Source organism: Eumetopias jubatus, unplaced genomic scaffold, assembly GCF_037043125.1.
Source record: "Eumetopias jubatus isolate StellerSeaLion01/CBP00866 unplaced genomic scaffold, mEumJub1_p1.0 scaffold_16, whole genome shotgun sequence".
Lineage (NCBI taxonomy): Eukaryota > Metazoa > Chordata > Mammalia > Carnivora > Otariidae > Eumetopias > Eumetopias jubatus.
The window spans coordinates 76743812-76814581 of NW_028274822.1; the positions used below are offsets into that span (position 1 = coordinate 76743812).

The following is a 70770-nucleotide window of genomic DNA, read 5'->3' on the forward strand; positions in this document are numbered from 1 at the left end:
CAAGTGCACAGCACCGCATACTTGCTCACACACAGAGGACACCCCTCCTGGATCCCCTCTTCCATACCTACGCACCCGCCGCACACACGCACACTTACCGAGGACAAAGGGCAGAGGCAGGAAACACCCCTCCACAACAGGCTCCTTCCCTGGCCTGGGGCTCCCACACTCTGGCCCGCCCCCCCCCCCCCCACACGCTCAAGTCCACACACAGGAGCCTGCGCTCACAGCTTAGAAATGGGGCAGTCACTGCGTCAACATGGGGGACACAGTCTCGTGACCCAGAAGGGCAGGTGACCACAATTTTACACACACACCCACCCACCCCCCTCCCCTACTACTGGCCCCAGAATGATTCTACCAAAAAAAAAAAGAGAAAAGCCCATTTGTGAACTCGCCTTACACAACACTCTATCATGTGGTAGAATAATCAACAAAACTCGCTTTTAATGATGGTGTTGACCTGAGGAATCTTCAGACAGAGGCTTGTGGCCCGAGGTGACCACCAGCCGAATGGGCCCATGTCTCGGACCCGGGGTCTCCCAGAGAGCACGGACATCCACGTGGGAGGGGAGGCCACGCCCTCTACTGCTTCTTGAAAGACTAGAAATTAGCTGGGGGAAAGAAACATGGTACAAAATACATTCAGGGCCCGCTGGCTGGGCCCTGGCGGGGGGCCAAATCCCACAGATGAGGGGATCAGGGAGGAGAACCACAGGCCCAATCCCTAAGCCCTTCTTCTCTTTGCGTGGCCAGGTGCCAAGGGGCAGAATGTATTCGTTATATTCCTCTTAAAAAAATATATCTCTTTACACGCGCCTTCTCCAGTCTCTCGGGTGTTTGGGAACGAGCATTTACCTGCACCCCAAGCCTTCAGAGGGGCTGACTGGGGGGTTGCTCCAGACAGAATAGCAAAGATCTGGGACCTATGGCTTTTGCATCTACGTGGTAGGGGAAGGCGCAGGTGTGGGCTGGAGGTGAAACCACTGGTGGTCCGAGGTGGTACGGTGATCCCAGAACTGGGGTCCTGAATCAGTGCTTTCTAAGACCGATGACTAGCAACCCAGGTCCTTGAGAATCCTTTGGTTTGATGTCTTACCCCCAAGGGAACAGTGTTTCTATGGAAATGGAAGAACCACCCCATTCTTTAAAGAACCATCTCCAGGAAGCTGGCCCCATGGGACTATGACCAAAGGGAAGTCTGGGAAGGTGGTGGGGGTCTCTGTGGGTCAAGGTCCCACCTGACTTTGGAGCACTCCTGGCTCTCTAACCTGGATAGTAAAGGACCCCCTGGTAAGGGTCAGAGGGCAGTGTAGGATCAATGGGCCCCACCATGGAGAGATGCCCCTGGGGCCGTCAGTCTTACTCAAGGTTTTGCATGTGGCGTGTGGCCATCCGGGGGTTAACTGCTGGCGCCCGAGGAACTCTGGAAACAGGATCAAAGATGCCAAGGTCCCCTCCTGGCTATAGCGGGGGAAGAAAAGGGCAGCATTCTGGCCCTTGAGGTGGTCCGGCAACCAGATTGTTTCTCAGAAGCCGTGGGAGCTGGGGCCCACGTGGTGGCGCCCATTCAGCTCCTGGGAGCACCACTGCTTCCGCAGCCCACCCGCATGTCAGAGACCCTTCTTCCAGCAGAAGGGGGCCTGGGTCCACGTTGGTGCCACTGCTTCCCCGGGGGTGGAGGAGAAAAGGGGAGGCCGTGAATGCTCAGCCCAGAAGGGAAGAGCATCCGGGGCCACTTTCTCCTGCAGCAGTCCCTTTAGCGCTTGAATCAAGATCCTTGTCTTCTGCAATGGGGCACCCACGTCTCGGGGACACCGTGAGCCCTCCCTCCCACAGGTGGGACCCTCAAGGGGGTGCGGTCAGGGGCACAGGAGACAGGAAAGGGTCCATGTGGCTGGAGTGCCCCCAAACCAGCGGCCCCCTCCGCCTCCAAGGGGGGCTGGGAGTAGGGTGGGGAGTGCCCAGACGGTCTCTTGCCTTGAGCTTCCTTCGTCATGCAGGAAACTCACTGAGGGCCACCAGCAGCCGTGGGGATGGTCCCCAAACCAAAGAGAGGACAGGTGGGTAGGGGGTCCCCAGGGCATCTCGAGACCCCCTGGCTGGGTGGGGACACCTGGCCTCCGCCCTCCTCCCCACCCGACGCATCATCTAGGGTAGTAGTCGTCGGGGACGCCCGTGAGGTTCCTCCCCTTGAGGGCCGCGTCCACCATCTTGATGTAGGCAGAGATGACCTTGTGCATGTCAGCCGTGTAGGGGTCATACTCGAGCTTGCGCAGCCCGGAGCGCTTGAAGTTGCCGTCCTTCTGGCCCTCCACGCACAGCAGCCGGTCCTCCCTGACGGCCACGCCCAGCAGGCTGACCATGCGGCCCAGCTGGATGAAGAGCTCCTGCTTCAGGTCCTCAAAGTGCACCACCAGCACCTTCTTGCCAAACTTGAGCCAGTCCAGTGTGTGAGTGGCCCACCACGGGGCGTAGTTCCTCACGAACTCCGGCCACTCTGGGGGAGAAGGGGCAGGGCCCAGTCAGAGAGAGGAGGGGCTCAAAGGACCAGGGTCAGATGGCGGCGGCTGTAATCACGTTTAGTTACGGCAACACCCTTCGCTCCTTCAGATCCCCAGACTGGCCTGCTCCCTCCCACCTCCATGCTGTAGCTTGCCGCCGGGAACGTTCTCAGCCTCTCCTTCTCTTTGGGGAGAACAGGAGCCCCGGTTGGGTGCTCACCGCAGGCCTGGCCCAGCCTTCTCCATAAATGCATGTTACTCTATTTTTATATACATTTGTAGCAGGATCGCTAGTAACTCGCTTTATGCCTCACGACAACCCTGTGAGACAGGTTACCAGCCTTTTCTTCGTTTAACAGAGAAGTGAGGCACAGAGAGGTCCAGGAACTTGCTCAAGGTCACACAGCTACTAATTGGCAGAGCCAGGATTTGAAATCAGTCTGGTTTCAAAGTCTGGGCTTTTAACTATCAAGTTACCCTGTGTAGTCCCAGCTATCTTGTTTAGTAATGGTATCTACCCACAGGGTGCTAACAGGACCTTTGTACAGAGACGTGGATAAAAGCATACGAGGTTTGGGTGGGGGGATGGGGTCACTGAGTGAAGGGCATTAAGGAGGGCACTTGATGTAAGGAGTACGGGGTGTTATATGCAACTGAGGACTCCCTAAATTCTCCCCCGAAATTAATAATACACTATGTGGTAACTAACTGGCACTTAAATAAAACCAAAAATAAATAAAAGGGACTTGCCCAGAAACAAACAAGCAAGCCTATGAGGGTTTTAGCATGGCGCCCCGTACCCAGTAAATGTTGCCTATTACTCTTCCCGCCATTATTCTGTTCTGAGGCGGGACATCGTCTTCCCGGACTCCCCAGGCTCAGCCGGGTGCGGTCTCTGGGCTTCACTGCCCCCCTCCACACCTCCCACATATGTTGTCTGTCTCTCCAATAGACTGGGCTGGGGTATAGTTTAAGTCGGATTATCTATATTGTCATCTCTGCCTTACTGTTCTTTTTATTACAGTTTGGGGTTTGTTTTGTTTTGTTTTTTTTTTTTTTTTTTGCAGTTTATTACCTTGCTGTGGTGATCTGGCAGGGGGACTGCCACCAGCCTGGGGAAGGTGTGTTAGGATGGTCTGACTTGAAGGCAGGCTACAACAGAATGTGGGTGTTTGCTTGGGGAGCCCCAGAGAGGACCTCAAAGAGCCACCAGCCAGCCCTGGAGCTGCTGAAATGGACAGAACGAGAAGCCGGGTAACTGCGGCAGGCAGGGGGGCGGGGTCACGGAGGACGTCGGGAAGGGAGAAAGGGGTCCTGAGCCCCGCTGGCCAATCACAGGGCAGGTGCCCCGAAACCCTGAAGCCAGACTCACTGCCTCTCACAGTGGCACCACCACCCTGCACCCTCCAGAGGGATCTGCTTATTGAACGAGGGTCTGTGAGTCTCCCAAGGAAGGCTGGAGGAGCCCAGTTCGTTCTTAGTAACTCGAGCCTCCTCCTTGGCTGGGTGATGGGTACCTAGGATCTCATTTAATCCTAAAGACTACCCTGAAAGGAAAGGGCTACTGTTGACTCGTATCACCAGTGAGGAAACAGGAGGCTCAGAGAGGGGAAGTGACTGGCCCAAGGTCACACAGCCAGGCAGCACCATCCAGACCAGGCCTGTCTGAGGCCAGGTCCTGATCTTTTTCAGGCACCAGCAGCCTCACCCCTACTGCCTCCCACTCACTGCCTTACCCCCAGCAGGGGCTCAATAATCGGCTGTTGAACTAAATTGGAATTCCCCACCGCCCAACTGTGACATGATAAAGGGCTCCTGTTTCTTTGCAAAACTCATCAGACCCTGGGGTGAGGCTCCTTCTCCCCGCCCCCCCCCCCGCGCCCCCCTAGACCACCACCGCTGCTAGGGAAACACGCCAGGGACAAGGATCTCTCTCATCTTTACGATAGATGATTTACAAGGTAACTGGCTAATTGCGCCCACACTGTTGTAATGGGTTAAGACCAGATGTATCTGAGTGATTAGTATCTGAGTGATTAGGAAAACATAAGAGCATGTACATAATCTGTTAATTTTCTTTTTTTTTTTCTTTTTAGGATCTGCCTGCTCCTGAGTTCCCTGCTGCATCCCTGCTGGTTGAGCACACGGGCTGCTCTTATGGCAGAGGCCCAGGTGGATGAAGGCGGGACTCCGTTGCCCAGGAGCATGCAGGTCAGATTTCTAGGCTTGGCCACTTCTGACCAACCATCTCAAGTATTTGCTGGAGGCGGGCTGCACAGTGGTCCTCAAGGAAGAGGGAGGACCTGTCTGCATGGTGGTCAGGGTCCTGCAGAGGATGGCCCCAGCCTTGGATGCGGATGGGCTGGAGCTGGCACGGCCCCCTTGCTGATGGCAGATCGCCCTGGGATGGGAGCCTATGGGGCCTGAGCACCTGCTGTGTGTCTGTCACTTTACATTTTCTGCTCCCAAGAAGCCTGGAGAGTGGGGATTACTAGCCCCATTTTACACACGGGGGGGCGGGGGGGGGAGGGAAGGAGGCTGCTCCAGGCCATACCTTGTTTGCCCAAAACAGGATTCGAACCCTGTCTATCCAGACTGAGCCTGGCTCCCGCCCTCCTACAAGCCCTTCTAGAGCTCCTGTTTGGATCAGCTCCTTCAGGTGTCATCTAAGACTCGGGGTCTGTGCACAGCCCACTTTGGAGGCAGACTGGCAGCATTCACGACCCACTTCCTCTCTACGTTAGCTGTGACAGCGTGGGGATCTCAGTCGGTCTCCTCGTGGCTCAGTTTACCCATCCGCAAAACAACTGTGCTAAGACCTGCATCCTGCATGTACAGATGGAATGGAAGCACACAGCCAAGGACCGCGGGCCTGGGAACCAGGAGGTCCTCCCTCAATACCGACTGCTGTTACAAGGACTGTTGATGCAGATGCCCTGGCGTCACCAAGATGCACCCCCTCATGTCCCATCAGCTGGGTCAGAGCTTCCCACTGACAACACTCGAGTGCCCCAGGCTGCTTCAGCAACAGCTGTTCGCCTACCCCCCCCCCCCAACCCCGGATTCCTCCCTGGGGGCTCCTGAACTACTACATCGGGAAGAAGAATAAAAACAGCCCTGATGATGATGAGTACAGGATCCCCTTCACCATGGGTCACGAAGGCACGCTGAGCCCTGGACCATGGGTCACGGCGCTGGTTTCGCCGAACTGTCACCCGCGAGCGCCTAGCAGGGTCCCGCCGGCCCCTCTGCGCTCCCTCCTCTTGTCGGGAGGAACCAGGGCCTGATGAATAGCCTAACTGCGCTTAATTCCCCGTGGAATCATTAAACACAGTCTGTTTCATTAAAGAGATCCAGGACAATTCACCTTGTGTAATCCTATCACATAAAACTTTGCTTTGGACCCACTCCAGGGAGATTGTAAAATTAACGTTATGGAACCAAAAAGGGGGGGGCGGGGGGGGCAGGGAGGGTTGCAAGGGCCTTGCCCCAGCTCTACATGGGAAGGGGGCACCGGCAGGGTGGCGGAACTCTGCTCTTGGGGGGGGGGCCCTCACATACTAAGGCAGTGATGCTCAAACCTTCACGTGCATGGAAAGCTGCTGGGGGTGGGGGGGTACGGATCTTGTTCAAATGCAGATTCCCATTCAGGGAGCCTGAGGGCTCAGACGGGCTTTTCTAAGACGTCTTCCAGGTGGGGTCAAGGATCTGCTGCAGAGACCCCACTCTGAGCAGCAAGGGTTTAAAGTGGTGGTTCTTAAATTGGAGGGTGCGTCAGAAACATCTGGAGGGATTGGGAAAACACAGCTTGCCAGGCCCCCCTCCCAGAGTTTCTGACTCAGGTCGGGGTGGGCCCAGAGAATCTGCATTTCTAACCAGTTTCCCAGGGCTACTGCTGTGGCTGGTGCGGGTACCCTAAAGCCAGGGTTTCAGACTCCAGGGCCTACAGGGACCAGATGGGAAAGCAGAGAGCAAAGAAAGAAATGGGTTCTTTGGGGAAGACTCCTGGAGCCCTGAAGACCTGGGTCAGCCTGGGAGGGGAGGAAGGGAGAAGGCTCCCCATCCCCAACTACTGTGGGGGACCCCAGGCCCCCGCCAGCAGATGTGCGTGCCGGAACCTCCCCTCTCCCTTGCCCTGCAGCCCCGTGGTTCCGCCTGTCCTGACTCCTCACTAATCTGCCGTTTGAAAGCTCCCAGCTGCCCTGAAGAAGATTAGAACTGCCTGAACCTGAGACCAGGTGCCAAGCCAGGTCAGAAGCTGTGAACGCATCACAAAGTCAGGGTCGCCCCCAGGTAAGAGACGGCCTGGGAGCGGATGCCTGGGCTTGAATCCCAGTTCAGTCAAGCCTGGGGTGGGGGGAGGCTTGGCCATGGGATTGCTCCCTTCCTGGGATGGTTTTCTCACCTGTGCAATGGAATGCCACCTGGATGGGCAGCCTTTCTTACCTCCTCTGGGCCTTAGGTTTAAATGACCTAATGAATGCAAAGTGCTCAGAGCTTCCCAAGTGAGGGCCCTCCCTTATCCCTGGGGACAGCAGGATGCCTGGGAGGCAGAGAGCTGGATTCTACTCCCACCCTTAAGGTCCCGAATGACCTTGGCAGGTCCCCGCCTCTCTGGGCCTCAGTTTCCCTGTTAATCAACAGAGGATCAATCAGTGGTTTTCGGTTCCACCTGCACTCTAGAAGCAGCGGGGAGCTTTAAAAAAAAAAAAATACAGATGCCCAGATTCCACTCCAGCAATGGTCCTGGTGTGGCTGGGGCCCTGGAATTTGCCCACATTCCTCCAGGGTTGTGTGGCTGCCGTGTGGCTGGGCTGACAACCCTTGGGCTTGGTCACCCCCAGGTCCTTTCCAGCTGGGCAGGAAAGGTCTCTGCTCAGGCCAGGCCTCTGCCAAGTGCACCTGCAGACTTCTCAGCCTGGCCCCGAGGAGTGTTCATTTTCAACTATTCCCAGAAGAGGTGTCTGATTTATTGGTGGAACAACAGAACAAATGTCACCACCTGCCTAAGCTTCCACCCTCGGAGATGGAGAGTGAAGCAAGGGGAGGGACAGAGGACCCCCTTGACTGATCTGGGAGCCCAGGGCACCGTTGGCCAGACAGGTGCAAGGGTTTTAAGGAATGACGTCATTAATGGCTGGACTGCCACATTAACACCACGCTGCCAAGCGCAGGACCTCTGGGGGGGGGGCTTTAGAGCAGCTTTAGGAGGGGTGAAGTAGAAAGCACCCCGCAAGGCTGAGGCTGGAGCAGCCTGATTCCCGGAGGCTAAGGTTGAGGGAGCTCACATTTACGGAGCACACCTCCTGGACTGAGTGATCCCGTTGTTCCGTCGACATAGCGTCCCATCCATTATCACAACGGTTAAGGGCTTCGGCTCAGGGGCAAAACTGAGGTCAAACCCCAGGTCCACTACCTCCTGGAAAAGCCTCTTCACCTCCCTGAACTTAGCTTGTCCCATCTCTAAAACAGGGTTAATTGTGGGGTTTAAAGACTCTCCTTACAGTGACGGAGATGTGGGTGATACTGGATATGGGATTTTGAGGAGAGCCAGAGGAGTTAAAGGTACTCAAGATGCTAGAGGGTAGGTCTGACTTCGAAGCTCTCACCATTATCGCGGGCCACCGGCTCTGGAGTGAGACTTTCAGTCACAAAGCTGTCATCTACTAAATGCCAGAGGTGAATCTCAAACCCCGATCATATTAAGATTCACGGCTGGGGGGCCAACATTGTCACTTCCCAGCTGTGTGACCTGGCACAAGTCACTTAACGTCTCTGAGCCCCACAACCCAGAGTTGTTAGCGGTGGTTCTAGGGGCTCCTAAATGACCTCGTGACCATGGGCTGGATTCTTGTCTCCTGCCTCCCAGGAAAGGGCTCTTGAAACTGTTTCCATCCATCCCGTATCAATTACATGAGGATCTTCATCTCCATAATGAGTCACGTTTACTGTTTTTAAGGGGTTAAATTCTTAAGAGCCCCCCCCCATTATTACCCCCATTTTATAGATGGGACAAGCCTAAGTTCAGGGAGGTAGGGATGGAGCTGGGGTTTGAACCCAGGGAGTCTTGCTCTTGAGCCCAGGCCCTTGACGGCCGGGCTGTGACATCCCCCGTCTCCCAGCAGGTGCTGCTCAGGGGGTGGTGGGCCACGGGGAGCCCTTCTGGGTCCCTCGCAGCAGACAGCATTGGCTGCACCCCCCCACACCCCAGCTGTACCTTTGCCCTTCCAGTGGGCATGCGCAGCAAAGCCGATGTGACCGCCGTACTTGCGGTTGAACTCCGCCATGAGCGCCTTGTAGGGGTTACGAATGAGCAGGATGGCGGCATCAAAGGCCTCGATCTCCTTCTGGCCGCTCTCGTGCGTCTTGATGCAGATGGTCCTGCCGCTGCGCCAGTGGTCCCGCTCGCCTTTGAACCCTGCCGCCGTCAGGGACGGGGGACGGGGCAGTGAGCCCAGGGAGGTGAGTCCCGCCCAGTCCCCCAGGCCGCCTCAGGGGTCCTCCCCCCATCTTCACTCGTCTCCTCCCATATTTACTGAGCACCTACTCTGGGCCAGGCACTGTGCTGACGTCTGGGAATAAAATCTGCAAAAATATTCATGGGTCTTGCTGTCTTTGGGAGCCAGATCAGGCAGATCATGACATCCACGAACACAGTGAGCCAGCAAGCTGCAGAGGAGGCAGAGATTTAATGCCCAGGTGCCCCAAGAAGCACCTGACAGGGACACACCGGGGGAGCCCTCTTTGGGGGGCATCTCCATCCCCGGGCATGGCCGTATGACTCGCTCTGGCCAGTTGAAGGAGGACAGAAGTACGTCTCTATCGCAGTCCCTAGGTGCATCACATGCTTGTTCCTGTGTGCTTCTGCCATCAGTGTGAGGCGCTAGAAGGCTGCTGGTCCCAGGTGGTGAGAGACTCGTGGAAGAGACATGGGTGCAACCTGCAGTCGGGGGCTGAGCAGCCCCAGCAGCCTAGCCCAGATCACTGACCTAGTGAGGTGGCATCCAGAAAGGTTTCCTACAGGGAGAGGGGCTTAAGCTGACATGTGAAGGAGAAGGAGGAATTTATTAGCCCAAGAGAGGACGGGAACGGTGCTGGGAACAGCACATGCGAAGGTCCTGGGGTGGGTCAGAAGAAATGTCTCGCTGCATGACTTCTGAGAGCAGAAAAGAGGGAAGTGCAAAGCCAAATGAGATTGCAGCGGTTGCGACGGAGAGCTCAGTACTAAGAACACAAAGATTAGGCAGCCCTGAAAAAGGATTTAAGCAAAAGGCGGCGGGACATGATATTTTCCTTTCAAAAGCTGAGGAACTGAGAGAAGTTGTGGGTTGTGGGGGAATGTTTCTCTGGTGCCAACTGTGTGCCGGACACTGGTCTGAGCCTTTTATTAGTTAGGCAACTCCATGCTCTCAATGATTCTAGGAGAGGTCTTATAGATAAGGAAACTGCAGCACAGGGAGATCAAAGAATTTGGCCAAGCTCTAGAGCGAGCGAGACGCAGAGCTGAGATTCAAACCCAAGCCATCCAGGCACCTGAGACTGAGTTCTTGGGCCTCCTGCTCCCCTGGGAGCTAAGGCACTTGGATGGCGTCTTGAAAAGCCAAGTAGAAATGTTCTCAGACGCGGCCTTCAAGATAATGGCTGTGTCTCCAACTCCGTGTTATTTCTTTGGGCCTCTGTTTCCTCATCTATAAAACAGAACCATGCCCCTTCTCCTTCACAGAGCTGTTTGAGAAAATCAATGAGGCACAGAGGATGACTTCAGTCAATGGCAGCTCAATGAGAACAAGTCTTGGGGGGCCATGATGGGCGGAGAAGCCACCCTACCTCCCCTTGCCCCACGTACAAAGGTTTCTGAGGCTTTTAAGGTAGATTCAAATGAGGCCAGCATGGTACCTACTCCTGTTCCTGGAGATCGGGTTTCAGGAAAGGTACATCCCTCCCCCCCCCCCACCCCGGGGGTCACAAGGAATGGAACGTCATTTCCCGAGCCAGAGTCCATCCTGGGACTTGCCAAGTGAGGCCGGAGGAAGTATACTGGCCCTGCAAATTAGCACTGGCCCCTGCCCACGAGGAAATAATCACCCAAAACCTTTGAGGCCCATGGACCAATTGTCATGGGACAATGAGGAGTGAGGTCTGGGAGCCTGAGAGCTGAGCCTGGGACACAGATGTTGACCCACAAGGTGGCACTGGGAGCTGATTTCAAGGTACACAGTCATGCATGCCCTCAGTAAAGCGCCTCATGACTCAGACAAGGACCTTCCCAACGAGAATTGCATTTTATCTTTGCCAAAATGTATTTCAGCACGGGCACAGCAAGAGAAAAACATGTGTGGGGATTACACAAGAACGCATACAAGTTCTCAGAGAAGATAAACAGAAACCTGGCGGAGTGGTCACACGAGTTTAAGTCCGCGCTCCTGCTGTGTGAGACCTAGATCCCATTTCTGTTACATGACGGAATCAACCTAGCACTGTGTTTACCAAGATACAAAGACTATGGACATCGGAAAAGACCTGCTCTAGATTCCAGATGTGGTTCGCCTAAGAAGTTAGTCTGTAAGGTGCACTGGAAAAGCCGGGAGATGGAGAAAAATCCATTTAGCACAATGCCTCCCAGAGACGGGAGTTCTGTGTCTAGGAAGGAGCCTTTAAGAACCCGCATGGGATCTGCTTGCCTGAGAAACTAGGTTTGCTCCATGGTCCTCCAGGGAGGGCCCTCTAGGTGATTACGGAGCAATCAGGGATGCAAGCCGGCGGGGTGGGGGGGGGGGCGGGGGGGCAGAGCAGAATTGCTGAACTCCACCACCAGGAGGCCCCCTCCCCGCTCTCCCTGATGCAGGACCCAGCTCCTCCATTGTCTCAGTGTGGAATATTTCAATCCCGTTCCTTTGAGGGTTCACCACAATAGCAGCTCATCTGGGGCACCCACGGGACCTCAGAGGGATTGAGGAGCCGCACAATGGTCCCAGGATTTGGAGAAATGAATGAACTCGGGGGTTTAGGGCCACAGAGAGAATAAGCCATGTAGTCTCCTTTCCCCCTTTCCACCCCGCCCCCCCGCCCCCGCCACTATGACAGTTGCCTGTGCATTTTGCCGTTAAGGAAGCCATCGTGGAGAAGGGCAGGAAAGGCCCCCCCACCCTGGCTCTGCACATGGGTACCCGGGAAGTTGCTGGTCCTCCAGGGATGATGGGCTCTATTTTGAGGCAGTCCTCAGGAATCCTTGTCCTGGTCCTGGGCCGAGGGGCTGCCTCATGGATACCCTGCCGCATCTGTGGGCCCCCAGGAGCAGAGAAGGGCCCTGCCAACTCTGGGCAGTCACCCCAGACCCTCCTGCCTCTGCATTCTTTCAGGCCACAGAGCTGGAGCCTGCACTCGGGGCCAGTGGGGTCCCTGAGATGGGGAGAGGGACAGAGAGGGGACAGGAGGCCTAGGGAGGGAGAGGGGAGGGGGGAGAAGCAGACACAGAAACAAAGTAAGAAAAAGATCAGAGAGAGACACAAGGAAGGAAAAAGAGGGAGACAGAGCAAGACCAAGAAGGAGAGACAGACAGAGAGACAGAGACACCAAGAAAATCATGTTTTTCAGATGACCAGCCTCTCTGGGTAACGGGAAGAGGAGGCAGAACCCAAGTGGTACAGACACTTGGATTCCAGGAGGGGAGAATCCAGCCACCCACCCGCTCAGGCTCTCCCTCCATCCCTCCTTCACTCAGCAGTCCCTCAGTGGGGCAGGCTGCTGCCAGGATAGGAGAAGAGAGGGTTGCAGAGAAAGTGCCAAGCAGCCCATCAGACCTAGGAGGGCCCTGGGGGTCACCCACCCAACGCAATCTTGTTACAGAGGTTGAGATCGAGGTTTCAAGCCGGGGTGGGGGTTAGCCAGCTAGTTAGCGGCAGGGACAAGGGAGGAAACGCAAAAATCCTCCCATCGGCCCGAGTCCCTGGATCATCAGCTCATCCTACAGAAACCACCCCCTCCGGGCCCATCACCAAGGCCCCCCACTTCCAGTCATGGGCTCCTAATGCCCTTCCCACTGTTCCGTCGTCCCCACTGCTGTCCCTGCAGCTGAACATCCTATCCAAGCTCTGTGGCCAGAGGGTATTTCACACATGCCCATCTCAGCACACCACTCCTCGGCCTGAAATCCCTCCAAACCCCACTCCCCGCCGGGCCTGTGACCCCAGGAGAGGGTGCATTCAGGGCCCTTGCCCAGCCAGTCCTGGCTGCCCCTCCCGCATCACGCTCCCAGCCCTCACCTCTCCCACCGTCCAGAGCCACCAAACTGGGTCACCGACCGATTCCACTGTTGCCTCCTCCCTGCTGCCCCTAACTCTCTGCCCACCCCCAGAGCCTCTGCCTGGGACTCCCTCCGTTCCTCTTGGGGGGGTCCTGTCCACTTCTGCACACCCCCGCCCGAGCCTGAATCACAAAATATATAAAGCACCCACCCCAGAGCTGGGCCCATTGCAGACATGCAATAAACACCCACGATGCTTAGTATTATTAACAGCGACGTGACGTATTCATAATAATAAGGACCGCGATGGAGGAGGGCCCTGGGTACGAGGAAAATGAGACAGGAGGACACGTGGGTCTGCCAGAGATACTGCAAAGGGGGTGTGACCTGCGGCTTGGGGAGCGGGCTTCCAGGCAGAAGAGCTAGGCTGGGGTGGGGGCAGGGACCGATGTCCCAGGGAGAGGAAAGCCGCGTGCACATGGCTAGCATGCTTTCAAACTATGAAGACCTCCTCCTACCTGGAGTCTGATGTGCTAAAGGGGCAGCAGATCGGCCAGCCAGTGGGGCAAATCCCGCCCCCATGCTCCACCCCCCAGGGTTTGAGGACTTCCTTAAGCTAAGTGTCTCTCAGCTGCAAAGGTGATGTGCGGAGGGACTTGGGGTTAGCAGGACGGACTGATGCTATTTTAACACCATAGCCTCACACACATTGTCTTATATATTTTTTTCAAAGCCACTGTGTGTTCACTATTGACATCCCCGTATTATAAATGGGGAAACTGAACCTCAGAGAAGTAAAGAAATCTTGCCTAAGGTCCCATACCTGATAAGTAACAGAGTTCAGTCTGAAGATTTCAAGCCCCTGACACCCTCTTAAGATTGTTTCCCTTTGTCTGAAGTTAGGAGGTGGAGTTAGATCAGAGGTGCTAATATCTGGCACATAGCCCACCATTCCCCCTTCTACTCCCTCAACAGGCATCACTACTAGATTAAGGCACTTTGTTTCTGAAAGACAAGAGAACCTCAGAATCCTTCTTAACACATCGATCTAAAACAGGGGTTCAGGGGAACGGACACATGAGATGAAACCACTTTGCATCCCTGGACTGATGATCCTGAAGGACCCATATATTTGTCACATTCTAGAGTTCCATCAAGAGGTTTCTTGCCCCAGCCCCAGGAAGGTTAGGATGTGGGCCAGCCATGGGATGCTTCCTGAGTCTGCTTCTCCCTGCCACTCTCCCGGACAAGCCGGAGAGATTCCAGACTCTGCCTGGGTTCCTCCCAGCAGCCCCCATAAAGGCAGCACGACATGGTGTTTAAAAGTGTAGATACTGCTGCCAGCCAAGCCTGGGTTCAAATCCTGGTATAAGAGTGACAAACCCTCAGCGTGGAGCCTCTAACATAGTACGTGCTCAATAAATGATGGCTTACGCCAAAACTAAAAATTCATCCGCATACAAAAAGTCGGGATTCTAAGGCAGACCCTACACCCCTTGCTAACTCCATCCTTCAACCTGCCCCTTTCCATCCTTCTTGACCTTCCTCCCTCCCACTTCTCACCCTCAGACGGATGCCCCCGTGGCTCTCCCTGAGCTGGGATTCAGGGATGTCAACACCAGCTGCACCTGGCCAGTGCCTGGCCCCCAGACCGTACTAGTCACAGCCTACACTGATGGCACACTTACTCTGGGCTAAGGTTATTACACATAGCAACTCATTAACTTCCACCATGACCTCACCAGGTACATACTGTGATCTCTGATTTGCGCATGATGATGCAGGATCAGAGAGGTGCAGAAACTTGCTCAAAGTCACACAGCCAGGAAGGGGGTCTTCGTCTGGTTTACAGACACAAACACCCACGGCCCCGGGCTGCCCCACGTATAGACAAAACCTCTCACAAACAGAACTGCTTCCTTTATAGTCCCCTCTGCCAGACCTGGGAGGGGGCCTCACATCCAATGGGCATTACACCCATGGTTTTCAGTTCCCCAGTAAGAACCCCCAGGGCCTTCTTGCCTGGGTGATGGGAACTGTAAGAATGTAGGCTTTGAAACTGGCACACCCTAGGGTAGAATCCCTCACCAGCCCATTGAAAACAATCTGTGTGACTTGGAGTAAGTTACCTCTTCTCTCCAAGCCTCGGTGTTTGCATCTGGGAAATGGTACCACATCCTACGTCCGACGCAGAGCTAACTAAAAATGGAGCATCTAGCACAGCTCTTGGCACCCAGGAGGTGGGCCAAGGAAGTCTGTCCGTGGCCATCTGAACCTACACGAAGCTCCTGACACACAGTCGGCGCTGCGTAAATGTCTGCTGGGAGACCACACTTAGGAAGTATGTCCGGAGCACAGCAGTGCTCAGTAAACATCCGTGAGCCCATTCCAGACTCTGCCTGGATACCACTGGCTTCCGGGTAGATAAGACACCTGACACATAGTAGGTGCTCAGTAAATGTCCTCTCAAATGAACCTAGTTTTGTCCCTCTGTATATAGCATGGAGTTGCTGGCCATTCAACGTCTGCAGGGAGGGACCTGCCTAGAGTAGGCGCTCAAGGCATGTTTGTGGTGCCCTAACCAGAGAGAGGAGGTGGCACGTGCACAGTAGGTGCTTGATCCATGCCCGTTATTGAAGAGATGCTGCTCAGGCGATGTTTGTGGGGTGTACGTGGAGGCAAGGTACCAAGCACACAGCAGGTCTTAGCAACCACGCCCGGGCGAGCTGAGTGGCACACAGTAGGCACTCGAGAAGGGTCTTCCCCTGCCCTCCCGGTGGGTCCTCTCTGCTCCCCACTGGCCTCCTCACCTTTGTTGTAGAGAGAACCATCAAAGTAGTAGCTGCCAGTGTAGAAGCCGGTGGCCAGCTCGATGAGGTGGCGAGCCCACGTGTTGCCAGCGCCAGGGAAGCTGGCCAGAGCGATGAGCTGCTTGGACTTGGCTGGGAGGAACCTTCTGTCCATGCAGCGGTTGTCTGCAAAAGGCAGGACACAATCGGGGGCGAGGGCGGATGGAGCCGGACCAGAAGGACCAGGTGCGAGTCTCACGCCCCGCCCCCTCCCAGCCAGGCGGCCCAGGGTGACTTCCTCATGGTTAAAAGGAGGAAAACGGTTCCTCATCACAGGGTGGACATGAGGGCTGGGAGCGGGGAACAGCCCTATTGCCCCGGGAGCGGGAGGGAAGGAAGAGCGTGTGGGGGGGCAGGCAGTCTGGTGGGCTCAGGGGCAGGGGAACCGTGGCAGGGGAGAGGACAGGTCTGCTGTCCCTTTGTGGTAACCGAGGATCGAGGTCATTGGCCCAGAGTGAGGAAGCAGGGCTGGAACCCCCAATCTAGGATTCTCTCCTCTCCCTCTTCCACTGCAGAGTCCCCTGCGCTGGGCCTTCCCTCAGGTTCTCTTGCACCTTGAGGGGTCCTCATGCCTGGGCCCCCACCTCCTCCCTCCTCCCCGATCCCCCCCTTCTCTCTCACCCCTCTGGCTCCATCACATCTGCATTCACACATGGAAAAATCACGCCATCATTACAAAAATCTCTTTCGAGGAACCACTCTCTGTCCTCACCCCATTCCCATCCCACCTCCGACTGAGCTGTCCACACTCGCCATTCCACCTTCTCCTCCTCCTTTGCTCGCAGGGGCGCCCCTCTGGGCTCCGCCCCGCTCATGCACAGAGCCAGTCCCGCTGGAGGCACCGGTCAGTGCTCCTTGCAGCCTCTGCCACCACCCCCCATCCTGCCCTTCGCAGAATTCCTCCCAGGGTGGTCTTTCCCGTCCTGCAGGACCCGCCGTTACCGAGATCTTACTGTGAGCCACACTCATAACAGCCCATCAAGGGAAACGTCTGAGTTCCTAAATTGAAATTCCAATTCTGCCACCTATCTGCCGGGCGCCCTGGGAAAAATGATGGGTCTGAGCCTCAGTTTCCTCGCCTATAAAATGGGACCACTGACAACAGTGGTGCTCTCAGGAGGGTCTTAGGAGGGAGGGTGTGTTAACACGGGGCTCACACATGAGTGCCGATCGACCACACCTCCTCATGCTGAGACTTCCAGCCAGGGGGCCCCAGCTCCCCCCACCCCCGCCACCCCAGCCAGGTTCAGTCTGTTCAGAGCAGACTTTGGGAAAAATAAATCCGGTCTTTGTCTTTGTTGAAGCCAAGTAGGTGTCTGGGAATGGTTTTCCTGGAAACACACTGCAGAAGAAGCCTAGGTATGTAACTTGCTTGTTTTATGTTTTGATAGGGGTACAGATTATCCAATTGTCTTTGCATAATACCCTTAAAAATCTGTGCATTCCACGCTATGTAAATGTTACTTTAAAAAATCATTAGCAGGACACCTGGGTGGCTCAGTCGGTTAAGCGTCTGCCTTCAGCTCAGGTCATGATCCCAGGGTCCTGGGATCGAGCCCCACGTGCCCTCCCCCCACCCTGCTCAGCGGGGGGAGCCTGCTTTTCCCTCTCCCCCTGCCTGCCGCTCGCTCCCCGGCTTGTGCGTGTGCTCACAACTCTGTCAAATAAATAAAATCTTTAAGAAAAAAAAATCAAATAGCAAAATTCAAAAAAATTTTTAAAAAATCAAAAACAGCAAATATTGAATTATAATTAAGGATATGTACACTGACATGTAAAATGGTTGCAATTTACAGTTGACCCTCAAACAACCTGGGTCTGAACTGTGCAAGAGTTTTTTTAATAAATCTAATACCCTACCATCAATGTGTTTTCCTTAAGATTTTCTTTTTTTTTTTTTTAAAGATTTTATTTATTTATTTGAGAGAGAGAGAATGAGAGACTGAGAGCAAGAGAGGGAAGAGGGTCGAGGGAGAAGCAGACTCCCCGCTGAGCAGGGAGCCCGATGCGGGACTCGATCCCGGGACTCCAGGATCATGACCTGAGCCGAAGGCAGTCGCTTAACCAACTGAGCCACCCAGGCACCCCCTTAAGATTTTCTTAATAACATTTTTCTTTTCTCCAGCTTACTTATTGGGATACACTGTATAATATAGGTAACATACAAAATGGAGGTTAACTGCCCATTGGTGTTATCAGTATGGCTTCTGATCAACAGCAGGCTGTTAGGAGTTAAGTTTTTGGGGAGTCCAAAGTCAGACGTGGGGATACCTGGCTGGCTCAGTTGGAAGAGCATGCAACTCTTGATCTCCAGCTTGTGAGTTCAAGTCTCACGCCGAGCACAGAGATTACTTAAAAAAAAAAAAAAAAAAAAGTGGATTTTTCAACTGCGCTGGCGGGGGGTCAACATCACCCCTAACCCCCGTGTCTTTCAAGGGTCAACGGTCCTTTGAAATGCATGAAAAAAATAAGAAGGATCTAGGGATGGGGACACGGAGAGATGGATGATCAAGTCAACATAACAAAATGTTGGCAAACGTAAAGCCTACGGGATGCAATATGGGCATTCACGGTGTGATTCCAGTTTTTTTTCTGGAGGTTTGACATTTTTTTTCCCCCATCACAAGATGTTGGGAGGGAGAAAAAAGAAAACAACAAACCCGGCCCCCAATTTCTTGAGAAAACAGCATTCTCCATTCAAATGCTGCCTGGGAGGCCAAGACCCACTCCAAGGTAAAGGCTGTTGTTTTCCGTCCGAAAAAAGAAAGTTTATTTCAGCCCTGAAAAAAAAGCTCCGTAAATCAAAGCAGGACTGTGTGGGGCTTTGGAATCGGACAGAGCTGGGTCTTACTCCAAGGCTCTCCCCCTCTCAGAGCCCGTTTCCTCCTGAAAAACGGGGCTCATCACCTTACAGGAGGAAAAGGAGGGTCTGTGCGAAGCATTTTCAAAGTATACCGAGAAGTTGTGGTTCAGAGCACAGCCCAGGATCCAGACCCCACCTGGGTCTGCAGCCCAGCTCTGCCCTGTCCTAGCTGTGCCACTAGGGCCCAGCTACCCAACCTCTCTGTGCCAAGCTGTAAGATGGTCATTTCAGAGCTTTGGTAAATGTTAGAACATTTGTAAGTGTTTAGAATTTTCCAACATTTGTGAAAGAGGAATAATAGCGGCACCTAGGTCATTGTGAGGACTGAAAGAGTTAATTCAGTCTCAAGGGCTTAGATGGTGCCTGGCACACAGTAGGTGTTCGATAATTCCATTCCCGGCAGGGTTTAGCACGCAGCAAATGCAGGATAAATGGCAGCCGTGTGGACCAGGCTCTTGGCAACCTAATAAACCACGGACCTCGCTGGTGTGAGGGACTGCACGCCTGATGTGGAAAAACTGAAGAACAGTTTTGGCCTGGGGACGTGGCCCAGGGAATGAGCAAAGCCATCAATTAGGGGCTCTTTATCTGCTTTTGAAAAGGCTCCAATGTCCGTTCCATCCACATCAAAGCCATTCACGGTCATGGAATAATTAATCTGTGCACGATTCTCCCTTAGGCTAGGGCAACCCGGTTCTGCACAGAGTAACCAACACTTCCTAAAAGCTAACAAATGTTCATCCCTCCTCGCTGGACTATAAACAAAGCCAAGAGCCGCACCTACCAGATTCCTGCTCACTGGGCTCTTAGCAGGACTTTAAGTGCCACAGAAGGAGCCACAGGCGGCTACCACTGGTACCCCCGTCAAGACCAAATAGGGTACGAGCTCTTGATGGGGCTGCCACTAGCTCTTTTGACACTTTTGTACCCATCAGAAAAAGGCCCCCTCCCCTTCCTCTGGGCAGAGGCACTGCTATCCAGAGTGCAGAGCTTGGGCTGGCTTTCGGGTACCACTTTTCCTACAGGTTATGACTGTGCAGTACACAACCTGCCCAACTGTACATGGAGGCCCGGTTCCTGGGAGAGGAAGAGGAGGTCTAGCCCAATCGTATTTTATTGCGTCTCCAGGCTTCGGGGAGTAGGGATGATGTTTCCCTGACTGTAGGCTTATTGTGGGCTTTACATCATTCAGTGAGATGGGGCACAGGACCAGCGCATAGTAGGTGGTCCACATATTCAGATACTGGGGTAACCCTTCAGGGGTTTCCTTCGGATGGAGTGTCCCAGCAAAAGCACCTCTCTAAGCGCCACCCGCCCTTCATGATGCCTCGGTCAGAGGAAATGGCTTTCGGCTAGAAATTTTATAAGCAGTGTGACCTCAGGCAAGGCCCTTAACTGTTCCGTGTCAGTTTCCCTGCCTCTAAAGCGGCCGTGATAATTATTCCCACCGCCCAGGAGAGCTGAGGGGCTTCAGTGAGAAAGTGTGAACTAAAAACTCAACACGGACTCCGGCCCCAAGAACGTCCTCGAGAGACCCTCAGCACTGCCACCACCACGGGCCGGCAGCCCCAAGAGATGGGCGAGGAGCCAAGCGGGAAGCAGAGTTCCCACCAGCAAAGGGAGGGGGACGGGAGGTGGAGAAAGAGAAGATTTCTATAAATAAATGGATAGAATCCTAGACTTGAAAGGGCTCCTAGAGGTCAACAATCTACCACTACATTTTACAGATGGGGAAACTGAGGCTCAGAAAGGTGAAGAGACTTGCCCGGGATCCTGCTGTAGCTCTGGGTTGGTCACCCGGGTCCCCCACTCCCAGCCCAGCTGACATTACACTCAATCTCACCGCCTTCACGACGGGAGAAGAGCCACCAAGGTGGGGGCTCAGTAGGAGGGACAGAGATGAGGGTCTCTGGAACCCGACACCCCTTGCCTGGGGCCCTTGTCTCTGTTGTCGTCCCTGAGCCAGGCCAAGTTCCCCAGCCCTGCCCTTGCCCCCCTGTCCTGCTCAGCCCCAGTGGGACGGGATGCGCTGGGCTGGCCGGGGCCCCTCTGGGAGGGAAGCCACCGGAGAGCATCCGGGGCAGGGTTCCGCCGGGGGAGCCCCGGCTTACCTTGGACCTGTGTCTGGTACACGATGAAGTAACGGGGAGTCCCACAGCTCTCAAACTCCTCTGCGCTGCACTTCTGGGCACAGAGCTGCTCATCCTCCCTCTCGTGGAGGGGGAAGCGCGTGGTGGGGAACCCGCAGTGGCAGGCAGTGCCCGCGAGAGCGGCCAGTGGGTACTCCTGCAGGGGGAGGCGGGAAGGAAGAATGTCCTGAAATCCCCGGACTGCCCCGACTCCCCATGCAGAGCAGGGCTGGTGTTCCAAACGTCCCCTTCTCCACCGCTCCCCCCAGCACGAGGGTCCCCCAACTTCACTTTAACGAGTCTGCCCCATTTGCGCACCTCCCAGGCTATCATTTCTTTTCAGCTTAATTAAGGTATAATTGACAAATGAAACCCGCACTTCGGTACATTTCCACGCTCTAACCTCAAATACTATAGAAAGAATACAATGTAATTACTTTCTAAGGAGGCCCTGCCAAGAAGAGCCCTGGTGGGCTCTGCTCTTCCTGCAAAGGGGAGATTCGTGGAGGGTTGAGAGGTGTTTAAGACACCTGAGCACGGAGCTTTCTCCTGGAGGGCTGGAAAGGAGACTGAAAAGAAACTGCTTTTCTCACCGTCCTGCGCCCTGCCACCGGAAATCCCCAGGTCTCAGAGTGACACGAAGCCCACGCCTTGGGAAAAGCCGCCTGAGCCGGTTCTTTTAAGCCAAAGAGGATATGGATCCCCACGTTAGCTACGCTCTTCGCTCTTCGTGGGGACAGCTGCTCCTATCTGCTTTGTTCTGTGGAGCAGCTAAGCCGGAGCAAGGTGGGACTCAGGTTCGGAAGGCAGGGGGCTCTCCTTTGTCCACTTCGCTTATACTCCAGACCCGCAGCCCTGAATCCTCCCCGATACAAATAAGCTAGTAATAAACCAAGATCACACCTCGGGGGCCAGTCCAGCGAATTTTGCACAGTAGGTTCGGTTTCTTCCTAACACGTATTAAAAAGGAACTTTACCTCTTAGCTGAAGAGCAGAGGGAGAGAGAAATGCTGGTACGCAGATGGGTCTGTGTGGGCCATGACCGATGGCATTTCCAACAGGTGATACATATCGAGCCTCCGCTGATAGCCTAAATCTGCTTGCTACCCTCCACCCCGTGGCCCAGGCAGCTCTGTACCCCCGCTCACGTAATCCCCTCAATTTTTCTCCTATGACCCCTAAGGAGATCAGAAGAAACTGGAAGAGGGAGCTTTGCAGAGGGGCCTTCCTGTCCACCCACACACCCTCGCTTCCCTCCAGTCCTGTGTACAGTCTGACCCTTTGTTAACGCTGTTTTGCCCGGGGACTTCATTGTCTCCCGTGTTTGCGTCCCACCTGCAGCTGATCTGCCGGCTCCAGGGTCATCAAGGACTGAGAAATGTCCATGGAGGGGATGCCGTGGGGGAGGGGCATTCCCGCCCGGGAGAAAAAGCTGGATCAAAAGCTGGTCTAACCTCCTCAACTTAAGAACTTCCTCCCTGACCTTCCAGGATGCCTCTTAGGAGCAGAGTAAGCGCTCAGGAAATGCTTGGTGACTTGAAGTTGCCTGGCTGCCCCTGAATGGCTCTGGCAGCCTCTCTAGGGTAGCTCCGAAATTCAGAGTGTAGATGCCGAGGCAGGCCCAGGTGTCAGCCCTAACTGCTTGTGCTACGAGCTTGGGCAAGTGACTTCACCTGTTTGGGCATTGGTTTTGTCATCTGTGAAATGGGGCGGAAAATCCTCAACTCCAAGCCTTCACGTGAGAGGTAAACTGAGACCCGTGGTGAGAGGCCTGCATGGAGGACGTGCTCAGTAAGCGACAGCCTCTCAGCAATCCTGCTTCGTGCGAGGGTGCTTCATGCATCGGGAGACTCGATGAGGGTTGGGCCAAGCAGCGCAACTCAGAGCAGGTGGGGCATTTGGGAGTTGGGGGGCAGGCTTGAGCATCCGGCAGGGGCCACAAGGGAGGCCCCCAGCAAGTGCCAGCATCTTTGAGGACAGACACTACATCTGGTTGACCCTGCATCCCCAGCACTGAGCATGGGGGCCTGGCACAAAGTAGTTTCTCGATAATATTAGCCAAGCAAATGAATGAAATGGGCAACCATGTTTTTGTGGTGGGGAAGGGGTGGTTCTTTGGCCCCTCATGTAATGAGCTCATCTTGAAAGAAGGCTAGAGCTCCTCGGACATCACTGAGTGCCAACGATATGCCTAGCCCTGCTCTGGGTACTGGGAGGGCACCAGTGTTCAAGGCACAGGCCCTACTCTTGTGGAGTTCACTGTCTGGCCAGGGAGGAAGGATCTCAGGCTGAGAAAGGACCCACAAGTCATCTAGTCCAACTTCAATCCAACGCCTGAAGTTCTGGATGCCACATCTGCCCTGACTCTCCTTGCATGCCTCCAGTGATGGGGAGCTCACTCTGTCCCAATGTGGGGCTGCCCTTGCCTTTCCCTGATAATCTTTTACTCGCGCTTGTGGGCGTTAACCTCATTGCTGAGCATTCCCGACAATTAGAACAAACACACCTCCTCAGAGGGAAAGAAATCGACCCCAAGGCACCTCTACCCCTTTGATCCACATGAAACCGTCGTGTCCCTTTCCCGTGTCACAGATCACAGAGATGACCCCCTCGTCCCGGCTGGGCTGCCTGCCAAGCCCCCCCCCCCTTCCTGCAGCTGTTCCACACCGCCCCTCCCTGGAGTTCTGTGAGCAGGACCCCGGGCTCACCTTCTCGGTGCAGAGGTCCACGCACTTGTCCACGGACATGTTCGGCATGGCGGCCGTCACGGGCAAGGCCAGGGAGAGGTTGTCGGGCCTGCGGAAGCAGCCACGGAAGACCGCGCTCCCATCTGGAGAGCCGGAGAGAAAAGCAGGAGTCAGATCTCAGCTGGAGAACCACCTTCTGAAGAAAGCACTTTTATTTATTTATTTTTTAAACAATTTTATTTATTTATTTGAGAGAGAGAGAGCGAGCGTGTGCGCACCAGCTGGGGGGTAGGGGCAGAGGCAGAGGGAGAAGCAGACTCCCCGCCGAGCAGGGAGCCCGATGCAGGACTTGATCCCAGGACCCTGGGATCATGACCTGAGCTGAAGGCTGACGCTTAGCCACTGAGCCACCCAGGCGCCCCAGAAAGAGCTTTTAAATGAAAGCCCAGAGAAGGCAAGAGTCTTGCCCAAGGTCACACAGTGAACCAAAATGGAGACTAATCAGCAAAAAAATTCAAAGTGCTCTCCTCAGCCCTGGCAACACTGTCGACAGCCCAGGTCACTGAGATGTTCTGGTGGGGCCACATGGCTCCCTTTTCTTTGCCAGCCTTCCTGGGCCTTGCCTCCTCATGGTCAACAATGGTTACTCCCCGTTCAGGGACGTGACAGATGTCATGGAGGATTTTCACAATCGCATCGGGAGATGGCCGTTTGAGGATCGAGGGAAGCGAGGTACCCAGGGCTATCCTGTCTCTCCTCCTCACAAGCACCGGGTGCCCTCTCCCTCCCACCCTCCTGGGCCTCAGGAGTCTCTGCCCACCAGTGCTGAGCACCTACAGGCTACAAGGGACTGATGTGCAGGAGGGACTGCCTTGAAGATAACCAAATCGGGGAAACACCCCAGGCACACACAACAGGAAATCTGTGGAGGCCACAGCAGTCACCCCAAAACCCTACTCAGAGATACTGCCTTGGGTCAGGTTTCCTAGAAGCAGTACCTGAGACGGTGTTTTATCAAGGTGCACTCTCAGGAGGGGATGGGGGGGAGCAGGGCAGGGCTGGCAGGAGCTAAGCAAGCGTGTGACCTTGGCTGGGTTCCACCCCGAGCATGGGGGATGAGCTGTACCACCGTCGGTCCCACAGTGGCTGTCCTAGAGAGCCTGCTCCTCTTGGGCCAATGGTCATTTTCACCCAAGGGGGCAGGTGTGAACCACTGGCCACCCAGAGTCACCGCAGGTAAAGGGGGTTTGGGTGGGTTTGCTGTGGTGCCCGCCGAAGGTGCACATAATTATGAATAAGGATATACGCGGTGGCATTTAGTTAAAGCAACACGTGAAAGACAGGGCACAGCCTAGGTGTCCAACAAGGAAGCGCTGGACAGGTAAAGTATGGAACAACAAGGGGCGCCTGGGTGGCTCAGTCGTTAAGCATCTGCCTTCGGCTCAGGTCATGATCCCAGGGTCCTGGGATCGAGCCCCGCGTCAGGCTCCCTGCTCGGCGGGAAGCCTGCTGCTCCCTCTCCCACTCCCCCTGCTTGTGTTCCCTCTCTCGCTGTGTCTCTCTCTGTCAAATAAATAAAATCTTTAAAAAAATAATAATAACAAATGGCATTCAGGGGTACTTTAGAGAGAAGAACATAAGTTCAAGAGGTTAAATATAAACTGAGACTATGAAACTCCACATATTGTATCAATTTTATATAAAAATTATCTCTCAATATTAATCTCTAGAAGGACCTATGCTAACATGTTGATAACCAGGCTCATCTCTGAAGAGCAAGCATGATGGTTGTTTCCGTTGTTGTTGGTTTTTAAAGATTTATTTGAGAGAGAGAAAAAGCAGTGGGGAGGGGCAGAGGGAGAGGGAGAAGCAGACTCCCTGCTGAGCAGGGAGCTGGACATGGACGAAGGGCTCGATCCCAGGACCCGGAGATCATGACCTGAGCTGAAGGCAGACACTTAACCGACTGAGCCACCTAGGCGCCCCATGATGGTTGTTTTAGGTCAACATGGCTAGGCTACAGCACCCTGTTGTTTGATCAAACATACGTCCAGGTGCGGCTGTGAAGGTATTTTGTAGCTGTGATTAACATTTATATGCACTGGACTTTAGGGAGACTTACAGGGGATTACCCTTGAGCATGTGGGTGGGCCTCATCCAATCAGTGGAAGGCCTCCAGAGCAAAACCTGAGGTTTCCCAGAGAAGAAGGAATTCTGCCTCAAGGCTGCAGCATTAACTGCTATCTGAGTTCCCAGCCTGCTGGTCTGCCCTACAAATTTTAGGCTTGCCAGCTTCCACAACTGCACGAGCCAATTCCTTAAATAAATCTCCTAACATATATACATATATATAAAACTCCTACAGATTCTGTTTCTCTGGAGAACGCTGACTAATAAATAGAGTAGCATTATGGGCAATTTTTATTTCCATCTTTTTAAAACCGTTTTCTAGCTTTTTCTATAGTGGATATGTATTTTTAATGTAATTAAGACAAATTAAAAAAATTTTTAGGGGCACCTGGGGGACTCAGTCGGTTGAGTGTCTGCCTTCGGCTCGGGTCATGATCCCGGGGGTCCTGGGATTGAACCCTGCCATCGGATCCCTGCTCAGCGGGGAGCCTGCTTCTCCCTCTCCCGCTCCCCCTGCTTATGCTCGCTCATGCTCTCTCTCTCTCTCCCCCTCTGTCAAATAAATAAATCTTTAAAAAAAATTTTTTTAGGGGACCTGGGCAGCTAAGTCAGTTGAGCGTCAGACTCTTGATTTCAGCTCAGGTCATGATCTCAGGGTTGTGAGATCGAGCCCCTGCATCAGGCTCTGTGATCAGCACGGAGTCCGCTTGGGATTCTCTCTCTCCCTCTATACCTCCCCGCCCCCCCACATGCTCTTTTGTTCTCTCTCTCTGAAATAAATAAATAAATCTTAAAAAAATTTTTTTAATGCCCCTGTCAAATTTATCAAAAGGCTCATGATGCCCATTTAAAATTGAGGTCAGCTGTCCTCAAATTCGAGTTGCACGAACCTTCCCAGAACACAGCTGTCACGGAAAACCAAGGACACCGTTCATATAGCGCAGATCAAAACCAGGAGCACAGAAGTAGGTGTCATTGACCGAGTGCCTGCCACGTGTGATCTACTCTGCTGGGAACTTTACTGACATCATCTCATTGCCCCTCCTGGAAAACTCTGAGAGGTCTGGAGTAGACTCTGGTTGTGCAGCTGAGAGTAGCAGGGCTCAGACAGGGAGGTTACGGGACAAACCTAAGGACCCGCTGTTGGCAAGAACTTACTGCGGATCATCGCAGAAACAAGATGTCAGCCCTTGGGAAAAAGGGAAGCAAGCTGCAACAACCGTACACCTCCATCTAGGTCTGTCTCCGGGTCTGTCTAGAACATCAAACTTCCCTGTTGGCACACCCACGTATGTTGAAGTTTGCGTGTAGGTAGAAGGACATGGAATTGCTCCCCGGGCAGAAGGATGGTGGAGGAGGGGGAGGGAAGGAGTTTGGGAGTGATCGTTTTAAATGTCAGCTGTCATGCTAGCGATTATTTCTACCACCTGGCACCCGGTAGCCCGCAGTCGCTCCTGGCAGAGGCAAATCTAGCAAACTGAGAAGACATCTGGAATGTGGGTAAACAGCTATTTCCAGAGCACGCCGCAGGCTCGCACCATCCAGTCCTCTCTCCCCCGTGGTCCTTAGCCATTGCTCCAGGCTGGTGAGGGAGCTGGTGGTGGCTGGGGGTGGTCAGGGTGCCGCGGACCGACCCCGAGGTCCTCCAGGCCTCAGTTTCCCACGTATCGATGGCAGGGAGGTGGACAGACCATGCAGATTCTCTTCTGGACAGGGTGGCACTCCACCCTCCCCAAGTGAGGAACTGTCAGACCCCAAATGCCACTAGTGTCCCATCCCGTGGACCAGGGTGCTCAGAGGGAAGCCCCGGAAACTCATCAGTCACCTCGAGGAAGATTCGATGATGCTCAGAGAATGTGCCATCCAAGGTGAGGCCAGGGAGGGGAGTCAGGCATTTGAGCTAAAGACTCATGGCTACGAGGTGGGACTCGCAAAGTAGGTGCACGGACCCTCACTTAACCGGAAAAGCCCTTTAGCGGGAAACCCACTCCGGTCCCAGGGCAGAGGGACGCTGCCTCGCTTCTAGAAGAAGGAAGCTCGCTTTCTCTCTCCGTGCTGGCTGCCTGGCCTCTCTTCACGGCAGCCACCCGGGTAGATGCTGTGGCTCTCCCCACTTATAGATGGGGAGCCGGAGACTCAAGGAGTCTCTCTGCCTTCCGGTGTCACCAAGCAGTTCAGTGACAGTGGAATGAAGCCAGGTTGCTCTGTCTTCCAAGTCCCTGCTTCTTCCAATAAGAATGATGTGGTTATGATGATTAGGTGCTTAACAGGAATATTGGGGTACGGCTGGTATCACCGTGGCTCCCGCGTACCGGCCACATTGCTGTCTGCTGGGAACCAGGCCGAGCTGCTCCCATGTGTGGCCTTGCTGAACACTCGCATCGCCGTGGTGGTATAAGCAACCCCATTTGTACGGATGCAGAAACAAGGCTCAGAGGGCTGAAACCACTTGACAAAAATCAGCCAGCACAGAAAAGGCAGAGAGCTGATTTTGGAATTGAAGTGAGATACCTCCTCTGCTCTGGATGGTATTATCGGCTGCTCTCTGGGCGCCAGCCACTGGGGAAACACCTGTCCCCTACAAGGAAGGTCTCATTCTTCCCGTTACACAGAAGGGGAAACTGAGGCTCAGAGGGGGAGAGTGACTTGCCCAAGGCCACACAGCTGACAAGGAGTGGCTTCTGGATTCTGAACCCAGGAATGTCTGAGCTCCACGGCCTCACACTCTCCAGGCTGTCCCTTTTTAAGAAGCCACCCCGGGCCTCGTATTAGCCTTTGCAAAACACTGTGATGCTTATTCTGCCTCTCCTGCCCTTCACACTCATTCCACTTTGACCACTAATCATTCACAAATCAAGGCTGTCAATCTGGGATATCTGGACACTGGAGTCAGATTTTCTTTAAGTACCCAAAAATGAAACAAAACAAAAACGTCCAGCTCTTGACCCTGAGTCTACAAAACCATATTCAAATTGTTAACCTTCCTCTTCCCCACTGGGATTCCATTCAGGAGACCGTCCTATAGCCCCCTGGGTCATGGCTGAGGCCGGGAGGGTTGCTACAGGCAATCATTCCGGGGTTGAGGCTCATGGAGGCCCCTCCAGGACAGGGGCAGGCCTGGGTTACTGTAAAGATCTGAAGCCCAACTCCTCTTCCCCTCTAGATGCTTCCTTCCTGAATGCCCCTACCGCTCCCTTGAGACCAGGCGGGGAGAGGTCAGAGTTGTGTTAGAAGGGGTCAAGTGTGTCGGAGCACCTGTGGGGTGACAGCATCTGTCTGTTTGTCAGTGAGGCAAGAGAGCCCGGCCATGAGGTTAGCTGTGGGCCTGGTTGTAGTGAAAATGTGTCTGGGAGGTGTGACAGGTGTGCATAGAGTGTGTGACAAGGAGGCAGTGTGTGTGTGACTGTGGCCAAGTGAGTACAGAGTGACCCGTGTGGGTGTGCGGACGCTGAGCGCCAAGACTGCGAACCTGGCCATGGGGGGTCTATGTGGGCATCTCTACGTGACTGCGGCTGGGTGTGGGACCACCACCATGGGGTGGAGACATACCCTAGGGGATCTCTCTGGGTTGCCTGGCAACCGTGTAGCTGAGGGGAGGGCTCCCTGTCTCCTAGCAGAGGGCCAGGCTGAGCCTCAGCCAACCTCCCACCAGACAGGCTCAATGCCACCAGGAGTTGGGCATTTCTCTAAAATCCCCTGAATAGCCAGCACCTAGGTTCCAGCAGATATGTCTGTTTCCCCAGTGCACCATGCAAAAGAGAGGAACAGGAGGGGGCAGGTCTCTCTAGTGAGCCCAGCCTGGGCGGAGTCTCTCCCCAGGATGCTGAGAGCATGGGGACCCTCCCGGCCTCGAGCTCACAGCCGGACATGACTGGTGTCTGTCTGGGTCCTGTGTGTCACGGGACCTTGGACATACGGGTCTCTGGACAGCAGCATGTGTCTGCCCGGGGGCATGTGAGAGCTGGCATCCACCCACAGTGGTCTCTGGGGTCACCGCTGCTAGGAGTCACCCCTGCATCCTCTTGCAGACGTGACCTTGAGTAACTGAGGTCACCAGGGCATCACTCAGGGTCCTGTGAGCCCACACATGCATCTGGACCTCCCTGGCCAAATGCTCTGCCCTCCATCACCCCCAGGCCGATGCCAGTGTCTGGGGCTCCAACTGCTGACGGGGCCACATCTGCATGCATCTGCAGGGGGCCTCAAGGTGCTCGGCCCTGACCTGGGGGCTCCGGAAGAGGCTGTCCAGTCTGGCCCCACACCCAAAAGCCATAGTACTTCCCTGCAACCGACAGGCTCGGGACGAGGTGCCTGGCCAAGGAGCAGAAACCCAGCGGTCAGCAGACACGGCTCTGCCACCCACTTTGCTTCTCTTCCCTGGACCTTGGAGCCCTGACCTGTCACACAGGCAGCTCCACCCTTCCTCGATTTTGGGTAAGTTTCCCCTCCTTTTGGAGCCTCAACGAGGCTAAAATGGAGGCCTGGATAGTGGGTGATGACACAGAGACAGAGATGCAGGAGCCTGGTGAGCCGGAAGTAGAGTGGAAGGGGCAGGCGAAGGTCTATGGACCTGTCTCCTTGCCGCCCGCCCTGAGACTTAAATGGAAAAGCAGGTGTAGAAGTTCAATCTCTTCCCTGCCATCTCTCTGTGTGACTTCCTCCCACTGGCCTGGACACCTAGATGCCGGGCCGTCTTCAGGCAGCCAGACTCCAAGGGTGGGAAGGGGAAGGAAGACTCTGCCAGCCCAGCTCCACTGAGGTGGTCTCCCTTTGACATTTAAGTATCTGCTAATGAGCCCCTGACCCTCCCAGCTTACAGAGGAGGGCTGAGCTGAATGCTCTGAATAGCAAATAAGGTGAGGTTTTCAGAGGACGAAGGAGCCGGAGTGGGATCAGGAGGCACTGCTGTGAGTCTCTCTTTGGGCAAGCTGGGTGCTAGGGGTGGGGGTGGAGGGGACCAGGTATGGGAAGGCGGTCCCAGGAGCAGCTGACCTGTTGGATGCGGGGTGTTCCTACAGTCCTGCCCATTCAAACCCACATGGTCACCGGGGGGCTTCATGATGTCTGGCAGAAAGGGGGGCTCCCAGGGATCTGGGAAGCATGCTTTGGAGGCCACTTCTCTCGGCAGCTTGCTTTCCATCATGGTTTGGTGATCGGAACATGGAGAAAACCCCGATGGCCAAGACCTTTAACTCTCCCGCTACCCTCATTTCCTCCATCTATAAAATGGGCCACCTGGTTCTCCCCATCAGTGGTGAGAGGCCCTCTCACTACTTACATCTGCAAATGAAGCAGAAGTGGCCAGCACAGGTCCCTTGACCTTCCTAACACTCTTCTGTGATAGAATTTTGCACTGCCATAGCAGTGGGGAGATACCTTCCTGTTTGCACAAAGCCCTGGTGCCCAGCAGAAAGGGAACTGATTTTAATTTCAGACAGGCATGGGCCAGATATTGACTAAGCGATGTGTCCTTGGGCAGGAGTCTTCACCTCCCAAGCCTTGGTTTCTTGAGGAGATAAATGGGGATCATATCTGCACTGTACAATGAGGATGGAAGTCCATGTGATGGTATCTACGGTGCCTGAGACCTAACCAAGACTCCCTGCTCCTTTCTCCTTCGCTCATCCGTGATGTGTGAAGGGTGTCTGGATCCTACATGGTAGCTCTGTTGGTGCCCCATTAATGAGCCCCTGTCACTCCCTATCCTGATACAGATGGACAATGACCAACAATAACCACCCACGGCTCAATCTTAGGGCTGCCAAAGGTCCAAACGGGCTGGACCTGCCAGAGAGTTCATCTCCCCAAGAACCATCCTCAGCCAATGAGGGGGAAGTGTGGGACAGTAAACATGGCAGCTTCCTGCCCCTCTGGTGGGACAGCTCTGAAACACGTTCACCACCGTCTCCCAGAGCCCCGCAGTGGGATTAAGCTTCAGCTGTCCTCAGTGGTGACTTGCTTTGTAAAAGATCTTGTAAGGGCTCCCTCCCTTCCTTGTCTCACCTCTTCGTCCCTCTACAGGTGCATCCTGGGCTGGCTTCCCAAGCAAACCAAGGGTCACATCCTTGCCTCTGGGGGAACCCAACTTAAAATGTCTTTGGATCTTGGAACATTTTTAATCCACAAGGGAAATCCCACATGGAGTTCAGGGCCATTGCTCTTCCCAGCCTGCAGTCTGAGAATTGTGCTTCAGGAGTTGTGTGATACCCAACCTCTCTGGACAACAGCAGTGACCCTGGATAGTGTCTCCCTCATGACCAACACTAAAGACCAACAGAACATCAGTTGTTTGCTCTGCATCACTAGTGTTGCGTGTTACATGTACAGTATCTATGAGGTCGGCCAGACTATTGATCTGTTTTGCCGATTATTAATCTGAGACGTAACGAAGATTCAGTTGCTTTTCCAGGTCACACAGCTAGCAGGAATTGGGATATGACCCCCATCCTGCTTGACATCTCCTCTTGGTTTCCCACCCCTCTGCCGTTCAATGGTAGGCCTGCCCCATTCTCACAAGGCTGGAGGCTCCAGAGACCCCACAGCAGCCCCCTGAATTTCCCAGAAACCCTCTCAAGCCCCACAGCGGGGGTCCAGGCAGCACAAAAGCTCATGCCCCACATTCTCATAATGTCAGCTCTTCATTGCCGGGCCAGCTGGGATGGTGCGTGACCTCGGCAGCTTGAGGCTTTTACTAGCAAGAGGTGAGCAGAGCAACTGTTTGGCAACTGTCTTTGCTGGGGGCAGATGAAGAACAGCCCAGAACCAGCTGCAAGTGTCTCTGAAGTCCTATCATCTCTTTGTTCTGGGGCTTCACAAAAATGAGGTAAATGTCACCAGGCGTCAGCTTAAAGGCAGGTGTGGAAGAGTTCCCCTTGGTTTGAAAGAGGCCACCACCCCCTGGGTAATTAGGGCAGGCTCTACTGCATTAAAGATGCCATCGAGGAGGAAAGGCAGTGAGCTGGGAGCTGTTAACGGTTACCTATAATCAGAGACAGATTGAATCACACAAAGAGCCTAACTGTCTGAGAATTCAAACCAGCTATTTTTAGGCATCACCAAAGGCTCCTGTGGGCCGTTGCAAATTCAGAGAGCATGAACTGGGTGCTGCTCGGAGTGCATTGAGGAATTTTCATTTCAGGAAGGAAGGGGCATATCACAACTGCTCCACAACATTGTGCTAGGTGCTTCCTTGACTTTATCTCACTCGGTGGTCATGGCCATCTTTAAAGGTTGGAATTGTCCCCATTTTACCGATGGGGCACTTGAGGCTCAGAGAGTGAGCAGCCTGGCCAAAGGCAACACAGCAAGTAACTGAGACAGCCGGGATAGAAACCATGTCTGCCTGAGTTCAAGACTACAACGTCCCTATCATAGCCTTTGTGGACTTCGCTGAGGGGATAAGGGCAAACCAATTCTTCCCCAGCGTGACACAGAAGAAAATTTTTCTACCTATCACCTCCTGACCCTACACAGCAGAACTCCTGAAGACCCATATACATTATAAAATTCAGGGGTCCTGGGCACATGTCAAGGGGAAGGAGAGACCTCGAGAACTGGCAAAGGAAGAGCTAGGGATTGTCCCTCCAGCCAGTGTGATTTTACACGATCATCGGCAGCTTCCCTTGGCAGAAGTGGCTGGAATGGAGTTATCAATGAGCATAACACAGCAATGTGTCCTTGGGCAGGAGTCTTCACCTCCCAAGCCTTGGTTTCTTGAGGAGATAAATGGGGATCATATCTGCACTGTACAATGAGGATGGAAGTCCATGTGATGGTATCTACGGTGCCTGAGACCTAACCAAGGTCCTATCAAACAAACTGATAAGACACAAAACTCCCCTTCTAACTTTCAAAGACAACAAACTGCCAAAACTCACAGTACACAAAATACACTATGTAAATTGTGAACCCTAAGTCAAGGATCTATTTTTTTCCGTGATTATGTAATACTTCCACCATAATAATACTTCATAATACTTCCCCCAAGACAGAAAACAAAACAAAACAAAACAGAAAAAACAAGAGGAAAATGTGCTGAGTCTTGGGAGAAGCTAGTCTGTCTGCAGTCCTGGGGGTTTTAGGTAACACTAAAGGACAGTCAGCACCACGGACAGCCACCCAATGGGCCCAATATGCATATAACAGATTCAATGTAGTTCTAAGAAACCTTGTGACACAAATCTTGCAAGAATCTTCCAGGAAAATGGAAATTCCTGCAACATCCTATAAAGCTGTAATGTTCTCAAATCACCGGCAGGTCTCTGCCCCTGGGAGGAGAGCTACACTTGCTGACACATTTAGCAAACTTCTGTGAAAAATGTAATCCAACAAAGAAGGAAGTCCATTTCTCGCTTCTTTTGTAACAAGAGCAAAGAGTCCATGTGCCTGAGAGTCTGTGTCAAGGAAGAATAGCAGGGTGCCTGCAGACATTTGCTCTGCCAACCTTTTAATGTTCTTGCTACTATAGGAGCATTCCATCACCTCAGGAACATGCAGGCTGCCTCCCTATGCAAGGCGTATGCCCTACCAGAGTGGTGTTTGGAGATAATGAGCCTCCTTTAAATCTTTCCAATCATTAAGAATTCTGTGCCACTGCTCAGGGAAACACAATTAGGACACAGCGTTAATACCAACTAATGACAATACAAATGGAGTCTGGTTTCTACCATACGTGTTTCCTGGTGCGTGTGCTCATTTCCCTGCCTAGTGTTGTGTGCCAGTAACTTGGAAGGCCTCCCTTTCTGATTTGTGTACAAATCAGATCCAGAAATGGGAAGCCAAAGGTGCCACTGCATCAGAACAAAGACACCGGCGATTCTGTTTTGCTTGGAGTCAGCAAACAGGGCAGAAGGACAGACCAGAGGTCAGGGAAAGTAGGAGGTAAGCTAGATCCAAGGAGTTCTCCCAAAAGAGAGGAGATGAGGTCCAGAATCCAATACAAGAAGTCCAGGTGTCTACAGTACCCAAACTAGGAGTCAGAGGGCTGGGGTCCAGCCCATGCTCAGTCCCTAGGAAGCACTGTGGCCTCAGAAAAATCACGCTTGCTCATCATTTCCTGAAGTCACCTTTAGACTTTTGCATACTCACCCCCTCTTCCTAGATTTCTCTCCCACCCCTTCGCAACTTGAGTCTGGATATCCTCCTCTCTTACACCAGGCAAAATCCTGTGTGTCTTTCAAGGCCCTAATCAAACAGCTCTCTTCTGTGAAGCCTCCCTCCATGGCTGTTCAACTCAGCCACTTATGCTCTCTGGGCTTCAGTCTCTAAAGCTGTAAAAGGGGACATCAGCAAGGAAGGTGCTTCCAACAGGGTACTCAACATAAGACCTTTGCTGACCCTGCACTTTTTGCTCATAGTTGGAATATAGGGCTCTCCCTTTTATCTGGAAATCTCCTTAGAATGAGATTCAGCTCAAATGTTGCTCCCTTGCCTCCCACAGACAGAGCCCTTGCAATCCCCCAGCACATACCCCCACTGGTGTTGGGTCTGTTTCTCCACTGGACGGTGAGCTCCCGAGGACAGGGACTGTGCTTTATTCTCCACTCATCCTCCCCACGCCTAATCCACGAGGGTGCTCCTCAAGCATTTTGGTTCAATGAGTGGTCCCCAGGCTCTCTCCAGATACCATGTTGCCAACCGGGACCCCACCAGGAATCTCAATCTGACACATTATCAATCATCCATCCCCTTATCCAAGCCACTTCCATTCTTGTCTCAGCCCTGAGGTTAATAAGGCTTCAGTTTTCTTCTGGAGGCTCCAGCTGAAGGTGCCCAAGCTTCAAATCTTGTAGAGTGATGATTCAGGACAATGTGGTGGACTTAGAGAATCCAGGACGCCACGCTCAGTAGACATGATTTACGTTCCCCTCTTGGACGTCAATGCAAAAGACTCCTTTCTCAGATGGAACTAAACACCATCCCGGGTAATGCTGCTGCAGAGGTACATAAGCTGAGGGGTGCAGCAGCATCCCTGCCAGCCTCCGGGGCTGTCTTCAGCAACCACCCAGCCCTCCCACTGCTACAAGGGCAAGACACACCCTATTACACAGAAGCTAGTGTCTTTCCGTGCTGAGGCTTGTATATTTCAGCTGATTGAAAAATCTTCGATGGCCTATGACAGCGTTATTCATATCAGATGATCACAGTAGTTTGTGTGTGTGTATGTGAGAGAGAGAGAGAGTGTGTGTGTATCAGGGGGTGGGGGGCGGAATATGTCCAGATTATCCAGCCAATCTGAACATTAACCAATAGGAGGTCTGGCTGCTATCTGGCTAACGACCTACATGGCCTAATTCTTGTCCTCCAGCTCATCCTCGCCCACTAGGATGTTGTAGTGGCAACAGCTTTCTCACTAAATACCCATGACTCTAAGGCCATCTCTTCGGATAGCCAAAGTCACCATCAAAAGAACATAAATATTGGCATAAAGGGATCTGTGTGAGGATGGTAAATCTGCCATCAAATTAAAACCTCATTACACTAACGGCCAAACCAGAGACTCGCTGTGTGGACACTCTCCAGCCTGGATTTCACACACCACCTGTGCCCGCTGCCAGACAGGACTTCAGCCCCGGGTGAACCGAGGCGACTCTGGGCGGTAGATGGTGCATCCATTTGCAGCAATCAGCACCTTTTGCAAATGGGCAGCATGCTCAACCCTCCTGTAGAGCAAACCTTGAGCAGGGGCTTCAAAAGCACGGGATTTGGAAAACGGAACGCATTATCAGGCAAACCAACCAACGAATTTGTATAAACAACGGCACTCCCGTGGAAGACTGGCAAAGCCGCCCGCGATGGCAGGTCAATGTTCCGGGCAGGGCGTGTCAGCTCTGCTGAGGTCTGAGGCCTTATTATTCAAAGTTTAGTCCCTGGCCCAACAGCCTACCATCACCTGGGAGGCTCCTCAGAAATGCAAAATCTCACCCTGACCAGCTGAAACAGAATCTGCATGGTAACAAGGCACATTCCAATTTGGGAAGCCCTGGCCCAAGGGTCAGAGATGCAGTTGTGGGTTCCTGTCTCTGCCTCGGGTCTGCATCAGAAGGGTAACTGGGAGAAACCCAGCCCCCTGTCTTTTGTCCAGGCCCTTCGCAGTTTTCACAGGTTTGTGGGTCACCTTTAAATAGACTGGGTGACCTTGGGCACTTAAACTCGCTTCCCCACTGTAAAATGGGAATTAACACTGGTAACCGCCTGAGGAAGCTACAGGGAAGGGATACGAAAACAGTCCTGCAGCGGGCTTGGCACAGTGCCTGGCACACAGCGGATTCTTGCTAAACATTAACTGTTAGGAAGCAGCCAGAGGCGGGGACATGGGACAATGTCTGCCGAAGACGGGCCAGCGCCCACACTCTCCCGCTCACCTCCCTCTCTCCCTCCCGCCCTCCGTGTGGAAACCGGAGAGTTTTTCCAACAAGACTGAAGCACCGACAAGCAAGACATTCTCTCTATGGGAGCCCTGAAGACGTAGGCTCCAGAGTTGGTTTAAATCCTCTGCGGCTTATGTGACACTGACCCTCAGTTTCCTGGTCTATAAAATGGGAGTCAGAGAAGAACAGTGCCAACTCGCAGGGTCACTGTGAGGATGGGCTACTCTGCAAAAGGCATTTAAAAAAGGACCGGGTGTCTGCTCTCGCCATCGTTTTGGTCCTCATCTTCGTCCGCATCACTGTTACAGACAGTATGCTTTCAGAAAATCAGGAAGGCCGACAGCTCAGCCTCTAGCTCACTTCGTCCCGGAGGAAGACAGGGTTCTCGAGAAGGAGGGCTGCCCCTGACACAGCAGGCTGTGCTGTGTGGGAGGGAGAGGACACGGACAGGTGGAAACACTCGGAGTAGCCGGAGCAGAGAGCTCTGCAAGGGCTGTGGTGGAAGTTGGGGCAGGGGCAGAACCGTGGGGGTGCTGGGGAGCCACAGAAGGCGCAGGGCAGGGAGCAGCAGACCGCGGAGGAGCCACAGGGAGGGGCGGGGCCGACTCACGTACACCTGCGCGCAGACTCCTGGGCCAGCTGCAGCCGGTAGACGGAGAGGCGGTTGGCGCCACCACACACGCTGCCGCGCTCGCCCTTGCACCCCATGTCACACTCGGCCTCGCTCACGTTTGTCGCCTGGATCTTGTGGCCGCAGTAGCACTCGGCTCCGAACTCCAGCCCGGCATACAGGTAACCCCTGGGGAAGGCTGCGGTCAGGCCGGGGTGGCTGCCCCCATGCAGACCCCCAGGGACCGGGAGACTCAGGGGGGATGGGAGGGCTCTGGGGCCCAGGACCCCCAGGACCACCCCCGTGCCTTCCTCCCCATACACCTACCCACGTGGCCACATGTGTCCTACTGACACCCACCTTATACACTTCAAACACACACACGCCCCTCCGAGCCTGGGGTCCCTCCATCCCAACGCACTCTCTCGCCCCTCCCGTCTAGAGCCACGCGCTAATTATATCTCCAGAGTCCAGCCCCTTTGTTCCAGGAAACGTCCCCTAGGAATGATGCCTCCATGTTCCTTGAGAAGAGCTGGAATGAAGGGAGGAGGCAGGGATCTCGTATCCCCTCGGAAGATGGCAAAACCAGGGTCACATATCCAGCCAAGGAAAAAATTCCTTCCCCTAAAACAAAACAAAACATCCAGGCACTGCAAGGTTTTCGACTTCTTTTTTTTTTTCCCCCATAGCCATCGGACTATTTCCTAAAAAGGACTCTCAGTGGACACCCATTCTGTAAACAGGCGAAAAGGCATGGCCTGCTTTGGCTGCAGGGGGTGGGGACGGAGGGGGAGGGAGGGTCTGGACAAGCCCCGCTCAGCCCCTTTGCCTGTGAGGCATTCTCCAGAACCAGGAAGGCTTGGCCTGCAGGCCCCTGGCCATGCAAGGCAGCCCCAAGGGGAGCAGTCAGCTCACGTCTTCACCCTGGACGCCTGTGGGCAGCCGGACAGACAGACCCGGCAGACTCGTGCCTCCACACACCTCCACCACCCGGGTGGCACGTGCCATGCTCTGCTCCACACACTCATCTGGGCAGGTGCAGCACGAGCAGCTTAAACTAAATGGGCATCTTGGTGCCTGAACCCCACCAGCATTCTGGGGCTGGGCCAGCCTACCTTCCGTCGGTCTGTCTCACACATCCCATCTCTCTGAAGCCCTGGTTCTGGGGTGCCCTGAGCCCCTCTCGTATAACTGGACCCACTGATAGAAGGAACATTTTCCAAGGTGGGGGGAAACGCTTCCAGTGGGTGTTACAATGCCAGAGCAAGTGGTATCTTCCCCCAGCCCCCTCCCTGGGATGGCTCACAGCAGGGAGGGTGAGGGACAGCTGCTGTGGGAGGAAACAGCCACCAGCTGTGAGTGCCTGTCTGGGAGGGGGATTCTCCAGCCCCATACACGCCCTCAGACGGCTGCAGTCCCGGCCCTCTCTTGACTGCAAGCTCGTGGAGACACTAAGGCAGAATCACCTGGCTAATCCCACTCCCCGATCGTAGTTTCTGGCACTCAGAAACTGGGAGATGATAAATGTTTGTTGGTTTAAGATGCTAAATTTGGGGATGATTTGTGGCCCAGCGATGGATAACTAATATAGGAAGGGAAATGGAGTTGGCCCCGCTGTCCTTTGGGTCACCAGTGGTCCCTGGGAGGGCCTCAGACTGTTAATCCTGATGTTCCTGCTGTGGCCTTCGCCAGAAGGATCTTTCCGGAATTAAAACAGATCACACCTCTTCACTCCCTAACCGCCCCCCCACCCCCCCACCCCCCCACCCCAGGCTTCCACTGCCTTGCAGGTAAGCTTCCAGATGGCTTGGCTCAGCCTCCAAACCCTATCGGTGGTTCTTTAACATGGACAGCCATTAGGATCACCTGGGGAACATTTTTTAAATGTCACAACTGGCTCCCACTTCCAGAGGGTCTAATTTAATTGGCCCTGTGATTCTAACGTGCGGCTTTGTGTGAAAATCAGAGCAGTGGTGCCCCAGCCGTGGGCCTGGGACACGCAGAGTCCGTATGGTCTCTGTCTTGGAACTCAGGAAAAATGCAAATTCTTGCCACCATCTGCCCCCTCACCCCCCCACCCCCACCCAAACCTACTGAACCAGAAAGTGGGAATGGAGTCCAGCAATCGATTTTACCAGAGTCCAGGTGATGTGGATATCCACTCCAGGCTGAGGACCCCTGTCCTAGATGATCTGCTCCCACCACCCCCATCTTCCCCCAACGTACCTCTTCATTCTCAACACCTGGTGTATGGTAAGTGTTTAACAAATATTTGTTGAATGAATGTACACCAATCCTCTGATTAACACCCTCCAGCAGTTTACCCCTTGCCCGTGGCCAATCTGGATGCTTTAGATGGCATTCAAGGCTCTGCGTCAGCAGGCTTCAGCCAGCCTGCAGTTTCCCCTCCCTCCTGACGGCTCCCTGTTGGACTTCCTGTGCATCTCCACCCTGCCAACCTGAGGATGCTGGGTGTTGAGGATCTTGCAGGAGGTCTGGTCTTTGAATATGCTGTTCTTTCCGTCCTACTGTGACTCCCTAGAAAACTCCTATTCATGCTTCAAAACTCGGCTCTAGATCTCACCTTTGTAACTCTTGCTGAGCCCTGCATTCCATCAGCCTTCGCAAGGCCCCCATAGTCTAGACAGCACACCCTGCCCAGCACCCATCATGCCTGAAGGCTCCATACTCTGGTTTCCTCATCTGCCTCATAGGGGTCTTGCGGGAGGGGAAGGGGGGGTAAGAGTTAGTATTTGCAAAGTGCCGAGAACAGTGCCTGGCACGGAGCAAACGCCCATCACGTGTAAGCTGCTGCTTTTCTATCCCCCAAGCCTGTGCCTGCCTCCGTCTCCCCAACTGGCTGGGGAGCCCCCAGAGGGCAGGCTGTGGCTGACTCATGGCTGCATTTCCAGCACCCGGACGCACACGTGGGCAGCAATAAATATTTGCTGAACTCAAGTGGATTATGTGAGTTCATCTGACTCATCCTCTGAAGCTCCGCTTGGCTGTCACCCCCTCCGAGTCTTTCCTGACACCCCAGGCAGGCTGGGGGCCTCTGCTGCATTTCCACGGTCTGCAGTTCCTGCCACCTGAACCCTCATCCCGCTACACAGCCCTTTTCTGTGTTACGTGCCGGTCTCCCCGGCCAAGGATGTGACTCCACGGGGGCCACGAACTCGTGTCTCCCAGTTTGATACGTGAGCGAATTGATCATCCTCAAGGGCTCGGAGTCTTTCCCAAGCTGGAGAGGGACCTGTGCTCAGGGAGATGATTATAAAGGGGACAGTGCTTCCTAATCAAGGACAGAGGAAGGAGTCCCTTGGCCACCCACGTGCTCATTTCCACAATGGCCATGCAGCTGAGGTCCTTCAGAGTTTGTGACCTCAGAGCCAGGCAGCTAGAGTCTGAAGGTGGGCAAGCTAGCAGCCTCTTCACAAGCCACCCCAGGTCAAGGTGGCAATGCTGGGGCCCAGGCCCAGACTGAGGGTCCCGTCCCCACTTGCCTGTCCTGTGGGGCCTCATCCACCCTTGGAAAGTCCAGTGCCTCCCCCAGTATGTGTCCTCATCAAGAACATCACTTTCTTCAACTGGAAAACCCTGTGGGTACAGGTGAGTGTTTCGCCCTACAAGATGTCCCATGGATGTCATACAAGCCTCCTGCTCACCGAGTCATACCCGCAGGTTTTTCCTACACATGAGCACAAGTTTGGACCCTCGCACACAGATTCACAAAGTCTCCTGCACATACAACCACTATTACTTAAAGATCATGACACATGTGCGTGAAGCTTCCAAACATAAGCTGCTGACCCTGCACACTGTACATACAAACTCACACTGAGGCACCACGTCACACGGCTACGCGATCACTAACTCCCACAGACCAACGATCCTGCTCCTTTGCATACACACACGAGCACACGCATGCACCCCGGCATCACCCTTTCCTTGTGGCCACATGCTCATCCTCTACTGTGCCCTTCCACAGAAAAGGAAGGGACACTGCCGAAGGAAAGGAGTCTGAAATGAATGGAGCGTGGGACATCAGGGCCCTACCGTTCTGCACAGTTGTCCTGGCAACGGAAGATGGTCATCTTTTTGTAGTCGAAAAAGGACACGCCTCGCAGGGCCCGGCTCTGGGTGTCATCCAGGTAGCAGCCGATGTACTTGGCTTTGGGGAGAGGAGAAAAGTCAGATCTGGCTGGGGACAGAGCAGAAAAGGGTTTGCAGACCAATGGTAACCAGTGTCCTTGTGGCTACGTGGCCTTCTTGACCTTTTGGTAGCAGTTCCTTCCTCTGGGCAGAAACGCAGAAATGAGAGACTGAAAGTCACGTGGGCTGGCAGACCCTGACCCATAAAGGCAGTGGAGGCCAACAGAGGAGGAAGGGACTGTTCTGCGGCCAGGGTTAAGGCCAAGCCCCTGGGCTCTACCAGTGACAACTGAGCACCCAGGGAGCCAAGCCAGGGTCACTGTCCAAGCACCACGCAGATGAGACTCACATGGAGACAGCTCTGAAGAGCTTGACACAGCTAACAGCGTGTTCTCATTTCTACAAGCTGCCTTAATATATTTACTTTTCCTCAGACATGTGGACTTGGATACCTCCAAGGATAGCCCCAAAAGCTTCCCGCTTTGGTCCGTTCCAGGCACTGGCCTAGTCAGTTTGGGCCAGGGTACCTCTCTAAGGTCTAGTTCCCTTCACCGTGGGGATGAAAATAGTAACCCAGTGAGGTCAAAATGGAATGATGTGCATAAATGTTTCTACCATAGTGTCTTGTGCGTAATCGGCACAAAGGAAAACGAGTGCAATAGGAATCTGGCCATTCACAGCACTGAGCAGGTACTTTATAGTTTGCCTACATGCAGGCCAAGGGGAGTGCTTTCATCCAAAGAAAATTTTTAAATGATGTATAAAAACCAATTGTACGCCATACAGAGTTTTCTTAAAGTAGTAAGTATGTTCTTGTACTTCATGGTAAATAGTCATTCTTGCACATGAAGACCACACTTCACATCTTATAAAACAGTCTTTTCCCTCTATAGTCTTAGAATTGGGACACGCGCTTTGCTAAGTGGGTTACACAGACCGTCTCGCTGAATCCTTACGATGATCTTTCAAGTGCTAATATTCCCACTCTATGCAGAAGAGGAAGCTGAGGCCCAGAGGGGTGAAGTCACTTGCCCAAGGAAACACAGCTGGTATGTGTGGAGCCAGGGTGAACCCGGGCGATGTGGCCGCAGAGCCCGTTTTCTGAACCCCTGCTTACTTCTGGAACCCAGAGATCCTTGCAAGGACCCAGGTGAAGTGGGAAGTGCTGGTAAGTTCGTGCTCTCTGATGACTCATCAGAGGCCCGGGAAGACCCAGTGTCTGGCCTAACGCCCGAGGCTCAGTGGTGGCAGAAGGAAGATTTAAGTCCAGGTCTAGGGGACCCCCCAAACCAGCACTCTTTCCACTTTTCCATTTGTAGGTAATGGGAGGATGTCACCAGCCCTTGCAGAGGATGACTGAGGACAATATGACGTGCCACGGGTCACTTTCCCTGGCTGGCCTGCTCTTTCAGCTGTGGGCTGGCGCCCCCCTCGCTTGTGGCGGAGAACGGGCTCTACCAGAGGGTGCAGGCTCCCTCCTGAGCAACCGTGCCCCTCAGTGCCAGCCTGCTAAGTGCAGAATTTGTCAGCCCCGCTGGAGACGGGCCTCATCCTGATCACTCTGAATTTCTTTTATAAGTTGAGGTTGACTAAGAAGAATCCAGCTTAAACAGAAAGATGTGTGTGTGGCCTTCCTGTCACAGAGGGAGTCCTGGCCCCATGACTGGGGCATGGGTGCTGTTCGCACCTGAGCTGGGGGACGGAGCCTCTGGTGAACTTCGGGCTCAGTAAACTCAGTGAACCGTGTAAACATAGTTCAGTAAAGGACAGAGTATCCCGGGATGGATCGTAGAAGGTGGGGGCGGGGGGGGGAGTGGGAGGAGGGAGCGAGGAAGGGAGGGAAAATTATTTTGGCAGCACGAGGTCTTTGCTGTCAGATCAAAAGACTGTGGGGGGGGCATGTATTGAGCGCCTACTATATGCTGTATACTATGGGCCATTCCTTTTAATTTTTAAAAATTTTTAAAGTTTTGGGGCGCCTGGGGGGGCTCAGTCAGTTAAGCATCTGCCTTCGGCTCAGGTCATGATCCCCGGGTCCTGATATTGAGTCCCGCATCTGGCTCCCTGCTCAGCGGGGAGCCTGCTTCTCTCTCTGCCCCGCCCCCGCCGCATGCACGCGTGCGCGCACCCTCCCTCTCTCTCTAACAGGTAATTCCAGTACAGTTAACATACAATGACAGTGTTACATTAATTTCAGGCGCACAATACCGTGGTTCAACAATTCCGTACGTTACTCAGTGCTCATCACGATAAGTGTGCTCTTCATCCCCATTCCCTATTTTCCCCATCCCTCCACCCACCTCCCCTCTGGTCACCATCAGTTTGTTCTCTACAGTTAAGAGTTGGATTTGTTTTCTTGGTTTGTCTCCCTCTCCTTTTTCTCCCCTTTCGCTCCTCTGTTTTGTTTCTGAAATTCCACACAGGAGTGAAATCATATGGTATGTCTTTCTCTGACTGGCTCATTTTGTGTAGCATTATTATTATTATTATTTTTTTTTACATTCACACCCTCACAAGCTTCTTATTAACCCATTTTATAGATGAGGAAGCTGATCCTAATGGCAATCACACCTGCTTGCCTTAGAGCGAGTCTGTTTTGGCATATGGTGTATGTTCTGAGCAGTTACCACAAATGTTACTTCTGGTTTTCCTCTTTTCTAAGTAGAATTAGAAGCTATGACATCTGCCCCAAGTTCCTACACCCTGTAAGCATCTCGATTAAAATTTAAGCCCAGGTCTGCCCTCCCCACTGTTTTATTTGTGGGGAGGGTCTGCTTCCTTAGGGTCCAGGATCACTAAGAGCCACATTGAGACCTGATGGGGAGAAATGCTAATGCCCCCGGATCCACTGGGCTTGAAGTGAGATGTGCTATGGCTTCGGCTGGTCTCACCTAAGGGTGAGGGTAGGGGCATTTGGCTCTTTGTGGGATAGTGGATCCTGCTAGATGAAATTTTGATCCTCAGAGTAACAACAGTCAGAGGATACGTGTGTATAGACATGTGTCCACTTTGGAGTGAAGGCGGGACTGTCATGATATCATTTGCACCTTCAAAGCACCACCTCTTCTATTTTTCTCTTAACAGACCTTACCTGCCCCTGACCTTGGCAGGGCCAATTATACTGCACCTCCCACCAGCCAGTGACTGCTTGATTGCTCCAGGGAAGGGCACGTGGCCCGCTCCTTGGATTCTTGCTCATCAAAGCTAGGAGAAAGAAATCTGTCTCCCTTGGGTTAATGACACTGGCAAGTCTCTGTTAAGCCCAGAGCGGCCAAGAGCCATAATCCCTGGCACCAAAGTCAGCCTGTTTGGGAGCATGAAGCCAATGCAGAGGCGAGCACAGAGTCACAGAGAGACAAAGGGCACAAGGTACTCCTTTGAAAACTCCAGTCCCTTCCGCAGCTGGGTGACAAGACACAATGCATTTTCCTCTTTAGCTTAAGCTGGTTCAAGATGGGTTTTTGTCCCTTGCCACCAAAGTGGCACTGATTCACATGTTAATACTCAAGCTAAGTTGCCTGAATCCACCCAGCTCTGAGGGTCTAGACCAGATCCATGCCCAGACCTGTCCGTTCCAAACCTGCCCCTTCCCCCTGTAACACAGCAAGTCTCAGCTTGGGAGGAGGACATCTCTGTCCCCGCCAGAGAGACTGCGCAGGGGAGAGGCTGGGTGGCGGTGGGGGGAGAGGGCCCCTTGGAAGAGAGCTAGGATTTGACCTTAGGTCCATCTGCCCCAAAGCCTGGGCTTTTAAATGCTGCGCCACCACTTCTCTGTCCTCCCACCAGGCCAGACATCAGGCTGTGAGGTCTCACACAACAGGTACTCAGAGGGGGGTTGGGGGGGGGGAGATACACAGTCCCTCATGAATGCCCTGGAGAAACACGGGTGTGTTACACACTTTGACCTGATGAACGGGCTGAGCTCTGTGAGTCAGGAAACAAACACTGAATCAGTTTCCTCCCTGTTCTGGGAGGTGCGTCCTTCCCCGCAGACCCTTCCAAGCAGGCTGGGGTCATCACAACTGTCATCCCCGCCCCTGGTGCCTGCCACTTGCTGACCCCATCGGTGTGGTTCCCGCCAACCCACCTCAGCCGTTTCCCCAGCGCCCTGCCTTCGGATCCTACTGGGGTGGCACGATGTCTCCAAGACAAGGGGGACATTAGGTATGTAACACAGGGACAAAATCACAGGCCACTTGAAGGGGGAGAAATGGCCGAGTTCACACTATCTATCAACTCATCTCTGCAGCTATCCAAATATTGCTGAAATGGCAGAGTCGCCCCGGCTGGACTATTTATGTCCAGCACAGGAACCAGGGAGGGGGGGAGCCCTGGAGAATGCAGGCATCTGGAATAGAGCCTTCCCGACTGTGTTTTTTTCCCCCTTTCCTTTCCTTTTGCTTCAATTAATCTTCCTTTTCAAGAAATTTTGCTTTCTTCGATAAAGGTAATCTGTTGAAAGGATAACTAAACATGAACGGATCTGTACTCCTCTTTACTGTCTGTGATTAGATTCACAAACAAAAGACATTATGTATGGAGTGCGGGAAGAAAACCAGCTCAGGAGTCAACCAGATCTGGGTTCCAGTCCAAGCTCTTGGAGGTATCATTCTCCTGCCTGGAAAGCGGGAATAACAAAGAAGGGAGATGGGTTGAATTGCGTCGTCCCCCGACCCCTCATACCGACCAAAAAAAAAAAAAAAAAAAAAGACAGGCTGAGATCCTGAGCTCAGAACTTAAGGATGTGACCTCATTTGGAAACAGGGTCATTGCAGATGTGATTCGTTAAGGTATGAGCACATATCGGAGTGGGGGCAGGACAATCAACAGGACTGGCATCCTTATAAAAAGATGGCCATCGGAGGACACAGAGCCACAAGAAGGCAGCATGTGAAAAGAGGCAGAAGCTAGAGTTTTGCAGATACAAGCCAGGGAATGTCAACGGTTGCTGGTGATGTCAGAAGCCAGGAGAAAGGCATGGAATGGGTTCTCCCTTGGTGTCTTTAAGAGCGCACGCCCCGGCCGAGCATCTTGATTTTGAACCTCTGGCCTCCTGAACTGCAAGAGAATACATTCCTGTTGCTTTAAGCCACCTAGGTCCTGCTACTTTTTACAGCAGCGCTGGAACAGGAATACAAGGGGTATTGTTAAAACGGACTGTAAGTCGGCTTAACCTATACACTGAGCCTTGGCACCAGGCTTGGCACAGAGCAGAGACTCAGGAGTTATTTTCTCTCCCATCCTGGATTCTTCATCCTTCAAGATGACCACTCCCACACTGTCTGGGTTTCCTAGTGCAGAGAATGAAATTTTCTGCTCATACCCGGGCTTCCATGGGGTACAAAGGATGCATCTTTCACTTTGTTCAAAGCCTACAGATCCCACAGACTCAGCTCAACAATCTCTTCCTCCAAGAAGGCACCCCCATGGCTAAAAGGGATCCCTCCCTTGGGATGCCAGATCCCCTGGCCCACCCCTCCCTAATGCTGTTCTAAACAATTCTCCAGATACTGTCCATTGCTTTTTCAAATTGGAAATAATTTAGGCTCATGGCAGAAAAATTTTTACCACAAGGAAAATGCGCTAGCACGGGGGAAAGCAAGATACAATGCTATCTAAATACAGCATATGTGCTTTGTAAATACGCTCAGGAAGGAAAGAGGCAGGAGGGCAAGGCACCCAGTGTGGACTGTGGCTGCAGGCGGATGAGGCTCGGGCCATTTTTATTTTCATCTCTTTCTATACATTTTAAGTTTCCTACAATGAGCAGGTGTGATTTTGATAATCAGGACCAAGTTATTTACTGAACATATAGATTTATCGTTTTACTTGCCTGTCTGCCCCCCAGGGGCTGTGAATGTTCCTCAGTGGGGAAAACTGTGCTTGAATCATTCCTGTGTCTCCACCAACTAGCACTGGGCAGGGCACATAGGCGTGTGATAAATATGGGATGGATGGATGGATGGATGGAGTGAGCTGGGGATTATACAGCTCAGCAGTTAAGAATAAGAGCTTAGGCTCAGACTGGGGTTGGAGTTTGCTCTGCCTCTTGGCAGCTGTGTGACATTGAGTAAGTCACTTAACCTCTCTGAGCTTCTGTTTCTTCATCCGTGAAAGGGGCTCCACTTGCTGCCTGATGGGAAGCTGAGGGTATGCACGCACAGTCCCTGACACAGACCAGACCCTCAACAGCCTGCAAAGACTGCATCTTCAACTGGAGGAGAAGGGGAATGGGTGCCCTGCTGCTCCTTCCAAAAACGCAGACTGATTCTCTCCCTGTCCTTCTTCATGCCCGGGCTTCAAAATCGAACTGAATTTGGCTTCTGCACAGGCTCTGCCCGTGGCTAGCTGTGTCCCCTTGGGCAAGCCCCATCACCTCTACGCTTTTCTGTTTTCTTCTGCAGGATTAAAGTATTGACAATAATAGCTGGCATGTCTTAAGTGCTTACTGTGTGCCAGGCTCTGTGCTGAGCACCTCCTGTATACCGATAAGTGAGGTGCTATGAAGGTTAGGGTTCACATTGCTAGTTTACTCCCTCCTCCAGCTGGACAGCCTTGGGCAAGTGCCTTAACCTCTCTGTGCCTCCCTTTCCTCCCTGTAAGATGGAGTTAACAACAGCGTGCACCTCACTGGGTTGCTTATGAAGATTACGTGATGTAATAGGTACAAAGTGTTTCAAAGAGTACCTGGCACTTAGCACACAGTCGATTCATCTTAGGCAATCATCATGACAGCCGGCTGCTCTTATGTACTTCTTAGCCCCAAAAGGAATCGGGAGGCTCAGAGAGGTGAAGTGACCTGCCCAAAGCTGCACAGTCAGCAAGCTATAGAACGGGAAGGGGGACCCTGATTTGGCTGCTCAGAGCACAGGCTCTCCCAGGGCTGGGGGAGGTTAAATGAGCCGGCAAGGTGCATGGCACATCCAAGGGGCCAGCTCCACCTGGGAAGTCAGACTTCCCACCGGGCCCCAGCCCAGCCCCGTGAGCGGCTCCTCCCTCCCCTCCCAGCCCATGATGGGCTCTGAATCCTTTACAGATCCAGGCCCGCATCACTGCATCAAGCAGAGCCCTTGCCAGCTTCAGAGAAAAACCAAATGCGTTCAGCGTCAGGTCAAAGCAGCGTCTTGTTTTTAGTAGCGTTAATCTAATATGTTGTCTTTCCTCACTGAACTCTGAATAAGTTAATCAAGGACAGGCTGGATTTGTGTTTTCTTAATAACGCCGCCTCATTCCGAAGGCTGCCTGCTGTGAGCTCTAGGCTCCGGGCTTCTTTCTTAGTTTCTCTTCCTTCTCTCTTTACATTTTATAAAATATATCCGATGTCCAGGGGCAGAGGGATTAGTATGGTACAGGAAAAGGCTCACAAGCTTTGGAATGAAATGGACTTTGTTTCAAATCTTAGTTCCTCACTTTGACCCATGTGACCTAGGTTTCTGAGTTTAAAATTTTCCCCATTTGTGACACAGAACAACAGTGGTCTCTAACTTTCTATGTTGTGATAATTAAATAAGGAAATGAAGCACTTACAACATGGTCTAGCCCATAATGATCACTCAAGAGATGGTAGCCATTATTACTGCTATGGATAATAACACCACCAGTGAAGGTGACCTATTATTATGAACCAGGAGATGTGATAAGCATCTTACATATATCATTCCATTCAAATAATATGTGAAAAACAGGGGTGCCTGGGTGGCTCACTCGGTTAAGTGTTTGCTTTCAGCTCAGTTTGTGACCTTGGGATCCTCGGACCCAGACCTGTGTGTCAGGCTCCCTGCTCAGAGGGGGAGTCTGCTTCTCCCTCTCCCTGTGCCTTGCCCCCACTCATTCTCCCTTCTCTCAAAAATAAAATTTTAAAAAATCTTTCATATGTGAAAACAGGACAGTGGCTGGCATGATGTAGGTATTTAAGAAATGACAGTAATTGCTAGTAGTAATGACAGTGAGAGTTCATTCTCCCAACAACTGGGAGGTGTTGTGAGTGTTGTTTGTATCAACTGCACCACGAGGAATTCATATTCTGTCCGGAACCTTGAGAAGCACCGGCGATTATCATTTACCTAAAGACCCTGGCAAGGACCAGAGAGGAAGGAGGAGCATTTGACCAAGCCTGGCGGGGGTGGGGGTGGGCATCAGGGACAATTTCCTGGAGGTGAATGAAGATGAGAGCTGGAGGAAGAGTGGCGTTGACCCTTGGAGGCACTCCAGACAGAGGGATGGTCATTCATTCATGGGTCCATCCAATCCTTCATTCATTCACCAAGTAGGTACTGAGCACCAAGTCTGTGCCGGGTGCTGTCCCAGGTGCTGAATGAACAGACACCCACCCTCCCCCCCTTCCCGGGGTGGGGGCGGAATGATGGGAACAGAACTGGCAACATCTCTGCTCTCATGGAGCTGACAGTCTAGGAGGGGAGGCAGACTACAAACAAGGAAGCAAACACATCAAGAGGATGCTTCTGGATGATGGTAAGTGCCGTCACAAAAACAAAACCGGGGAATATGGTTGTGACCACGTACAAAGTGGGGCTATTGTACTTAGGAAGGCCTCTATGGGATGGCGAGGTTTGACTGGGGACCCAAAGGAAGGGAGGAAGGGAGCCATGGGAAGATACAGAGGAAGAGCATCCCACATAGAAGGAGCTGGCCATGCAAAGACCCTGCATTAGGAATGGGCTTGGTGCGTTCAGCAAAGGGGAAGAAGGACAGTGGGGCAGGGTGTGGTGGCGAGGGGGAGAGGGGGAGTTTTACAAGATGAGATTGGAGAGGTGGCCACAGTAGGAGACTCTGGAATTTATCCTAGGTGGGATAACAGTATATCCTAAGGTGTGGGCTTGTGACAAACTCTGGGGCTTGCAAACTACCAGAAGGAGTTGGGAGTGGCTGGGGAGAGAGACAACCAGGTGGGTGGAGAAGGAAAGAAAAGCCACTTCCCGATTTCTCCATCAGTGCAGCACCTCACACCTCACCCGTGCCTACAAGATGGGGTCCCTTCCACAGGCAGATCCATGAGAGTTTCCTGGTCACCTTTAAGAACCTATTATGTGCCAAGTGCTGTCTCAGTGAGCTCTCAGGAAAAGCCCAGACAGGAGGGATCACTGTCCCTACTTCATAAACGACAAAACTGAAGCCTGAGGAGGTAAAGCCATGTGCCTAGCCACATGGCTGGCTGGGACGGAACTGGAATACAGATCCAAGTGCCCCAATCTGTTCTGCCACCTCCCACCTTCTCCTTCACCTCCCTGTGAACGCTACATTCTTGGAAGAGGCAGCTTCTAGGAAATCCCCAAGGGTGGGAAGGTGGGGTCTCCTGGCTGGCTCCTGAGCCAGGTATGGGGTGGGGCTGAAGCAGGGGAACGTGCTCCCCTGGGTGAGTCCCCGCCGCTAATCCTGTTTCCCTCAGTGGTGAGAGAAGGGGTTTTCTAGGAGCTGAATCACAGCGGAAGTGTGACATGTGGCAGGAAACACAAAGGCTGGGGAGGTTTTCCTTCTGTCCTGATTGGTGGTGGATCTTCCCAAACCATCTGGTCCGGACTCCCAAAACGTGCATTTGTGTTCATCTCCGGAGCTGCAGGGTTGCAGGCTCCACCCCCGCACGCTGGGCAGACGCTGGGCAGACCTCAGCCCACTCTGGGAGATGGTTAGCAGGCCGAGTACTCGGGCCAGGCAGGTTTGAGTTCAACTCTACCACTCTACGGCTTTGGGCAAGCGTCCCCCTTCACCAAGCCTATTTCCAGAGGTGTAACCTGGGTGTAGTGTCACACTCCTTGCTCAAGTCCGTGGGGCTGAGCGGAAATCAGGTAAGGTACTGCACTCACAAAGGAGAGCCCTTTTTGACTGAAAGGCTAAGAAAACTCAAGGAAATATGCCCAGGGCCATGATGCCCTCCAGGAGCCATCCCCAAGAGATCTGGCGAGGCAGGCTGATAGGCCACACAGTAGAGCAGAAGCTCTCACAGCCCTGGGCGCGTGGTGCCTCAGTTTCCCCATCCCTAAAATGGGAACAGGAGCGCCATCCATGTGGAATCGTGGCAACACTTCAATACATGTAGAGGGCTTAGAAAAGTACCTGGCACACGGTAAGTGCTCAGTAGATGCTGCTTCATTTTCATGTGTATTTATTTAACAAGCCTGAGAAGGCTGCGAGGAAGTGTCAGGCTTTGAACTCTGACAGATGCAGGGTCCAAACCCGTGCTTGGCTGTTTACAAGCTGTGTGACCTTGGGCAAGTTACTCTACCTCTCTGAGCTTCCCATTTCTCTCTGAAATGGAGGTGACATCAGAGCCCCTGGCATGTCGATAGTGGTAACCGCATGGCAGGGTGGTTCCCGTTAAACACTGAGACCTGGTGGCTGTTAGTATATTCTTCTCAGCCCCTCCCTTCTCCTTGGTCACGGTCCCTGTCTACCCCTTACCTCGCTCATCCTCCTTCTCCCGGACGATCCTCCCCTTGAGGGCTCGACTCCAGGCTCCACCGTAATCACCCAGCTTGGTCCTCTCGCTCCCGTCTTTGGCCTTGAACCAGGGTCCGTACCGGCGGGCGAGGCTCGAGGCCTCGCCCGCATCCCGGAAGCCTCTGCCCAGATGCAGGTCGCCCAAGAAGGGCAGCTCGGCGCCCTCGGCTGGGACCCCCACGGCGGGGCTGGCCTGGTTCTGGGAGACAGCGGGCTGGCCCACGAAGCCAGAGTGCAGGAAGACCAGGCTCCCGGCCGTCAGGTAGAGCACCAGGAAGGTAAAGAAACGCACGGGCTTCCTGCGGAAGTACCGCTGGAATTTGAACCAGAGCTTGGCCATAGCAGGATCATTCCGGACTGGCTCGTTGGGGCTCGGCTGGTGGGGCGTTGGGGGGGGTGGGGGCGTTCGGGAAGGGGAGGGAGGGGGCTGCGTTTCCCAAGCTTCCCTCAGGGATGGAACCCCTGGGGGTGTGCAGCCTTCTTCCCTCCGTGAAGGTGAGGGCCGAAACCAGAGCGGGAGGCCAAGTCTGGCCCTCCTGAGGTCAAGGCGAACCTCTCTGGCCCACAAAAGGGGCCCAACACCCGGGAGTTGGTCCCATTTTCCTACATCTTGTTCTCTGCATCAGAGAGTTCCCAAAGAACTTTGACCATAGCAATCGCAGGAGAATTCCACCGGCCACCGGCACTGCGGCTCACTTCTCGCCTCTTCTTGGCTCCTCAGGCCTGTCAGGGCTGGATGATTTCACTCAGGGAGGTTTTCTGGCCCCTTCCCCAGCTGGGGGCCAAGCTCAGTGTGTCCACCTCATGGAAACAGAAGCTGGCGGGCTTCCATCGGCTCAAGCACTGAGGCTCAGGGCTGCCACCTGCAAAACAGTGTGGACACAGATTTAAGAAGCCCCCTCACAGAGGCCAGAGCTCAAAGGGTTCCTGAACCTCTCAAGGGGGATGCAGAGGCCCGGAGAAGGGGGGGGACCAATGTCCTGAAGCACCCAGCACTGCTGGGTCTTCTGGAATCCCTGCCTTTTTTTTTTTTTTTTCAAAGATTTTATCCATTTATTTGAGAGAGAGAATGAGAGATAGAGAGCACGAGAGGGAAGAGGGTCAGAGGGAGAAGCAGACTCCCCGCCGAGCAGGGAGCCCGATGCGGGACTCGATCCCGGGACTCCAGGATCATGACCTGAGCCGAAGGCAGTCGCCCAACCAACTGAGCCACCCAGGCGCCCTCCCTGCCTTTTTTTAAAACTACACTGGGAATTTGGGGTCTTGACTCCTATGGGGCCCACATTTTGGGACAAGCTTTATCTTGGACAAGCACAAGTTCTTATGCCCCACATTTCATATGTATTTGTTAAATATACACGGATTCATGAAATTATTTTAAGTCCAAAAAGTACCTTCTAGGGTCCTTGCTGAACTGCCTGATGGACCTGGCTGATTCTGAACCAGATGAAATTCACCCCCCCACCACCAGCAAATACTTAGTGAGCCCCTACTATGTAGCAGGCACTGTCCTAAGTTCTGGAGATAAGTCCCTTCCTTCACAGGGCTCACATTCTAGAGTGGGAGAGATCAAAGCCCTAGCCCCTCTCCTCTATCCAAGGAAGAAAAGGAAATCAGGATTATTTAGCCACAGAGTCATTCGCTCTGCATTTGTTTCGCATCTACAGTATGCCCAGCTTTGTGCCAAGCCCTCTACGTGTATTACTCATTCATTCTTCCCAGTGTTCCTAAAGGAGGTAACAATTTCCCTACTTTACAGATTAGGAAACTGAGGCCACATAGCCAACCCAGAGTTGGGATTTCAACCCAGGACAGTCCAAATGCAAAACCACAGCTCATAACCACTGCCTTTGTGACTCAGCTTTGTCCCACGTGACTGGATATCAGCTGGGGGTTGAGAGAGGACCCTGAGGCAGGAGCCCATCTCCACTGCCTCCCAGCGACCAGTGGCTCACTCTTTGACAGGGGGCCCCTCAGAGTGTGGTCCAAGGAACATCCAATTCATAATCACCTGAGAGTCTGGTCAAGTATGAAGATTCTGGATTTCTCCAACCAGAATTTCTGGTAGAAGGGGAAACCTACAGGTGTAACAAGGGGCCCTCAGGTAATGGTGATGGGCACAGAGGGCCGAGGGCACTGCTTTATGACTAAACGTTAAGGATCATTAGCCAGGAGGAGAACAGAATGTGAATTAGGAAACAGCCTTCTAGCCAATGTGATTTCATATTATCACCAGCAGGGGGCCTCATGACAATCTTGGCCAATGCACAGGATTAACTGGCAGCCAATGGAGTATCCGAATGGTAACAGCCCCCTCTCATCCAGAGCTGCTTGGGAGTTTAACTGTGGTTCAAGGTAGATTCCATCGGTCCTCCATATGCCATCTTACTCATTCCCGGACAAAGCACTAAGCACCTACTGGGCACCAGTTATTGTTCTAGGCACTTGGAATAGATCAATAAACAAAACAGCCCCAAATCCATGCTTTTGTGGAGTCAAACCACCTGTTCATCCATGGATTCATCTATCTGCCCATCATCCTTTAATCCATCCATCAGTCCACCTACTCATCCATCCACAGAGCTGTACCTCTGCAACAAATACTACATTATATGTTAAAAAAAAATAGCAGGAGGGGAAGAATGAAGGGGGGGAAGCGGAGGGGAGACAAACCATGAGAGACAATGGACTCTGAGAAACAAACTGAGGGTTCTAGAGGGGAGGGGGTGGGGGGATGGGTTAGCCTGGTGATGGGTATTAAAGAGGGCACGTATTGAATGGAGCACTGGGTGTTATGCGCAAACAATGAATCAGGCAACACTACATCAAGAACTAATGATGTAATGTATGGTGATTAACATAACATAATAAAATAAAAAAAAAACCCACAATCTACCCATCCATCCATTGTCCATTCCTTAGCCCATCCATCCATCCACCTACCCATCCATCCATCCACCATCCATCTCTCCATCCATCTGAACTACAGCAGCCCATCCACCCATGCAGCTCTCCCGCATCCAGCCGTCTACCCGTTCTTCCATTCATTCAAAAACATGTGTTGCTTGCCTATTGTGTGTGCTTGGGACACAGGAATAAATCATCCAGAGTCCCACTTTCAGAGAATTCAGAGTCTACTGAGGGGGATAGCAACTTAATCAACCACCACACTAAATCACTATACTAGATAGTGATAAATCCTGCAGGAGATGTACGTAAAAGATATAGAACAGCAATTAATTTTTTTAGAACAGCAATTAATATTAATAGCTAATGTTTACTGAGCACTTATTATGTGCCGGACACTGCTCTGAACACACAGGTACTCTGACTTAATCCTCATACCAATTCTACAAGGGAGATCTGTAGTCCTTTTACAGAGGAGAGAAATGAGGCTCAGAGAGATTAAGTAATCTATCCAGGGCCACACAGCCATTGCGAGCCTTAAAGGCCAAGCTCAGGAGTCTGGATGATGTTCTAACTGCATGCGTGGAGAACCAGTGACGTTTCATGGTCACAGCTCGAAAGCCTCCAGGCACTGGGTGGTGACCCATGGTATTCCATGCAGATCACACACATGCCTGATGTTTCTGCAGCTGGGCCAGGATGAAGAAAAGCCAGCAGCCATCAAGGGGATGGGCAGGGGGACACCAGCCCCTCTAGAAGTAGAAAGTCAAGAGCATGGGCTATGGAGGTGGAATGACCTGGGTTCAGGACCTGCCTCTTCCACCCACCTGCTGTGTGACTAGGTCAAGACACCTGTTCTCACCAACTGAAGATCCTCGCCTGTGAAGTGGGTGTAAGAATCTTGACACCTCCCAAAAGATGTACTGCTGGAAGGACTGCATTTAAAGATGTCCGCAGAGTGCCTGGCACACAGTAGGTGCTCCCGGAAAGCACCCCCAGCCCCGCTTCTCTCAAGGGCACATGTGAACAGCCTTCAAAGGCATTTGCCTCAGCAGCACATTTGCTGCTGTGGAGACGGCGGAGATTCTGGCTGTCGTGTTCCCTGTGGCTTTTTGTCTCTCTGAGGATATTTCTGGGTCTTGTCCTTTTTTGTTGTTCCCTTCTTGTTCTTTTCTATTTCAACACATCTTTTCTCTAAGTGGGTGCCAAATGGGTTTTAAGAGGATAATGAGCTCATTAGAAGCTGGCAGGGAACAGAAAGAGATGGAGGCATTGGTGACATGGGGAGTGAAGGGGGCCCACCCGGGAAGGGACTATGAAGAGGGGGGCTCCTCCAGGGGACCGGGGGCAGTGCTGACTTGAGCCACCCATGCACCTGCCAGTGCTGGGAGGGAAAGCACCCCGGAAGCTGGACACCACAGAGGTGGGGGCATCCTGTCTGTCCTCTCTCTGAGTGAGCCCCAACATCTGGAGCACAGGTGGTCCCCAAGAGGTATAGGACATGAGTGAAAAGAATTGGGGGACTGACCTCCCCTGGGGTCTTAAACCTAAACCCTGTCACTAGAACACTGGGGACAGCCTCAGAGAATAATGTTCAGGGCTCTGTGGAGACAGTATCTTCCATTTCTCAGCTCTGGGTGGTCCTGGGGTTCAGGGCTCCCCGCTGAGCCACAGTCCTACCTCCCCAAGGGAACCCCGAAGACTTCTCTGCCTCTCATGACCCTCTGTCATTCTCTCCCCGTTCCCAAGTTGCTCTCTGTCTCTTTCCCTCTATGTGTCTCTCTCCAGACAGAAATTCTAACCCCAAAGGGAATGGGGACATGAAGCGAACTGCCATTTGCTGAACGCCTGTCCCATGCTGGACACTGCATGCAAAGGCTTTGCAAACATATTCTCACAAACTCCTCCCTCCTGGCAACCCGTAAGGCAGGTGATGGTTCTTCCCAGCCTGCAGACGGCGCAACTACAACCCCGAGCAGGGGGTACGTGTGGGCCTTCACCTCTCGGTCTTCATTTGCCCGTTATGTGTTGGAAACCACAATCCCGTCAGCATTCTCTCCTGCTGCTCACAGGTGTGAGACTCAGGGCAGGTGCCCTCACCTCTGTGAACTGCAGTTTCCTCTCTATGAAATGGGTCAACCACAGAGCCTTCTTCTTGGGGTTCTGGAGGGTCCGAGTGCTCACTACGAGCTCTCAGGCTCCATCCCTCTCCATTCTGCATGAGAACTCTCGGAGCCTCAGTTTCCCCATCGACCTAATGTGGTGGATGACATGATCCCTGTCTCCTTCCGAGGGCTACTGTGAGTTTCCACAGGGGGGAGGGCAAGAGGCCCCCTTTGCAAGAATGGCAGCATTTGGTTACTGCAGCTCATGTTTCCAGCTGGAGCCTCAGAGTGTCTAAACACAGCCTATTTTTAGCACCGAGTGAACCTCTGGTGCCAAGCTGCCAAGAAAATGACTGGTGAGGCAGAGCTGCCCCGCAGGGAGGGAAAACGGGAGCTACAGCAGCCCTGGGGCTCCCTCCCCTGGGGGGGTGTAGAGCTGCCCCTCCAGACTGCGGGAGCAGGTAAGTCTGGCTGGAAGCCCATGAGCCTGGGCAGTGGGCACTCCCCCCCCTCTCTCTCCAGCCCCCTGAACTTGACTTGAGGGCACCAGCCCAGGGACCAGCTGACCCCTCGGACACCATCCAGGTTTGTGAGGTTGTGATTTCTTCACACTCTGGGTAGCAGACGCAGCGGGGGGGGGGGGTAGTTCTCCAAGAAACTGGGAGCCCAGACCAGAGACGAAGTTTTAGTCTTGGCCCAATGATAACAATTATTACACAGAAATCACCAGTATTTGCTGAGCATTCACTTTGTGCCAGGCACTGTGCCGAGCATCTTATTCCCAGTGGGCCATTTAATCCCTTTGAGAACGCTTTGAGGTGGTTATTAACCTCTCTGTCCCTCAGTTTCTCCATCCCTAGAATGGGGGAAATAATAGTACTTTTCTCATAGGATTTGTGTGAGGACCAAATGAGTTGATATATGCAAGTGCTGCCTATGTGTTACCTCTTACTGTAATAATTTTTAGGTCACGTATGCGGTTTTGCCTGCCCGGCACCATTTTTTCTGGAAGAAGGACGCTATTTTCCCACACAGAGCTTCTCTGTCATCGATTCTTAGCTTGTATGGCCGGGGTAGAATGAATTCCCCTCACCAGCTGCTGCAGACACTCAAACCTGTCGTCTCCTGATACTGATGCTCAGGAATGTAGGGTGTGCATAGACCCAGGAGTGGAATTCCCAGGGCCGACTGTGTGAGCATCTCAGGACAACCCGAAGAAAGGCTGATTGGTTTTCCAAAGGGCTGTACTGGCAAGGCCCCCCAGTTGGTGTACAGGTGTTCCGTTGCTCCAAACCGGCATCCAACACTCTACGTTGTCAGCCTTTTGCGGTTCTGCCAATCTGATAGGTCTCTAACAGATTTTGTATATGCCCCGCCCAGAGACTACACTCCTGAATGCCATTTGGAAGCAATGGTGGGAGCTGGGGAGTCAACACCCCGGCCCCCTCACCCCTGGGATGGAGTAACTGTCAGGTGGAGTTTATACAGTCTCCTTCACTCTCCCCGGAGGGATTCAGCCTCTGTCTCCCTCAGTGGTAGCTGACTTGACAGCACACCCTGTGTTGGTGTCTTCCCTTCCCTGTCTCTCTTCCCCACTCAGGGAAGGAAAGAAGTCAGGATGCTCTTCGCCTCTGAAATAAACTACTCTGGAATATACTGTGATTTAGTCAACCTTTTCCCTACCAATAGGCCTGTAAAATATCTCCAGGTTTCTTCCCTTATAGATAAGTAATGCTATGATTAACCTCCTGTATGGAGATCTTTGTCCAGATTCCTGGAAGGCGACATAGGACCTCTCAATAATGAGGAGACATAGTTATGATTATACCCATTTTCTAGATGGGGAAAGCCAAGGCTCACAGAGATGAAGTGATGTGCCCAAGCAGACAGCTTACAGGACACGGAGCATGAATCCAAGTGCACAACTGTCTAAATCTCAATGTTGTGACGTGCTGACACCAGGTAGACCACCGGAACAGTTAGCTCCCCCTTACCCACTCCCCCCTTTCAGTGGAATCCCAGCCTCAATGGAGGGATCCTTCCTGAGCTTGGAGACACAGAAAACCATCCCTCAAACACTTCTTCTCCAGGGAGTCTAATCAAAGTTCTTCTTTCTCATCTTTCCTGCGCCCGGACCAGCCATTTGGCCAATGAAAGAAGTCCTGAAATAGCCCCCAAAATACCATTATAAATTATATGCCAGTCTCGTGGTTTTCACCCATGATCTTTAGGAATCTAGAATTTTCTTAACCCAACGAACCCTGGGGGAGAACTTCACATGCCTACATGGTGTGTGGACCCCCCCTCTGTGACATGTCCTTCCCCTCATGGGTGTCCACAGTATAATGATGCCACTGGGTCCACGATGGACCTGCCCTGTTGGTTCTCCCCAGATTCTGGCTGCTCTGGGCAAAGGTGCAGAGGGAGCTTTAATACATACAGACTTGCTTTGGGAGCCCAAAAAGTGGGATTATAGTGTCCAAGATTGTGCACATTTGTGTGTGTGTCCACAGGGGAAAACCTTGCTCCAGGCTCCTAAAATCAAAACCTGTGTTGCCTTCCTCATGCTCACGCAGCTGCCAGGAAGAGTCCGAGGGCCCCTGCACCTCCTTCCTTCCATTCCTAGGACGGGACTCACCCGCCACCACCCAGCATCCACAGCTCACCATCCGTGTCCATTATCATTCATCTTTCCCCAAACTCAGGAAAATAAATGAGAAGGCAAAGTGCCATTAGCTTAATGGCCTTTAACACCCAGCCATCTGCCATGATGTAATTAAATAAAAAAATCAAAAAGAGCATATGGTGCCCATTAAAAATAAATATTAAAATTTTGTTTCCCTGGGTAATGATTCTAGTACCTCTTGCTCCATGGGCAAACTTTATGGCCTTTTTCACTTGTTGCAGAGACTCAGGCTGGGACCACAGTGAACAGAAACGAGCAGGGGAGAACCGTGGAAAGGGGTCCAATCGAGAGGCAGACATTTCTGGTCTGAGCCTGCCCCATGCATATGGTGGCTGTGGGATCTTCGGCAAGTGGCCTGTCTCTCCAAGACTCAGTTTCCTCATGTGTAAAATATGGCCAATCTACCCTGCCTCACTGAAAAGGTATGAAGGTACGAGCTAATGTGTGTCAAATACAGAGTACCGTAATCATCGGATGTGCTCTTGTTTATTGAGCACCTGCTATGTGTCAGGCACAACCATCCTAAAAGAAAGGTCACACTGGTTAGCCCCATTTTACAGATGAGAAAACTGAGGTTTAGAGAGGTTATGGCATCTGTGCAAGGTCACAGGGCTAGGCAGCGGTGGAGCTGGGTTCACACCCAGGCAGCCTGGTTCTGGACCCTGCATTCCACCGAGCCTGACACAACAATTTCTCAATAGATGGTCCTACTCTGCCCCAACTTTGGCCAACTCAATGGACCATCTCCCCTTCTCATGACCAATACCATTTGCCCAGACTTCATCTCAGAAAAGGATGACGATTCAGTGAGTTGTTTTGATGAGTCTTGACCACCCAAGGTAGGTGTGGAGGACCCATTTGCGGGGGAGGGGGTCCATCTAGTGAGTGACCTCCAAGCCCCTGCTCATGGGGGCAAGCCCCAGTGGTCATGTTTGTACTACATAATAAGCCCACTGGCATTGCTGGTGACCACAGGTGGACTCAGGTATAAAACTGGCCAATCAATTCTTGTCCCCCTCCCCCAGAATGTGGAGCTGGGATCTGAGACATGACAATCTCTGCTTGTTGCTTGGAATAGAAGCTGTCATCAGATGGCCAAAGAAAGAGCTAAAGTTAGTCTGCAAAGAAAGGAAGAAGAAACTAGATGGAGACAGAGGAGCCAAGAAAGCTTTGGGTTCCTGACTCATGGCAGGCCAAGTGCCAGCCTCCCAGGCCTAGAGACAGCACCAAGTGAGAAGATGTGGGTGCTTTGCTTACTATGGTGCTGGGTATACAGCAGGGACTCAATAAGAGTTAGCTGGGGGTAGATTCAAAGGGCAGCCATACAAAACTAAACATACTCTAACCATGTGATCCAGCACTCATGCTCCTTCCAATTCATCCAAAGGAGATGAACACTTAGGTCCACACAAAAACCTGCACACAGATGCTTATGGCAGCTTTATTCGTAACTGGAATCATGTGGAGTCAGCCAAGATGTCCTTCAGCAGGCGAATGGAAAAACAAACTGTAGTACATCTGGACAATGGACTATCCCTCGGTGCTAAGAAGAAATGAACTCTCAAGCCATGGAAAGACATGGTGGAACCTTAAATGCATCTTACTAAGTGAAAGAAACCAACCCGAAGAGGCTACGTTCCGTATGATTCCAACCACAGGACACTCTAGAAAAGGCCAAACTATAGAGAGAGTAAAAAGATCAGTGGTTGCCAAGGGTTGGGGTGGGGTGGGGTGGGGGAGGAAAGATGCAGGGGGAACAGAGGATTTTTAGGGCAGGGCAGTATTTTGCATGATACCAGAGTAGTGGAATATAGGTCATTATAGATTTGTCCAAATCCACAGAACGTCCACCAACCCCCATGTGTGAGCCCGAACGTAAACTATGGAGTCCGGGTGACAGCGACTTGTCAGTGCAGATCTACCCACTGTAACAAATATCCCACTCTGTGGCGGGATGTTGATGGCAGGGGAGGCTGTGCAGGCGTGGGGCCGGAGGCATCCGGGCAGTCTCTGCACTTTCTGCTCCATTTTGCTGTGAACCTAAAACCGCTTTAAAAAGTAAAAATCTATTAAAAAGGGAGACTGCAATCATACACGTGAAAAGGTGGGACCCTCCAGAGTAGATGTCCACGAGCCACTGAAACTCTGGGCCAGGGGAAGGAGCGGAGGTACAGGAAACGACGGAGTGGGGGAGGCGGGTTAAGAGGGGAAGTGACAGCTCCCCTTGTCCAAGGGTTTGATGAAAGGGGCCCAAGGTGCAGCTCGCCCAATCCCCTGGGCTTTCCTGTCACACGGGCAAGCTGGCCGCCCTTCTCAGAGCCCAGATCACTTTCCTCCCCAAGAGTGACGTCTAAAGAAAGGCCCTAAATCCCTATCATTAAGCCATCTGGAGTCAGCCTTCTCCTCCAGGAGCTGCTCTGTCCTAGGTCAATTAGGGCACATTTGCATAGAGTCCCTTAATAGGTTGCTAATTGTCTGGGGGAGATAATGGATGGCTCTGGTAGTTCTGGGCAGAATGTTTACCCACAGGGGCAGGCCTACAGGGGGTATCAGAGAATGGGGAGGAAGGCAGGAAGGGAGGGGAAAGGAGAGGAGGGGAGGGGAGGAGAAGGCCGGGGGAGGGAACAGAATGAAAGGTTACTGCCTCACGTGCAGTAAGGGAGAAGTATTGGGAACCTTTTGCTTCGGCTGTGTGTGTGTGTGCATGCTGGATCCTAACTGTAAAGTGCCTTTCTCGCTGTAGGTCCATTAAAATTACTTGAAAGCCCTAGTGATGGAGAAGAGCAGGGGGAGAGACACTCTGGGGAGCGTGGTTGCAGAAGGACCCACTGAGAATCAGGCGGCGTTGGAGCGGAGACCTCATCAATGAGAAAGGGGGCAACCATGGGAAGATCTGGGGCAAGGATGTCACAGGCAGAGGGGTGACTGTGCAGAGTGGGAGGTGGGAAGGGGCCCAGCACATCCCAGAAGTGGGTGGGTAGGGTCAGAGCAGGGAGGACAGGGGCTGGGGCATGGACCCTGTCGCACGGGGGCCCTTCGGAGGAACTTCGGTGTGAGCCATGCCTGTTTCCTGCAGTGAACAGTGAGGAGGTGGCGGAGGACGCCTCGAAGGACCCTTCCTGTCCCCTTGGACTGTGGCCACACTTCTGTGGCTCTGAGGTGGGCCAGAGTAGAGAAATGTTTGTTGAGTGGCAGAGCTGAGAACTGCCCAAGCGATCAGTGGTGGCTCAAGAGTTTCTTTCTAGATGGGGCTCAGGGGAAAACTCTGGCCGCAAGGGCAGGCTCAGGGCTCGACCTGGCTGTACTGGGATGCAAAGCGCTCAGATGAAGTGAGAACATTCGTCACTATCAGGGGTTGGCAAACTGTCCTTGGGCCAAACTGGCTCTTGGTCTGTTTTTGTCCGCCCTAGAGCTAAGAATGGCTCTTATATGTTAAAGGGTTATGAAGAAGAAGAAGGATAAGCAGCTGCAGACCCCCGAAGCCTCAAACATTTACTATCGGGCCCTTTCTCGGCAATGGAGGCTGACAGTGGAGGTCCCAGGGGAGAAAGAAGGCGTAGGGCCTTCCGACCCCAGAGCTCAAAGACCCTGCTCTCTCTGGTCTCTTAGCAAGTTCCTTAGAGCAAGTGACAAAGGGCTGGAAGTCTGGAAATCCCTGGCCTCGAAAAACAGTCTCCTTTTACAGAAGGGGAGACTGAGGCCCAGAGACACTCAGATCAAAGAATCCCCATCCATATGCAATGCCTCCCATGGACCTGAACCCAAAAGGGTTCAGTAAGTTTTAGCTATTCCCATCATTATTACTACTGTTTTTATGCCACCATAGAGTTGTAGAGTCAAAGGGTCCTTAGAAGCCAGTTAGAGCAAGTCTGAGAGTTTACAGATGAGGAACCTGAGGTTCAGAGAGGTTCAAGGGTTGCCCAGGGTCACACAGCCAGGCCAGGGCCATGCTGTTCCCAGACAAAGCCTGCGGCCCTACACTCCTGCCTCTCTCCCTGCCAAGCCCCCCCCGCCCCTCCCCCCATGAGCCCATGGACTCTCCCCCCGGGTGGCCAAGGCGGATTACACTCTAATTTAGGACCAGCGACAGCTCCTGTGAGCAACCAGGGGATTCCCCAGCAAGAACCCCGCTCCCACCCCCAAATCCCCCAGCCCAGTCTTTCTGCCCAAATACGTTTGTGTGTGCGTGTGTGAGGATGTGTGCGCCTGGGAATGTGTAGGTGTGTCTGTGTGTCTGGGTGCAGGTGTGTGTATGTCTGAGCATGTGTGTAGGTGTGGCTGTGGAGGTCTGTGTATGCACGTGCAGATGGGTATGTAGGTGTGTGTCGGTGTGTCTGTTGGGGGGGAGGGGTCTCTGAGCCCCCAGCCTAGCTGCTCACATTCAAGCTCTCTCCCCTCCCAGTGCACCCACCCCCCAGTCTTAGAGCAGGTACTAAGAGGTGGGCTCTCCGCCCATCAGAGCTGGAGGGAGGACCCTTCACAATTCCCGGGCCACTTTCCTCATTGACCCAAAGGGGAAGGTGGAGTCAGCCAGTGACACTACCCAGACCCAGGCCTCCTGGACCCAAGCCAAAAGGCTTGACGCTCTCCCTCGGGGAAAAGGACAATGTATAAACTACTATTTATTGCACACCTACTATGTGCTGGACCCTTCCGTTTACACCATGTCACTGCTTCTCCCCAGTGGCTCTATTCGGCAGCTTGGTTTTATTCTCACTTAACAGCTGAGCCAACTGGGGTGGGGGTGGGGGAGGCCAATCACCTGGGCAGAAAGCAGAGCTGGTGAGGAAAGCAGAGCAAGACCTGACCCTGCGCCCGTCCGACTCTAGAACCTTAATCACAACGTCCCCGTGACGTTGCCTCTGGCCGCCAGCACCCACCTCCGACCTCTGCAGGGTGAGTGCATGGATTTTGAAGACCTCCAGGCCCAAAGGCCTTTCTCCAGAGAGTGTGCTCAGCCAGCTGGTGCCCCTCTTGAGGCCCCTCAGCTGATGAGGGAAAGGAGCCCCTTCTACAAGGCACAGGGGTCTGGGGACTTCAGTGTGGCCTTCAGTGGCCCAGGGAGATCGGCTGCCATCCAACAGAGAGATGTCCCCTCCCAGGAGGGTAACCACTGCCGGAAACAGACCATACTACAGCCCCCCGGTTCACCATCTGGACACCATCAAGAAGGTGATGCATGCGTGTATGAGCACGGATACCCCGGTGCCCATCACCCTCCCTCACAGCACGCGCACATATGCACCTGCCCCTGCTTCTCCATCCCCCTTCATGGTACATGGCAGGAAGCCTTCCACTCAACTCCCAAATGACAAAGAGCAGACACTAGGTGATGCCCAGACATGTTTAGGGCTGCACCTAAAGCCAGAAACCAAAGCTTCTCGTTGGGACCAAACATGGTTTCTTATCCCCTGGGACTGCCAAAAAAATAGACGAGTGGACCAGAACACTACTCTGGGATCCTCTGCCTCCAGAGGTACAGAGTGAAGTCTCTGTTTCTAGAGCTCAGTTCTAAGATTTTACCCCACTGCTCTGCCGTCAGGATGATTGTAAGGCTCCATACCAGGATCCCTGACACCTAGCATTCTATGCTGGGACACCAGGGTCCGTTTCAATGTTGGGCAGGTTCTCAGATCCTGAAATTCTGTTCTGAGCCCCTAAGATCCCATTTCCTCCCACGTCAAGGTTGAAATTCTCCCTGGGTGACAGCCATGCCTTGCTGCCTTCCAGTGACCAGGATGAAAGATGTGCGCATGAATTATATATTTCCAGGCATCTCTAAATTGCTCAGCAATTACAGTACGCCAAAGGTCAGCTGCCTGGAGCAAGAATGTCCCCTTCGGCAGAGAAAAACAGCTGGATGGAAACTCACTAATGTACATAAAGACATTACCTCTTGCAGGGTAAGTGTAGGAGTGATTTTTTTTTTTTTTTTCATTTTGCCTGTCTTTTCTTTTTTCCCCTACTGGCTGTGGTTTAAAGAAAGAGATGGAGAGCACATGAGTTTCGAGGTCAATGAGACTTGAGTTGGGATCTTGGCTTCATCACTAGTGCTGAGAAGGCGAGGAAGCCACTTATCTCCCCAGGCTGCAGACTCCTCATCCATAAAATGGGATGAGCATGGTGTTCCCGCTGCATGGGTTGTCTTAAAGGGTTTGCCTCAAGGGGTGCCTGGGTGGCTCAGCTGGTTAAGCATCCAACTTTTGATCTCAGCTCAGGTCTTGGTCTCAGGGTTTTAAGTTCGGGCCCTGTGCTGGGTTCCACGCTGGGTGTGGAGTCTTACTTTAAAAAAATTAAAAAAAAAAGGGGGGGGTTTGCTCCAGTAACACACGTAAAATGCTTATTAGCATGGGGCCGGGCACACTGCTGGGTCTCAACACAACCACAAATATTGCTAACTTCATGTTTGAGTCCACGCAGATAGCCAAGGCTTGGTTGAGAATATGGGGGTTCCAGAATGTAGTGGCATCACTGAAACCCTACTTCAGATGTCACTTCATAAATCAAGACATCAGCAGGGCATGGCCCCTCTTTGAGGCTCCGTTTTCCCAACTTGTAAAATGGGCACAAACATGCCACTTCTCGAGGTCCCCCCCAGGCATCTAGGACCAGCAGCTTTGCCTTACCATTGTGATGACTATTGCAGCTGGTGAATATACAGTGTTAATATTAGCTTCAGGTGAATGATAGATGATTCAGCACTTCCATACATCACCCAGTGCTCATCACAACAAATGCTCTCCTTCATCCCCATCTCCTATTAGGACCCCCTGCTGCCAGAGGGCTGGGGCGGGCCTGGGGCAGAAATCAGAACCGGGGGCGACACCTGCTCCATCAACTTATTCGTGATTCTTTGTAAGGAGAGACCTCACCAGTCTCAACATTAATAGGCTGTTGCTGTCATGATGTCTTTAAATTTAGACAAAGAGCCCGCACATAAACACGCGTCCGCCCACGCACCCCCAGGAATAAATCTTCCCCAGTGGGACGAGGGAGGGAGGTCTGTCTCCTTACATCCTGGGAGGGAGAGGGAAGCAGGGGAGCAGTCAGGCCCCTGGGGGCAGGGAAGCTCCTGTCCTTCCCACCCAGACCTCCAGAAAGCAAGTCAGGGCACTCAGATGCTCAGCCCCCGGGGGTGCTCAGGGGCAGGTTAGCACAATGAAGGAGCAGACCAGATGACCACTAAGGTCCGTGGGTTCGTATCCAGGCGCCTGAGGACAGATGGGGTGTCCTGGGTGATACCTACAGCCTGTCTGAGCTGGGGCTCCCTTGCCTGTAAATGAAGTTGGTCACAGGGCCCTCTCCCTGGGCATGCTCCCTGCGTGGTCCCGTGAGACCCTGCACTTGGTTTATGGCTCTGCGGCTGCCATCTTGAAATTCTTAACAATTACTGAACAGGGAAGCATCCGCATTTTGCAGGAGGCCTTGCAAATTACGTAGTTGGTCCTGGGTGGCTGTGAAGGTGGAATCAGGCTCCAGACTGAAGCCCCGAGCCCAGTGCAAGCGCCAGGTGAAGATTCAGATTCAACTCTCAACTCCCCTTCCTTCTCCTCCCCAACCTTTCAAGCTCCTTCTATGCGCAAGTGTCCCAAGGCAAGTGGATTATCCTTTGGAAGACACAAAGACTACCTAAAATGTCTTCAGGCTCCTACTTACTGCCCCCCTCCCATTCAAACTACAATTCACTCACTCATTGATTCAATACTCCCTGAGCGCCAGCCACCTGACAAGCCAAGGTTTGCCGCCCCCGACTCCCCCACCGGCCTGATCAAAACCAGGGGATCTATCTATGGTGAGAGCTTATCCTGCAGGAACTTCACAAATGCATCATCTCTGGGGAAAATTTCTCCTTCCTCACCTCAAGAGACCTCTGCTCTGAGCCACAGAAGCCCAATACTCTCCCTCAAACCTCCACCATCTGGGGGTGCAACATGTTTTCATTTCTTCATTCGGCAAGCATTTATTGTGTACCTGTTGTATGCCAGGTGCTATGGCAACCCCCCTGAAGAAGATGGGACCTCTACCATGAGCAAGAGGACACCCTGATTTTTTAGCTTTTATAATCTTGGAGTCTGGGGTGGGGGGGAGGTGTGAAATAGGTGACGGGGATTAAAGAGTACAGTTACGATGGGGAGCGCAGAGTAATGGATAGAATTTTTGAATCACTGTATTGCCCACCTCAAACTAACACTCTATGTTAACTCTACTAGAATTAAAATTATTAAAAATAAAATACAGTCTTGGGGTCTATGTTGGTTTCAAGTACTAACAATGAGCCTTCATTAGCTTCCAGACCTTGTAATGCATAATATCAAATGCACCTAGTTTGTAAGGAGGGTACTATTCTCTCCATTGTACAGATGAGGAGCTGAGGCTTGGGTAGGTCCAGGGACTCACTCAAGGTCACTCAGCTCACAAGAGGCAGAGCTGGGATTTCAACCCAAGGCTCTGTGGCTCCAAAGGGCTTTTGGTGACACCACTGCCTCTTGGATAGAAGTTTATCTTCCCCCAAAAGGAACATGCACTCCTCAGGGCTGGGGACCCTGCCTCAGAGTCTTCTCATGTCCGTGGCTAACTTGTAGCTTGGGACATGGAAGCTTCCAACAAGTCCTGATTGAGTGTTTGGAGCACACCGTTTCTGAAGGAATCCCAAATACAAACGCCAGCCCCATCAGCCAAAGCTTTTCTGTGCTACTTGAACAGTAAGTTGGTTCCCAAAGTCTCCGGAATCAGGGAAAAGGAAGCCATTCAAGGCCAGAGCGCCACAGGCTGTAAGCCAGGTGGAACTGAAGCTTTAGGTCCCATTTAGGATCTGATGTGCCTTTTGATCCGATTCAGTTAGGCAACTCAGTGCTTCCATATGATCCTCAGGGTACAAAGCAGGGGTTCTCAAGCTGGAGCGAGCACAGAAATCCTTTGGAGGGCACTGGGCCCTGCCCCCAGAGCTCCCGATTCAGCAGGCCTGGGGCGCAGAGCCTGACAACATGCATTTCTTTTTAAGATTTTATTTTTATTATTTATTTGAGAGAGCAAGAGCAAGCGTGGGGAGGGAGAAGGACAAGCGGACTCTGCACTGAGGGCTGAGCCCGACACAGGGACTTGATCCCAGGACCCTGAGATCATGACCTGAGCCGATATCAAGAGTCAGACGCTCAACTGACTAAGCCACCGAGGCGTCATGTTGCCTTTTTTTTTTTTAACAAGAGAATCTGCATACAGTAGGTAAAAACCACACATCTTAAGTGCACAGGAGTCCTATGGAATCATAGATACACATGTGTCCACATTCATGTGACCCCCCCCCAGATCAAGACCTAGGACATTCCCCCGCACCCCAGACAGGATCCTTCGTGCCCTCTCTCCAGCAGCGGTCACCTGGTCCATCACAATACCTCAGTTTGGCATGCTCTTGAGCCTCGTGAAGGGCTGAACAATGCGGAACAGAAGAAGACAGCCCTTCACATTTAAACCCACTTGACCCTCACAAAAATCCCCCCCTCCCCAAAAAAGGTACTATGATGATTTCCATGGTACAGATGAGAAGTCAGAGGCTCAGAGAGGTCCTGTAACTTGCCCAAGATCACACAGCTAGGATGTAGGCGGCAGAGCCAGGATGGGAACCCGAGTAGTCTGGCTCCACTCCCTGTATTTACTGCTTTTATAATACACAGTGAGTGCGTACCCAGTAAATATAACCACAGTGACTTCTACCAAGCCAGGTACACTATATATATAATATATATGTAATATATGTAAAATACACGTATGTGTATAATACATACATACACACACACACACACACACACACACTATGTAGCACAGCTACTTGTAAATATTAGCACCGTCCCCTTTTATGGAGGGAAAACTGAGGCTCAGAGCAGCTGAGAATGCACAGCCAAGGTCACGGGCCTCTAAAGGGGCACAGCGGGGATGGAGTACGCCTGTTTGCCAACGTCATGCTCTTGACCACTGACGTCACCGGCCCCCTGCCAGCTTCCCGTAAGCAGCAGCACCAGGACTAGAACCCAACAAACTGCCCTTCCATTAAAACCGCAGTGAGATACCACAGCATGTCCACCAGAAGGGCTCAAACACGTAACCCAACAATCCAAGTGCCGGAGGGGACACAGAGTGAAGGGAATGCTCACGCATCCACGGGGCAATGCAAAAGGGGATACAGACACCCGGGCAGGCAGTTTGATGGTTTCTTAGAAAATTAAATGTCCACGTACCATACGACCCAGCAATCTCACTCCCTGGTACAGCCCCAGGAGAAAGGAGAACCCGCGCTCACACGAAAACCTGTATGCAAATGTCGATAGCAGCTTCATTGTCATTGCAGAAAATAAGAACCACCCAAATGTCCTTCAAGGGTAAAGGGACACCCTCTGAGGCATTTATACAAATGGGAGTACTACTTGGCCATTAAAAGGGATCAACTACTAGGGCGCCTGGGTGGCTCAGTTGGTTAAGCGGCTGCCTTTGGCTCAGGTCATGATCCCGGGGTCCTGGGATCGAGCCCCACGTCGGGCTCCCTGCTCCGCAGAGAGCCTGCTTCTCCCTCCCCCTCTGCCTGCCTCTCTGCTTACTTGTGCTCTCTGTCAAATAAAATAAAATCTTTTAAAAAAAGGGGGGATCAACTACTGATACATGCAATGGCATTGATGAATCTCAAGGCGTTATGCTGGGTGGAAGGAGCCACACTCAAAAGGCTGTATGATTCCATTTATAGAACATTCTAGAAAAAGCCAAAGGCAAAGAGATTGGTCGTTGCCAGGGGCTAGGATGGGGGGCGGGGAGCGGGTGGAATGACTACAAAGGAGCACAGAGAAATTTTGAAGGTGATGAACTCCGGAGGTGGTTACGTGGCTGAATGCATTTGTTAAAACTTGCAGAACTATAAACTAGCATGGGCGAGTTTTACTGTAGGTAAATTATACTCAGAAAACTGTGCTTTTTCCTGCTATGCTGGATGAGCTCCGAAGGAAGGGAGGCTTCCAAGAGAATCAACACCTGCTTTCTTCTCGTCCCCGAGCCCCTGGGATGCTCACCTGGAGGGAAGGGAGGGCTCAGCCGGGGGC

At 52.8% G+C, this 70770-nt stretch overlaps 1 protein-coding gene across 2 annotated transcripts; it reads right to left on the minus strand.

Annotated features, from left to right (window-relative positions):
- Positions 1-419: 419 nt before the first annotated feature.
- On the minus strand, positions 420-52398 carry WSCD2 (WSC domain sialate O sulfotransferase 2). 2 transcript variants are annotated; one of them, XM_028116713.2, is made up of 8 exons: positions 51953-52398; positions 41441-41555; positions 37389-37573; positions 23297-23418; positions 20571-20745; positions 15558-15722; positions 8722-8922; positions 420-2500 (listed from the first exon to the last, which is right to left on the minus strand). In XM_028116713.2, the coding sequence occupies exons 1-8, from the start codon at positions 52329-52331 to the stop codon at positions 2148-2150; spliced, it is 1695 nt and encodes a 564-aa protein (XP_027972514.1). In that variant the 5' UTR covers positions 52332-52398; the 3' UTR covers positions 420-2147. The 2 variants fall into 2 exon arrangements, with proteins under 2 accessions (XP_027972514.1, XP_027972515.1); XM_028116714.2 differs by lacking the exons at positions 37389-37573; positions 41441-41555.
- Positions 52399-70770: the final 18372 nt, after the last annotated feature.

Excerpts from the sequence above, each read along its gene's own strand:
- WSCD2 (XM_028116713.2), bottom strand. The coding sequence starts at position 52,331 with ATGGCCAAGCTCTGGTTCAAATTCCAGCGGTACTTCCGCAGGAAGCCC. Across the intron at positions 37,574-41,440 it reads CAGGACAACTGTGCAGAACG|GGGTTACCTGTATGCCGGGC; the intron begins GTAGGGCCCTGA and ends AGCCTTCCCCAG. Across the intron at positions 20,746-23,296 it reads TGGACCTCTGCACCGAGAAG|GAGTACCCACTGGCCGCTCT; the intron begins GTGAGCCCGGGG and ends CTCCCCCTGCAG.